General features: G+C 37.2%; 1 pseudogene; it reads left to right on the plus strand.

Annotated features, from left to right (window-relative positions):
* Positions 1–71,077: 71,077 nt before the first annotated feature.
* LOC145675313 (ADP-ribose glycohydrolase MACROD1 pseudogene) lies at positions 71,078–71,677 on the plus strand (annotated as a pseudogene).
* The last annotated feature ends 412 nt before the right edge of the window (positions 71,678–72,089 follow it).

Raw genomic sequence — 72,089 nt, forward strand, 5'->3', positions numbered from 1 at the left:
ACGTTGTACCACGTGTTTGGTTTCGACCCAAGTTATCCCCTTGGATGAGGTCCTATTACCTTATATGGTTATATGGTCATGTATAGGGGTCCATTCCCTTTCATAACATATGGGTATATTGGTGCACCCCTTTAAAAATTTGGGAGGGGTACATTGGCCCACCCCTTAAATTTTAGAAATTGACCATTTTACATATTTGGTATAATAGTATAGGACCCTAATATATATATATATTACTATAAATTTGGGTGGTCCACCTCGTTCCCTTTTAGGGGTACGAAATTGCCAAATTGTTAGTACAACCACGTGTTTCGTTTTTGACCTAATTTATTCCCTTGGATGAGGTCCTATTACCTTATATGGTTATATGGTCATGTATAGGGGTCTATTACCTATCATAAGACATAGGTACATTGGTGCACCCCTTTAAATTTTTGGGTGGGGTACTTTGGCCCACCCCTTTAATTTTGGAAATTGCCCATTTAATATATTTGGTATTATAGTATAGGACAATAATAGAGATTACTATAAATTTGGGTGGTCCACCTCGTTCCCTTCTAGGGGTACAAAATTGCCAAAATATAAACGTAAGCAATACGTTATACCACGTGTTTGGTTTTTGGTCGATTTTATCCCCTTTGATGAGGTGTTATTATCCTATATAGTTATATGGGCGTATACAGGGGTCCATTACCTTTCATAAGACATGGGTATATTAATGCACCCCTTGAAAAATTTGGGAGGGGTACCTTGGCCCACCCCTTAAATTTTGGAAATTGCCCAATTTAAACATTTGGTATTATAGTACTGGACCCTAACATGTATTATGATAAATTTGGGTGGTCCACCTCGTTCCCTTCTAGGGGTACAAAATTGTCAAAATATAAACGTAAGCAATACGTAGTACCACGTGTTTGGTTTTTTTTGTCGATTTTATTTCCTTTGATGAGGTGTTATTATCCTATATAGTTATATGGTCATGTATAGGGGTCCATTACATTTCATAAGATATGGGTATGTTTGTGCACTCCTTTAAAAATTTGGGAGGGGTACTTTGGCCCACCCCTTAAATTTTGGAAATTGCCCAATTTAAACATTTGGTATTATAGTACTGGACCCTAACATGTATTATGATAAATTTGGGTGGTCCACCTCGTTCCCTTCTAGGGGTACAAAATTGCCAAAATATAAACGTAAGCATTACGTTGTACCACGTGTTTGGTTTTTGACCTAATTTATTCCTTTGGATGAGGTCCTATTACCTTATATGGTAATGTATAGGTGTTCATTCCCTATCATAAGACATAGGTACATTGATGCACCCCGGGAGGGGATTCGGTATCATAGTACAGGCCTCAACATGTATCATGATAAATTTGGGTGATCCATCTTGTTCCCTTTCATGGGTAAAAATTGCTAAAATATAAACATAAGCAATATGTTGTACCATGCGTTTGGTTTTTGGCCCAATTTCTTCCCTTTGATGAGGTTCTATTACCTTATATGGTTATATGGTCATGTATATAGGTTCATTTCCTATCATGAGATATGGGTACGTTGATGCATCCTTTAAAAATTTGGTAGGGGTATCTTGACACATCCACTCGGTTTTAGAAATTGTTTAATATAAGCATTTGGTATCATAGTACAGGTCTTCAATATGTACCACTATAAATTTGGATGGTCCACATCGTTCCCTTTTCATAGGTAAAGAACTACCAAAAATCAAATTTCGGAGGTTATTGACCCCTATTTAGCACGTTATATGGTTTATTACCTTTATATGTTTATGTTCCCTTTTAAATTTGGGAATTATCGAATAACAAAATTCGGTAAACGTTTTCTAGGACCCGTTGGTATTCCTCTTATGGCCAAATATTCAAAATTTAAAGGTTATTGACCGGCTTTATTATTGAATAAGTACAGGATTTATTACTTTTTTCATAAGACACAGGTGTATTTGTGTACCAATCTTAAATTTTGGGAGGGGGTACATTTCTTATTGTCATATCAATAATTGGTAAATGTTCTTTGGGTAAATCATTGTGATCACGTGATCAGTTATTGACCTATGATGGGATTAGGAGTCCAGGACATTGGTACATTGAAACTTTGTAGGATAATTTGAGAATGCGTCATTGGTATTGATTATTACAGCCAAATATAAACGTAAGCAAGACGTTGTACCACGTGATTGACCTTGATGAGGTAGTGTACAGGGATACATAGCTAACCTTATTGAAACTTATGACTCATAGTCTTAAGGGAATACATGCTACAACACTGGCAAAGTTATTGTTGATGCAATTTGATTGGCTGATCACTATCTTTCGTGCAATCTGATTGGTTGATCACTATCTTTCGTGCAATCTGATTGGTTGATGAGTTTTAAATCTTTGCTGTATTCAGTTTTTAAGTTTTGTTTTACATTTAAAAATCTTGTTTTTGTTCAACATTTTGCACTCAATGATAAATATGATCAAAACCGTTTATTTGTTAATCGAATAGTTAAAACCGGATAAAGTTTGACGGTTCACCGTGAAACGTAAAAATTTTTTAGTTTGAAATTTTTTTTGCTTGAAACATTTTGTTTGAAAATTCTTGCTTTCAAATTTTTTGTTTGAATTTTTTGTTTGAGAATTTTGTTTGAAATTTTTTTTGACAACTATTGTTTCAAAATTTTTTGTTTAAAATTTTTTTGTTTGAAATTTTTTTTCGTTTCAAAATTTTGTTTAAAATTTTTGTTTGAAATTTTTTCGTTTCCAAATTTTTTGTTTGAAAAAATTTTTGTTTGAAATTTTTTTGTTTCAAAATTTTGTTTCAAAATTTTGTTTGAATTTTTTCGTTTGAAATTTTTTGTTTAAAAATTTTTCGTTTGAAATTTTTTCGTTTCAAAATTTTGTTTAAAATTTTTTTCGTTTCAAAATTTTGTTTGGAAAATTTTGTTTGAATTTTTTTCGTTTGAATTTTTTTTTTCGTTTCAAAATTTTGTTTCAAAGATTTTTGTTTGAAATTTTTGTTTCAAAGTTTGAGTTGACATTTTTAAAAGTTTGTGCACCTATTAGTAAAGAACCGGAACTGTTTAGAACAAAAACCTTTGACAACATTGTGGTGCAATAGTACACGTCAGAACCTGGGGTTGTACTTGAAATGAAAAAACACAATTCATTGAAATGGATCATTTTATTACACTCCACATACATCCATACCAGATAGTGGTTCTGGATATTGTCGATACAATGTATTTTGAACCTCTTGCACTAGTTTGTCTTTAGCATATAATTTTAATTCCAGTTGAAGTCTTTTAAGGTCTAATGCAATATCAATTGGTGGAAACTCAATGTCCATTTGATCACAAATAAACTGTTTATCAATACAGGTATGCACCCACGAACGCTGTTGACAACCATCACAATATCTAGATACATGTTGTACAATATGCATAACACATTTTTCAAAATAGTACTTTTTCAGGAATATACTAGTTTTGTTGCACATTTCCACTGCATGTTTCACACACTGAAATACGCTGATGAATTTGTTCCATTCAGTTTGTGTTAGATACACCATGTTACGAGGGACATGGAATGTACTCTTTTTACGTAACAGCACCATCTTCTCTTCGAGGACTGTACGCAGCACCACTTCATGATTTGAGCCTAATGATTTGACTATGGTCACATTTAGCTCATCATGAAAATAATCGTTCATTTGGTCGATTCGTGAACATAATATTTGCCATTCTTCACAGGTCAGTTGTACACCAAATTGTTCTGCTTTGCCCAATCGAATCACAGGTTCAAATGTTCTAGCACTGATACCAATCATCACATGATACCAGAAGTACACATCTTTCCTCCTGAAAAGCACTTGCTCAAATGATTTCGTGGGATGACACTGTATTTGCTGGTTTATAGTTATTGCTGACGTCATTGGTAAGGAATGTGCTGATTCATGATTTCATCACAGTTGCTGACGTCATGCCGACCAACCACATTCATACAACTACAGCTGACGTCATTGGAAAGAAATGTGCTGATTCATGATTTCATCACAATGGCTGACGAATCTGGCTGTGTACTAAATTCAAGTTGATGACTTCGACCCAAGAATCCTTTGTAACATAAAGATACAGATCCAGTATTTAAGAAACGCAGCAGTTCTTCTTGTTTTGATGCCTCCATGGGTAAATATCTTGCTGGTAAAATTATATTCTTATCATTTTCAAGCTTCACTACGATTCTTACTCCAAACTTTGTAGGGATCATTTGGCTAGCTAAGATTCTATAAGGTACATTCTGTTGTAAATCAGTAATCTTGGTAAATGATTTCATCACATCACGTGTGTTTAGAAACTGCAGACAAGTAGCCATGATGACGTTATCATGAATACTAACTCGAACGATACTTATATATGATGCAAAACTGATGACGTTGCATTATCATGTTCTGACGTGCACCACAATGTTGCCAGATGTTTTTGTTCTAAACAGTTCCGACTAGTGCATACCTGTATTGATAAACAGTTTATTTGTGATCAAATGGACATTGAATTTCCACCAATTGATATTGCATTAGACCTTAAAAGACTTCAACTGGAATTAAAATTATATGCTAAAGACAAACTAGTGCAAGAAGTTCAAAATACATTGTATCGACAATATCCAGAACCACTATCTGGTATGGATGTATGTGGAGTGTAATAAAATGATCCATTTCAATGAATTGTGTTTTTTCATTTCAAGTACAACCCCAGGTTCTGACGTGTACTATTGCACCACAATGTTGTCAAAGGTTTTTGTTCTAAACAGTTCCGGTTCTTTACTAATAGGTGCACAAACTTTTAAAAATGTCAACTCAAACTTTGAAACAAAAATTTCAAACAAAAATCTTTGAAACAAAATTTTGAAACGAAAAAAAAAATTCAAACGAAAAAAATTCAAACAAAATTTTCCAAACAAAATTTTGAAACGAAAAAAATTTTAAACAAAATTTTGAAACGAAAAAATTTCAAACGAAAAATTTTTAAACAAAAAATTTCAAACGAAAAAATTCAAACAAAATTTTGAAACAAAATTTTGAAACAAAAAAATTTCAAACAAAAATTTTTTCAAACAAAAAATTTGGAAACGAAAAAATTTCAAACAAAAATTTTAAACAAAATTTTGAAACGAAAAAAAATTTCAAACAAAAAAATTTTATACAAAAAATTTTGAAACAATAGTTGTCAAAAAAATTCAAACAAAATTCTCAAACAAAAAATTCAAACAAAAAATTTGAAAGCAAGAATTTTCAAACAAAATGTTTCAAGCAAAAAAAATTTCAAACTAAAAAATTTTTACGTTTCACGGTGAACCGTCAAACTTTATCCGGTTTTAACTATTCGATTAACAAATAAACGGTTTTGATCATATTTATCATTGAGTGCAAAATGTTGAACAAAAACAAGATTTTTAAATGTAAAACAAAACTTAAAAACTGAATACAGCAAAGATTTAAAACTCATCAACCAATCAGATTGCACGAAAGATAGTGATCAACCAATCAGATTGCACGAAAGATAGTGATCAGCCAATCAAATTGCATCAACAATAACTTTGCCAGTGTTGTAGCATGTATTCCCTTAAGACTATGAGTCATAAGTTTCAATAAGGTTAGCTATGTATCCCTGTACACTACCTCATCAAGGTCAATCACGTGGTACAACGTCTTGCTTACGTTTATATTTGGCTGTAATAATCAATACCAATGACGCATTCTCAAATTATCCTACAAAGTTTCAATGTACCAATGTCCTGGACTCCTAATCCCATCATAGGTCAATAACTGATCACGTGATCACAATGATTTACCCAAAGAACATTTACCAATTATTGATATGACAATAAGAAATGTACCCCCTCCCAAAATTTAAGATTGGTACACAAATACACCTGTGTCTTATGAAAAAAGTAATAAATCCTGTACTTATTCAATAATAAAGCCGGTCAATAACCTTTAAATTTTGAATATTTGGCCATAAGAGGAATACCAACGGGTCCTAGAAAACGTTTACCGAATTTTGTTATTCGATAATTCCCAAATTTAAAAGGGAACATAAACATATAAAGGTAATAAACCATATAACGTGCTAAATAGGGGTCAATAACCTCCGAAATTTGATTTTTGGTAGTTCTTTACCTATGAAAAGGGAACGATGTGGACCATCCAAATTTATAGTGGTACATATTGAAGACCTGTACTATGATACCAAATGCTTATATTAAACAATTTCTAAAACCGAGTGGATGTGTCAAGATACCCCTACCAAATTTTTAAAGGATGCATCAACGTACCCATATCTTATGATAGGAAATGAACCTATATACATGACCATATAACCATATAAGGTAATAGAACCTCATCAAAGGGAAGAAATTGGGCCAAAAACCAAACGCATGGTACAACATATTGCTTATGTTTATATTTTAGCAATTTTTACCCATGAAAGGGAACAAGATGGATCACCCAAATTTATCATGATACATGTTGAGGCCTGTACTATGATACCGAATCCCCTCCCGGGGTGCATCAATGTACCTATGTCTTATGATAGGGAATGAACACCTATACATTACCATATAAGGTAATAGGACCTCATCCAAAGGAATAAATTAGGTCAAAAACCAAACACGTGGTACAACGTAATGCTTACGTTTATATTTTGGCAATTTTGTACCCCTAGAAGGGAACGAGGTGGACCACCCAAATTTATCATAATACATGTTAGGGTCCAGTATTATAATACCAAATGTTTAAATTGGGCAATTTCCAAAATTTAAGGGGTGGGCCAAAGTACCCCTCCCAAATTTTTAAAGGAGTGCACAAACATACCCATATCTTATGAAATGTAATGGACCCCTATACATGACCATATAACTATATAGGATAATAACACCTCATCAAAGGAAATAAAATCGACAAAAAAAACCAAACGCGTGGTACTACGTATTGCTTACGTTTATATTTTGACAATTTTGTACCCCTAGAAGGGAACGAGGTGGACCACCCAAATTTATCATAATACATGTTAGGGTCCAGTACTATAATACCAAATGTTTAAATTGGGCAATTTCCAAAATTTAAGGGGTGGGCCAAGGTACCCCTCCCAAATTTTTCAAGGGGTGCATTAATATACCCATGTCTTATGAAAGGTAATGGACCCCTGTATACGCCCATATAACTATATCGGATAATAACACCTCATCAAAGGGGATAAAATCGACCAAAAACCAAACACGTGGTATAACGTATTGCTTACGTTTATATTTTGGCAATTTTGTACCCCTAGAAGGGAACGAGGTGGACCACCCAAATTTATAGTAATCTCTATTATTGTCCTATACTATAATACCAAATATATTAAATGGGAAATTTCCAAAATGAAAGGGGTGGGCCAAAGTACCCCACCCAAAAATTTAAAGGGGTGCACCAATGTACCTATGTCTTATGATAGGTAATAGACCCCTATACATGACCATATAACCATATAAGGTAATAGGACCTCATCCAAGGGAATAAATTAGGTCAAAAACGAAACACGTGGTTGTACTAACAATTTGGCAATTTCGTACCCCTAAAAGGGAACGAGGTGGACCACCCAAATTTATAGTAATATATATATATATTAGGGTCCTATACTATTATACCAAATATGTAAAATGGTCAATTTCTAAAATTTAAGGGGTGGGCCAATGTACCCCTCCCAAATTTTTAAAGGGGTGCACCAATATACCCATATGTTATGAAAGGGAATGGACCCCTATACATGACCATATAACCATATAAGGTAATAGGACCTCATCCAAGGGGATAACTTGGGTCGAAACCAAACACGTGGTACAACGTATTGCTTACGTTTATATTTTGGCAATTTTGTACCCCTAAAAGGGAACGAAGTGGACCACCCAAATTTATTATAATACATGTTAGGGTCCAGTACTATAATACCAAATATATAAAATGAGCAATTTCCAAAATTTAAGGGGTGGGCCAAAGTACCCCTCCCAAATTTTTAAAGGAGTGCACAAATATACCCATATCTTATGAAAGGTAATGGACCCCTATACATGACCATATAACCATATAAGGTAATAGGACCTCATCCAAGGAGATAAAATCGACCAAAAACCAAACACGTGGTACTACGTATTGCTTACGTTTATATTTTGGCAATTTTGTACCCCTAGAAGGGAACGAGGTGGACCATCCAAATTTATCATAATACATATTAGGGTCCAGTACTAAAATACCCAATGTTTAAATTGGGCAATTTCCAAAATTTAAGGGGTGGGCCAAGGTACCCCTCCCAAATTTTTCAAGGGGTGCATTAATGTACCCATGTCTTATGAAAGGGAATGAACCCCTGTATACGCCCATATAACTATATAAGGTAATAACACCTCATCCAAGGGGATAAATTAGGTCAAAAAACCCCGAAATTTGACTTTTTGGCAATTTTTTACCCATGAAAGGGAACGACATAGACCCCCAATACTAATAGAGGTACATACTATGGTCCTAGGCTACCATACCCAATTTTTAAATTTGGCAATTTCCAAAATTTAAGGGGGGTGGTCCTATGTACCCCTGCCAAAATTTAAGGGGTGGGCCAAGGTACCCCTGCCAAAATTTAGAGGGGGTGGTCCTAGGTACCCCTCGGTCATTGACCCCGGGCCAAGGTCATTGACCTTTGACCTATGACGTCACAAAAATTTTTGCTGACTCAGCGTAATATACGGGGGCCCCTACTACTTTTTCGGAAGCGGGACTTTCACTATCCGGATTTCGGAAAATCATGGAATTCAGAAAATTCCGAAATTGAGAAAACTCCGGATTTCGAAAAAATCGGATCTTTCCGAATTCCGGAATATTAACAAAATCAGAAATTTCTAAATGCCGGATTTTTCTGAATTCCGGAATTATTCCAAAATCGGAATTTTCCGAATTCCGGAATTTGTTCGGTTTGACCTTCGGAAGTCCGAAAAGTAATAATTCCGGAATTGGCTATCCCTAGTTTATACACACGATTAAACTTTTCAGAACACTAAGCTTGTAGCTGTCTACAAACAAACAAGTAATGCAAAGCATTTTGTATTCTGCAACACGTCATGTATTAAAATCCGACCGCAGTTTCAGTATCTATCCAGAAATTGCACGTATCTAGCTACTGGAAGCTGAGGTATGAAGAATTGTATTGTCTTATCCTTTTGTGTACTATACAACCCTGCAAACCACCGAATATCTAAACGGCTTTCGTTAAATCCAAGTTGTAGTACTCACAGTTACATCCATTTGTGTCTATATGATAGTGTTACTAAAGCTTTCTATGACAGCGTTAGTAAGTCTTTCTCTGCTCTCCCGTAAAGTTGTGATACGATCTACTACAGAATAAAGAACCAATTATCAATTTAAAAAAGTTGTTGTATTACTACACATCTGCTTCCGCCTCTGTCAATTTCGATTTCGTTGGTCGATTTCGTTGACGCGACATATTTGCATTTTTATACCCCTATATTCTTTTACTGAACTAAACAGTAACTATTCTGAAATATACTACTGTGCATTTCTCCAAGATAAATATTTCTGATGCCAATAGTTTCCGTTTTTTCCAAAGAAAGTTCTTTTTCTTATTCCCAGCAGGACCCTTTTATTACATTATATGAAGAGCATGTAGGTCTAAATTAGGGATAGTACCTAGTATCGGTCTCGTCTCGGTCTCGTCTCGATAATTCGAGACGAAACCGAGACCGAGACGGAGTTTTGTATACCGAGACGAGACCGAGATCGAGACGGACTTTTACATACCGTGACGAGACCGAGACGGAGACAGACCTCTATGAATCGAGACAAGACCGAGACGATACCTTGGTCAGTCTTGAAAGTCTCGGTCTCGTCTCGAATTATGACAGCTATTTTGCCTTTACTCAAAATTTGTTTCGCTGCTGTGTGAGATAATATGTGAACGGTTGACTGATGTACAGTGGCGTATTTAGGGGGTAGGTGTCGGGCTGAAGCCCCTCCCGAAATGAATTTGTGATCACTTTTTCGCATTGCACGTACAACACAAATGTTTCTTACCCGTTCCTCATGCTTCTCTCGAAACAAAATCCACTGCTGTTGTATATAATCTTCTATATACATATACATATACATATATATAAATAAATAAATAAATATACAGGAGCGGATCCAGGATATGATCAAGGGAGGGGTTAAACCATACTTTGCCTCTTTATCCAGTGTGAAGCAGGGTTGAAGTTCATTTTATTCCGTGTATACCTGAGCGTTAAGGGAGGATATGGCCCCTATAGCTCTTCCCTTGGATCCACGCCTATATATATATATATATATATATATATATATATATATATATATATATATATATATATATATATATATATATATATATATAATACTGAAACTTTGTACCATGTTGTGTAAAATGTTGAAGGGGAAATAATTTTAGATGCTCTGCAATACCACTAGATAAACAAGCAGTGTTGGTAACGCAAAATAAAGTTGTATTTTCTCAAATTGCACTATGTACCTACTGCTAATTTAGATATTAAATAAAACCACAATATCACATACATTATTCATTGTAACAAAGGGCAATACAGTATCACCAACATCAACATTTTGGAGATCTCTAATAACTCAAATGGCATAGACGGTGCAATGTGCATCATTTGTATCTTAGCGTCAAATACTGTGATCATGGTATAATGTATTTCGAATGAATGAAGGATCAAAGTTACAAGGAATGAAAAAATTAACTTTTTCTAAAGACTTGACTTCGAAAACGTGCTGACATATCACGTCTCATCATGTAGATGCTTCCAAAAGACTTAAGTGATCATAATGTCATTTACAACAATTGTTATTTCAAACCATTTCAGAGATACCAAACACATGGATAGTGATTGTTGTACTGCTTAAAATAACGTATTTGTGTTAAATTTTTATAATGATTGTTGCTTTAGTTTGCTTCTATAACATTACAACAATAGTTTTTAGTGGTTTTAATTACAAGTCACAGTTCCATTATTTTAAGTAGTGTTGCCAATATTATTTTAAATATATATTTCTAGTGCAAATAACGTAGCTAAACTGCAAAATATTTTTAAATTACTTGTAATTTATTTTATGGTGCAAGAATGTTTTCGAAAGACGATGTTTTTCGTAGTCTTTATAATGTTAATGTTAATGTCAAAGTTTTGGTTCCAGCAATACACCTAAATGCAAATTGTAACTGAAATTAAATGTAACTGATAATTTTTTAGTAACCCTGATTGTTTCCCTAAGCCTTAATCGTGATATACACAAAACCATGGGTAATTAAAAGTTATAATTACACCCTAGTTACATTATACTTGTTTTAGTTTGACCACCGACAACCTCAAACTCGATCCATACCATAGCTGTATGCAGTTATTCAAGGACTTAGAGTTAGTAACACATTGTGTTGATTTTTGGTTTGGTTTGTTTTAGTCTCACGATTGTGCTAGGGCGTCTAAAGGAGACGTGGAGCTAATGATAATAATGGAATCCGAACCACTTCGGTCGTTCAACTGTACTCCCACCGGAAATCGAATTCGGGACCACGCGAAACGAAGTCAAGCGTGCTAGCCATTAGACCAAATGGAGTCCTCACATTGTGTTGACTTTAAGCATTGAGTCAGTGTTGTCAGATTCGAAGATCAAAAACTAGCGTGTCTGTGCTCCAAAAGTAGCGGATTTGAACTATTTGTAGGACAAATATATACAGTAGAATGAATTATTTGGCAACTAATGACTAGTACTAATGAAATGATTTTTAATATGGGCTGGAAAATGTGCTGGACATATTGGAAGAAATTATGATCAATGAACATAAACAATTCTAGACAGGATACCACAAGCTATAAACAGCCTAGAAAACGTTCTTGTATAAGAAGGTTTGACGAAATCAAGGACAACTGGGGAGTAACCTGAGAGAGAAAGAATTGCTCAAGATAAATATTTGTAGAGAAGACTTGGAAAGACCTTCATCTAGGAGTGGGTTGATTAAGATTTTATTATATCTGGACCTCAGAGTTAGACTAAACCAAGTCATAATTTCGTAATTTTACAATTGAAGCGAAAAACCAGTTCCTTAAGTAAGACCTATAGTACTGTTTTTCAAACTATACTAAGTAGATACAAAGTAATAGGATGCTTTTAGACTTATATTATTACACCACTAGAAAGAACATAATCTATTAAAAAGTATTATTAAATCTGTTTCGACCAAAAAGTGACTTAGCATAGTCTACCTCTAAAATTCATATATATAAACTTTTACCGGGTTAGGTAGGGTAAAAAGCGATCCAAAAATTAACGAAATTCGTACAGCGATAAAAAAATATATATACATTGTTGACTCTTCATATTGCAGCAAAACTACGAAAATTAATAGAAAAGAAAACTAGAAAGTTAAGAATCACTCGTATTGCCGGGACAGTGAAAATAGATACATATATCTCGAATTACCTATACACTTATATAATATGTATGTTCATGTTTCGAAAGTAATTTTCAATCAATATAAAATTTCAACATAATGAACGCACGATTAGTTTTCTCGAATAAAGATCACATGCACCGCTGAGAGTTCAGGAATAAGCTTAATCTATGTTACGGCACTGGATATATGCTTATGTAATACATTACGACCTTATTTACTTGTATAAGAAACAGAATGTACTTAAAGTGAGACGCGAACTATACGAAACATCGGACTTTGAATGTAACTTGTTTGGTGATCCAACCCGAGACCACAGATAGAGAGAATGAGTGCCATAGCTCCCACCACAAGGTTAAGGAAGTTTCTGTTTTAAAGTGTCAATAAAACACTGAGATGTGAAACGGTAATAAAGCATTTGATCAATTTGAAACAAAATATATTGTAGTAATAATTTACTCTATTTGTTAAGATAATGAATATTATATCTGTTTTTGAAATGGCAGCCGAAGCAGAATGTATTGAATAATAACGGAGAAATTGTAAAATTTCAATTTCGGTACGATTAAATACATTCGTGCTGCTATGTGTTGCGTTATCCGTTAGGAGGTATTGAACAATTCTGATTCAAAGGAAGGAAATTAACTACTGTATAGTACTGGGGTTAATTTAATAGATTTTAATTGTATAGGCAGTACTAAAACTATTTGAGACAAAGTCTATTGCTGAAAGTGAAATATGAGTTACTATTAGGGTTTCATCCCGGGTATGTTATATCCACTGATGATTGAACCTGGAACACACACATGGAAAGCATTAGCGCTAGCAAATTAGCTACGAAGAGATACACCATACCATAATTCTAAGTCTAGAATTAAGGCAAAAAATAAGAAGCGGAAAAGACAGACTTACAATAATAATACTTTCACACTTTTAATTTCACACTATATATTTCGAGACTTTCGAGACGACACCCGAGACGAGACCGAGACTTGGCCTTCGAGACCGAGACCGAGATCGAGACAGGCATCTGTTAACCGAGACGAGACCGAGACCGAGACGGCGATTTTTGACTCGAGACGAGATTGAGACCGAGACCGCTACTTATCAACCGAGACGACACCGAGACTGTATAAAGTCTCGTCTCGTCTCGTCTCGTCTCGATACCAACCCTAGTCTAAATACCTCATGTATTATATAGAATGTAGGTTTAACTCTTCCAGCAAAGAAGAAACATGTGATCATAGTATACAACCCACAGAAGTGATAGCTGGCAATACAGTGGTCGTAATCCCTAACGACACAGAGAGTGAGCAGTGCCCTCCTCGCTGGTCTAGTGGCTAGCACGTGCGCCGGATGTATGGTGTATGGTGTCCCGGGTTCCATTCCCGGCGGGAGAGCATCTATGATTTTTAACTGTCCTTGGTGTTTCTGTGTTCGTGTCCCTGTCGTTATAAGTTATTAGAACAACCAAGTTAAACGAGTGAAGCAAGTAAAATTAGCAATAAGTAAGTTACTGAAACAGGTACGGTGAGTCAGCTAAAAAAACTGGACAAAGCACTGACATTTCGCGTCGTCCATGCGAGTTCGAACCTATCTCGGCTTGATTGTTTTTCTATTTGAGAGAAAGTATTGTTTGTTTTTGCTACAGGCAGCCACTCTTTTCGTATTTTTCTCCGTCGTTCACAGTTAAAGTAACTGACTATTCTTACTTTTTCTACGAATGATGGATCTTCTCTTTGGCTTCATGTCAAACATGCACACGTAATGAAAAGACGCTGTTAATAATAATAATAATATGAAATATTACTAGCTAACTCGTGTGTGTATTTCGACAATATAACTTTATGTGGAAATAAGTACCTATTTTTTTCCTCCCACCTATTTTTTTCGATGCGCTTTATGGGTCCACGATGTCCAACGTTGGTCCCATCTCAATAACGCCTCCTGTTCTCTCGATATAAGTTCATGACAATGACTCTTCGTTCATTTTGCAATGAAATCGCTTATTTTTCTGAGTACTATGAGTGCATACTGTCCAACGAGTGCATACTTCCATCACTCTACAATTTCCCGTTCTCTCGATATAAATTGCTAATATTTTGTTTGTAAGGGAGATATGGCGTTACAATCATTTCGTTTGAAGAAGAATTGAAAAAGATATTGCCTTGCCACAAACAACACCTATTATTATTATTATTATTATTATTATTATTATTATTATTATTATTATTGTTGTTATTATTATTATTATTATTATTATTATTATTATTATTATTATTATTATTATTATTTTACATACCACTAATATTGCCTACCTTTATTTGCAATGCAATGTGCTAGTAAAAAGCAAATCAAATAACACTCCTCGCTGTTCACGCTCCCGAACTCGAAATACATGATTTACAGTTCTCTGTGTTAGGGGAAAGCACATTTATTATATTATTCTTTCAAATAACCCGTTTAACAAGTTACTTCACTTTCAATGTGTAATTTCATATCATCACTGACAATCATTTTGTTCCGATACGAAAATAACCCCCTCCTACAAACAAAAGCCTGACCGTAGCGAAAGGGCGTGTACCTTCTTTATGCGATTAATCGGGTCCAATATTTCAATAAGTCTCTGCACACAAATATTTCCGTAAAAAAGGAAAACATATTCAAACTTTCTGAATACCTATTTATGGGCAAAATTTGGTTCCCTTTGAATTTTTTAAGAGTTTGAAGGGCCGCCATTTTGAACATTTTCTTCTGGTTAACGAACTCAAGATATATCAAGAATTAATGTTTGTGCCAAGTTTCGTCTCAATCCGCTGAAAATTAGGGTGATTAATGCATTCACAAATAGCGTTATATATATATATACAGATAAGTAGATAAATAGACACACAGAGGAAGAGAGAAAAAGTGTTTTCCTCCCTTCTCGCATCTGTGGTGCCTCAGAGCTAAACCGGGCCCCTTTGCAAAACTTTTTGAGCAGCCTAACCTAAACAGAAACCTCTTACTTGCTAACGTAGAAAAGTGGTCGGGAGGTGTAAGGCATGTAGAAATTGTATTTTTAATAACCATGAGTATGGATTCGAACACTCCACTTCCATGTTTTTCTTTTTACTTTTTGCAGCTACATCGGAACGTTCAAATTTTATTCTTTACTAATTGCAAATGGCCTTTACATTCAAAATATAAGGAATTTTGGTGGCATTTGTTCGGATTTTCTTCTCTTTCAAAATTATGACAAGAATAAAAGCAATACGCAAAGACAAAAAGTATTATCAGTACTAAACATTACCAATAATAATTGCTACGAAAAACTAAATACGACCTCTTTTACCATCTCTCAGGAGCTGCATGTATTATTAACAAAAATTTTTAAAAAGGTCCCCACCGAAGATTCGAACTGGCGACCTTTGCATTTGTAAGCCAGCACCTTAACCACTACACCAAGATCACGGTGTGGTGAACTTTTAGTTGTCGGCATATTTGTTGTATTTATGTTTTATGTTCCCACTTTGACAATTGTTACTCTTTTTTCTAAGTTTAACAGCTGTTTCTGGCTTTCTCTTTCGGTGTCGTCCTTTATTTACACTATGCACTATTCGTATTCACAGCTTGTGCCCCTCTGCAGTGTCTTATTCAGATTGAACTTTTCTTTTTGCCCCTCAGTAAACATTTGATTGATTTAATTCTCATACTCTCCACGGATGGAGCGAAGGAATGCCAGACTCGAAAAATAGGTGTACAATTACTTTCCTGACAGAAAATACATGGTTAGAACCAAAACTTTTTTATTCAAAAGGTATTTACAATATCTTCATATGAATCTATAAACAATGAAAGGAACTTCAATTAAATATCTCAAACATGACTTGCATCTAAAAGGAACAAAAACCAAAGTACTTGATTCCTTTGTGCTCTCAATGCACCATATATGACATACAACCAAAATTCAAAATATTTATATGAAAAAACCTATATTGATATCTATATGGACAATTCCAGAGAGTTCTGTATGTAGTTAATAATAGCCTGTGATATATATTTAGAATTTCACTCTCCTAAGAGTAGTGTGAATAAAATAAAGCCGTCAAACATGTTAAAGCTAGCTAAAGCAACTGCAGGATAGAATATGCATATCATGTAATACCTCTGAACATTTATTTCACATTATATCCCATCGTCTTACTTAGCCGACGGGATAGAAGAATAGAATGAGAATACTAAAAATGCAATACAATCAAATAAAATAATGCCATTTAAAAGGTCAAACTTCGAAGATTCAAAATAACATTTACATACATTTCGATAGACTAATTTTTTTATTTCTTTTTTATTTTACAATCCAAACATATTTCACATAAAACGTTCAATTTCTATGGCTTCATCATTATCATCACCACTACCAAGTTGTAATTAATGTACAATAATATATTTTGCTATGAAGCCAAGAGTGCGAATCTGTTACAGGTTAATATTCTTTCAATAAGCGTATTGTTTTACTCTGCGACTAGTTTAAATCAATTTCAGTCTATAAAGTTAGTACAATGTAAAACTTTACAATTACTGTTTCTACTAATACAGACAACTCCTTCTTAAAACACGAAGATTTACTTTTCACATTCCAAATAATCGCACAGCTACATTTGTTGTCCTCTTGTGAATAATTATTTATATCTCCACTAAGCCTGTCTCTCTCTGACATAACGATGGGCGTGAGTGTTCTACACGGATACTCATAGTTACAGAGTAGAGGACACCGCATCCAATCTTCTTCCAACTTTCTTTTAAAGTACTCTTTTGGAAAACTGCTGTCACGCATGTTATTGAGATACATGCAATACTGTCCATGGTATCCATTCCGAAATTCCCCACTGCCTGAAAGGAATGAAAAAGATATAATTCACATTTTGAGTACAAAAGTAATATGATACATAGAATTTCATATTTTCAAAAAATTAATTATTTGAAAATTGAATCTACTTTGCATTACATCACTTGAGATTTATTAAGCAATGTACTTCAGGCACTCCTGGAGCCATATATCAATGTTTATTCTACTACTACATTGATCACTAGAACATGGCTATGAGGGACAGGAAAACACAGCGGTAGAGCACTTACCTCTGGTGCATAGAGTCCTTGGTTCCATCCCCAACCAAGTAACCTTGTCGTAGAGAACATCGTGTCCGTTGGTTTTCTCGGGGTACTCCCATTTCCTCCTATAAGAAACGTTTTAGTGAGCGGTATAGTAGTGGAAAATGCATTGATAAAGGGCCAAGAGAAGACCTAAACTAATTTGCTTTATGAATCTCAAGTCCTAAGATGCAACATTGGCACTTTTTCACTATCAGGTAGTTCAAAAGTAGTGAGCCTTTTGCACAAAAGATGGTGTGAGTATCCCTAATCTCAGATTATATGAGTCTCAGCGAGTAAGGCTTAACATCATTCGTTAGCCGACGGTTGAAGCAAGTATATGGAAAATGTATCGAAATTCTCGCATTCAGACGTAAGATATGTCGTGAAAATATGTGTGCTTTCGGCAAAGCTGAATTATATCTTACGATTTTATTGCGATAAAGATATAAATGCTGCGAAGGTCTGCAACGAAATTAATGTTGTTTATGAACAAGATACGTTGAAAAACAGCAAACACAATTCAATCGCTTTCGTTCCAGAAATTTTGATATCCAGAATGCAACTCGCTGTGAGCGACCAACCACAGAAAAAGTGGATGATATTCTAGGAAAAGTCCAGAAATATGATTGGCACTAATGACATTACCAATGACCTAATGTCCATCATCAAATAGTATTAGGTCATTTGCATAAAGCTAGGTAGAAAAAAGAGCACGACACTTTAGTAGCATATGAGCTGACTCAAAGAATTATACACGATTAAATTTTATCTGAAAATCTTACTGAAACGTAACGAATTCGAGCCATTTTTAATACAGTTGATCACAAGTGATGAAAAGCAGATAACCTACAACATCAATATACGGGAAAGATTGAAGTCGAAGAGACCACAAGTTCTACAATCTCTGGCAAAGCTTACACATCACCACGGTAGATTAAGCTGTGCGTTTGGTGGAATTGAAAGAGTATCTTGCACCACGAACTGATGATGTCGGGCAGAACGACAGACTCGGACCTGAATTGTCGACACTTAATGCGAGTGTGCCTAGGAATTCAAATTAAACGGCTGGAACTTATCAACAGCAAGAGTGTGGTAAACCATGCTAACATCATTAGTGCGCTTACATACTTGACCTGTCAGAAACTGAGATAACTCGGTCCAGAATAGATGACCATACGAGCAGAGACAACCTGTAAACTGCGTACTGTAAGCATGCATTGGAAAGCTTGCATCCGGCTTGGTTGGAAACCCGGAAACAAACTGGATTCCAGTAAGAAAGTTACATGGGTGCAACCTTGCATTCAGTGTTCCATTCAAGCTTGACTCAACAGTTTTACGCTGGCAGCAAGCCAATAAGCCAATGAACTACCAGTGATGCTATGACGCTTTGCGAATCATCTAAAATATTGCATGCAAGTACAACAAAAGGCAAATTGTATGAAAGCACATGTTAATACAGCAAGCGTAGAAAGCCTAAAGCCACACACGCACCAAATGGCCGAAATCTTTCTTGCTACCGTATAGCACGGACATGGCACTGTTAGACTATTGTTTGTTTCGATGTCTGGAAAATACCTTGAGCAGTGTAACTTAAGATTTAAAAAGAAATCTGTTGAAACCGTGTGTCACAATTTTTGACCACAAACTACAGAAGGTCTCTAGCAACGGGATTATGGAGTGCCGAAGAAGTGACAAAAAGTCATTGACTAAACTGGTGCAAATATGGTTCATAATATTTCCTAATCACAACTAACATACTCTCAATTCTACCCTACAAAGGCTCGATATTTTTAGACTACCTGGCACTTGCAAACAACTTCCTTTGTCTGTATACTTACTAACATGTTTTGAGTTCGGTGTCTACAGCTGCTGCGTACACATTTTGCTCAGTAATGCATACGAACTGGATTACGTTAATTGCCCTTAGGTTTGGACAGTTTTCTTTAGCTCTTAAAATAGTTCCTTACGTGATTACTTATATATGCTTTGATTTGTATTAAATTGAATAAAAACCGACTATTTCAAACGACGTTTACGTATTGTTCTATATAGTTTTCAAGAAAAACACTTCATTGCCAGTTACAAAAACGAACAGTCGACCAAATGTCAATTTTCTTCATCGCGAAAGTGGTGCGACTAATTTTTAGTGTAGATTACCTAAAGTTTGTATTCTAATGCCTTATTTTATTAGCAGTCTTTAGCTATGGGCTATTACCTAACCTACTGGGTACATGATGCTATAAAAGTAGTCAGACATCCTTAGGGGGCGCAGAAGGACAGATGCGGGCGCTTTTTATTGTCAACACTTTTACTCATAAACATATTGGAGTAAGTAATGAGCTTGCAGCACATTGGGTAGATTATACGACCGTGACATTATATCATTTATTTTCGTACAGATTAAGAATATACGGTTAAGTTGATATAAGAGTGACTCACTCCTTCAAGAGAATTGTGTCATCATGCGTCATAAACAACTTTTCTTGGCGTACGCCAATACCCTACTAGGAACAGGTTATGATGAAAAGCAGTGGTGCATTTAGAAGGAAGTCACATCGGTTAAAATTAGTTCCATCGTTTCAATTCAATTTAACAAACTTGCTAATGTTTTGATTACGTGTACTATACAATGGTTAGTAAGTTGGGTAAATTTTATCTTAATTTGAAGTGATAAAAATATAATTTTTACTGTTGTAACTTTCCTCAAGGTTCGCCATTGATTACAAATCTTTCACTATTTAGCTCCTAATAGTTTCTACTCTTTTATTTTCTTGGAGCCTACCCACTAACTGCACACGGATCTATAGTACACTTGCAAACTTGTTATATATTAAAAAAGGCAAATGCAAAGGCTGAACCAACCTGTGCTACGTGACCTGCACAAGGTAGCATTACACCTACTCCGAATCAGAGCAAAGCGAGCTTGAACGACCTGCTCGCGCGTCCTTCTCGAACACGAACGTCAGTGATGATGGATATACGCATAAAGAAAAACAGATGTGAAATCTAAGGACTAACTTGTGGTACTCGTTCAAATAGGTAGCTTTGTATTATGACTCCATAGTATTTAACTACATTTATACGCTGTTTTTATCTCTACATATTACTTACATGTTCTCTATTTTATAACCCGACCGGGGTTCGATTGTCATGTTCGGGCAGTTAATTTTATATTTAAAGCGGACTTAGTGGTTAGAGGGAATAAGTACTGCACGCTGGAGGTGGGCGTAGTTAGAGTAAATATCATGCAAGCCTCCAAGTTAAATAACAAATCAAAATAAATGTGACAGGACACGCTGCCTCAACAGCATTTGTATACGTGTTGTTTCCGCGAGTTTTGCGTTTTGCTCACTTCGAGCGGTGTGACTGAGCGCTCCGCTCAGTAACCTTCTGAACTCTACCAATGTTGTCTAAACTTCACTGGCAACATTGACAACACAGGATCAGCAGCAGCAGTGTAGAAAGTAAGAACAGGTAGGAAGGTATAAAGAAAAGAATAAAATAAAAATGCAACTATCAAGAATTATTTGTAAGTGAATTAATAATGGAACAAGATACTTTTAAGGACTTGTTTCGTGTTAAACTGCAAGTCAAGGTAAGAAACTAAAAACTGGGCCGTATTCGTGAAGAAGAAAGACATTGCAAGAAAACATCGCACATTTCTATTGGGCATCGTCGTATTGAAAACACTTGCATTATATAGTTTGTTTGCATTCGTCATAGTAAAAAAGATATATACATTTAAGCAATTGAATTTAGCACGGATTCACGTACTAATGTCTACGAAAAGGATTAAAACAAGTGATATGTGTTTACGATATACGACACACTAAAGCATGCTTTGTACTCGTAAGCTTATAGAATTCTTTTGATATAATCGTTGAAACATATACGCATATAAAAAGTAAATTTAAAACATTGATACAGTATTTACCTAGAGCAATATAATAATATTTATTTCAAATACTTCACTCATAACCTAATCTATTTTATTGAATAAAGCATATCAGTGATACAAGGATTAAATATTATTAAGTTTCTTGCGCCAGTCAGTATTAGTAGAGGTCAATCACTTGTATACACTCTAGATCAGTAAATATAGAACGTCATGTATATAATGAGCGCACAATACGAACGCATTACTTTGTATTGAATTCTTTCAACCTTAAGCTCAAATTTGGAACATATACCCAGATCTTTTCAAGAATAGCAACTCCCAAAACTCTCTGCAACGCTGCCATTAAACAAGGTCCACCATTCTTGTAACCAAAGGGTACTCTGCAATGACGATACATCTGGCCTTCAAAAGAGAATGCTACAAGATCCCTACAATCTTCAGTTAACTCGATCTGGCAGTAGGAATGCACCAGGTCAAGGGACGTTGCACAGGTCATCCCATTAAATCTTGTAAAGAGGTCCTCGAGGCGTTCGACCTTCAAATTTGTCAAAGGTACGAATTTATTAAGATGGAACAAATCAAGACAGACTCTAACATCATCTGAGTTCTTCTTTCTGACTATTACTAGGGGATGGTGATGTTTTGACACTGCAGGCTCAATGATACCTTGACGCAATCATTTTTGGATCTCCTCCCTCGCCTTATCTCGATAACACAGTGGAACTGGGTAAGGTCGTTTCACAATTGAATCTTCAGTGGTAACCTGGATTGTATATTTAAACTTGTTATATTTTCCTGGGAAATGGGCGAAAACTTTTCTTCTCTTCATCAGCACATTGAAAAAAATTTCCTTGTGTTCCGGAGCAATAGGAGTTTTCTGCACCACTTCTCTCACTTCTTCTAGGGTAGCGTAGAGACTCTTCAGTCGCTTTTTCCCTGACTTCCACTCTCTTTGGACAACAAGCCGAACATTGAATCTCCTGAACAAGCGGGTCATACAAAGATTCCACAAGAGCTTGATCCTTTATTTGTGCCAGCGTAATTCGTCTCAGGTTGCAATCTTCTCTTTGTTTTGACCTAACTACATTATACGAATCTTCTTGTTGAATCAATACGCTGTTCCACTGATTTAAAACTTCTTTCAGATTTTCATAATCGCATCCATATACCTGTGAGCCGCATACTTCCTCTGGATGGCATTCACATTCACTCCATTCTTCTTCTATGACGGTTACAGAGAGATGGTAATCCACACTCAACTCATTAATCATATTATTACATGTATTTTCTTCCTCCTTCGCTTCAACCATGGGTACTACGACTTCTTGCTCCCCAGTTTGAATGGGTACCATGCCATTTCCAAAATTCATTCTGTCTTGAGACTTGCTCATGTAATCACGACTCAATAGATCTTGGTTGAGCCCGTCGACCACAAAAGCTCGAACATCCGTTTGTATTCTCTTAATTGTCACAGGAAGATATGCTTCGCCTTTCACCATTTTCTTCCTGGTTCCACTATAATCGACAAGAAATAAGTGGGGTGCTGGTTTCAATTTCGGATGTGATATAATCTTCGTAACCTTTCTCCATAACTCTAAACTACACAACGTCACCTCCGCACCGCTATCAACAAGTGCTTGCAAAACTTCATCCAACACACACATTCGTATGATACCAGACCATTATTTATTCGTTCAAAGTCAGTGTTCACGTTATTAATATTCTCACAATCTGTGTTATACTCCCACTCTTGTCCAGCTATACATTGAAATTTAACTCGAAAAACATTTACCTGACTCCTACACTCATACTCACGTACACATAAAGGACCTTATACATCACTATACACTTCCTCAGGTATATCCTCACTTACACTTTTCTCATGGGTTGAATATCCTCTTGGTAGGATATCGGGTCATCTCTTTCATATTCTTCGTGCCTGTACGATTTCCTACCTGGCCGTCTACTTCTCCTCCAAGAACGTGCACCACCACGTCGTCTGCCTCGTCGATAGTTTTCGCGTCCTCGTGCACCATCTCGTCCTTCGTACGGTGATTCTTCTCTTGTGTTCGCAGGCTCTGTCTTTTATCCTCCTGGCCCTTCGATATAGCTGCTACTTTAGCTTTACGAGTAACCACATCTTCACCGTCCTCCGATCTTCTAGCAGCATCTCTTCCTGTTTTCCCTCTTGCTTCCCATGTGTCGTGAATCAGTTCAAGTCGTCGGACTGTTTCAAGAATTTCCGCTAACTCCTGGCCTCGTGTCGAAACCAACTGTCTCTGATACTGAACTGGTAGTAAAGTTATGATAGTGTTGCAAATCTGGGCTTCACTGCTCTGTGAATCCAAGTCCCTAATCTGGCAAAATCTATTTGTAACAAAACGTTCAACACTCCTATCAACCTTAGGGTTGAATGGTACAGTCTTAAGGCGCGTTAGCCTAGCACATGTCACGTCTTCTGAATGATAATGTCTTAAAAACATTTGCTTGAAGTCGGCATACGTGAAGAATTTGTTGACATTGGAATAATACCATGACAGCACTGCGTCTCTTAGTATGAACGGTAATACCTTAAGCGCAAGACTAGGTCGCACACCCATTAGAGCACACTCTCGTTCAAACTGTACAATAAACGCTTGAGCTGACAAATCACCTCTCTCTGGTGGATAATGCGTGGACGATTTTATATCCGTTAATCGCAATTTCAATTCCTCTTCGCCTTCTTCATTTTCCATTTCCTCCCTATAGTCCTGAGCTGCTTCCGAATACGCTCCGCGACGGTTCGTTAGTCTTCTGGCGTTTTCATTCTCGTTGCCATTAAAGGAAAGCTGTCTTCTTTGTCGGTTTCTTCTTCTTTCCGTCTTCGGGGGCCATCCATCTTCTTCTGAATACCCGCTCTCATCAAACGAACTGTTCTTAATCTGTCTCCTCCGTCTTCTCCGATAAATTGGGTGCACCTCAGGTGCCTTGCTCCAAGAAGCCGCCGTACTATTGAGGGCACTCCTTCCACAGCAGGTACCACTGGAATCACTTCTATTGCTCCTTCCATCTAGGCTTGGAGATTGAGCAGGATTGTATGTCCGCTTCACTTCTGTTTCCTCTTTTACGCCTGAACTATGTCTTCGTTATTCCTCCTCGATCCTTTGTTGAAGTGAACTTTTTGCTACCTCCTGACAAGCCATCTTTTCTTGTACTTTCCACAGTTCCGAAGTGTTTTGCCACATGACAGCCTTCGACCGACTCACTTCCGCCCGACACTCTTGCAGTTGATTATTCATCACCGCGTTGGCTCTTATCATTCTTCCAGAAACCTATTCTATCACCTTTCTACATTCATCAGTCTTCTGCAGGACTTTTAACTCTTCTTTGGGTAAACGATCTTCTATCTGTGCCGTAGTCATCTGTAACACCTCATGCTTCACTTCTGCAATCTCATCCTGCATCCTGTCCTGACATTGTGCCATACGTGCTACACAGCTCTTCGATACCTGATCGATTCTTTTATTTACTTCTTCAAATTGCTGACTTCAAAAAGGTTTACATAATTTTAACAAAAGTATTTTGGTAACCTTCTGTTATAACTTAAACGGAATATTTTCGTACAATATTTTAGTCTTATTTCCAGAATATTTTATCGAATTTTGAATATAAAACTTTAAAACAGGGAAAAGAAAACATATTAAAAATGAATAAATTTTGTGTTTTTAGTGAACAACATTTGCTGATATATTATAGAAATATTTTTGCATTGTTTTCAGAATATACTCTTTCGTTACTGGAGAAAATATATTCCTTGTTATACCTTAGAAATATCCCAAATATTTACCGGAAATATTTTTAAAAATGTTTGGAAAACATTTTATGAAGTACAATAAGTAAATTTTTAGAACGTTATAAGGAAAATAATCTAAGGAAATTTTTCACAAATTCTACTATTGTGTTGAATATAATGTAATATGTTTTCAATGTTGAGAGAGAATATGTTTTCAAAGTAATACTGAAAATGTTTTACATACATGATATATAAAAAAAATAGGAAATATATTCCATAGATTTTACAAATGTTGTACAACGTGTTACTTGCAATCTTTTCTATTGTTACGAGAAAACGTATGAAATATAATTTTAAAAATGTTTCGAATATTTTAAAAATAAATTCGTTCGTAATATGAGAAATATTTTCCAGAAATATTTTTAAAACACCTATTAATTTTGTATGGAAATGTTTTTGTTACCTTCTCCTCTAACTTAACCCTAGGAAGTCCAAGAATGTTTTTTGTCTCAAGTAGTTCCAAGGGGAGGCTCCTCGAACCCACAGTATAACATACTATAATTCACATAATGCCATCTAACAACAAATGAATATAGAATAAGCATTCAGAACTTACTCGTGGCTGATATGTTGTTTCCCAACATAAGAACACAATCCTTGTTAAATACAAACGAAAGAATCTAAGTTCAGGAAATATACTTGTAGAAAATATGTCACATGGAAGTCCAAGGAGGGGGTTCGATGAGCCCACTACTTAGAAATAATTTTTAATTTACAAGTTACTAAATAATAACGCACATTAATGATGTGGATTTATCAAAGAAGTAATAATAGACAACAAATAAAATTCTCAATATTTTAATCAAGACTTACGACGGAGTTTTTCAGGAAATATACTTGTAGAAATTATGTCACTTGGAAGTCCAAGGAGGGGGTTTGATGAGCCCACTACTTAGAAATAATTTGTAACTTACAAATTACTAAATAAAAATGCACATTAATGATGTGGATTTATCAAAGAAGTAATAATACACAATAAATAAAATTCTCAATATTTTCACCAAGACAACGACGGTTTTTTTTTCAAGAAATACAAACGAGTGGGTTCGAGAAGCCCCCTCCCTTGGACTTCCTAGGGTTAAATAAAATATTTTCATATAGTATTTTAGAATTATTTTCAGTATGTTTTATCTAATGTTTAATTAAAAAAGTTAAAACAGATATTTAAAATGAATAGAAACTGTTTACTATCATGTTTATGAAATATAGTTTGTGCTTTTAGCTGATAGTATTTTATTATATATCAAAGAAATACTTTTACATTATTCACATAATATATGATTCAGTTACAATAAAAGTACATATTCCTTGTTATACCTAAAATTAATCTTACCGGAAATGTTTCTGAAACATTTTTCTAATTTAAATATGTTGGAGATTATACGTGCATACGTATATGTATATATATACGTATATATATATATACGTAGAGAGAGAGAGAGAGAGAGAGAGAGAGAGAGAGGAAAGTTACCAATATCAGCCCCCTATCCCTAATCCGGCGCCCCAGTTTCTAGCATCTCTGTGAAGCGTAAACAGCCAAGTGTTGTGCTGGGCACATTACTTACTCCGATTAAGAAAAGGCGCTGATATTAGAAAGTAATCCTACACAGTTTGGGGGCTGAGAATCAGTAGGCATTGTGATTTGAGTGACTTGCAAGTTTTGGTAGTGTCAGAGAAATCTGAAGTTTCACGATAAATGAGTATGAGTAGGCAAAATTTTCATTATAGTAGCTAATTAAGGAACTGCAAAGTAAGTAAATACGTGTTTAGTAATGCATTATAAGCTTTAATTGCGAAACTATTACGTTTGTTTCCGCCATGTGCTGAAACCCTAACCCGGCACCCCTTTTGGAGTCCTAAAGCGGCACCCTCTTTAATGGCATAGGCTATGTGTCATTAGTAGACCCTATAGCTTCTAATCTTTATAGGCATGGGCGTGCCAGCCGGGGGGATGAGGGGGACGCGTCCCCCCCAGAAATTTTCTAGGAGGGGATTGTCCCCCCCCAGAAAATTGTATAGCAGGAATTTTTCCCCAAATATCTCGGGAAAAATGATGAAATACTGGAATGGAAACGTCGATTGTCAATGAATAATTCCTGGATATGAAAGGAATTACAGTTTTATTGAAGAAATTTCTGTAACAATTACCAGGGAATATAAATGAAGTATAGAATGTAGCGACACTGTATTAGCTACGTCGAAAACTACCACAAACCATGCACACATTCATTTGCAGGAAAAATAAAATTTTGAAATTACTATATATTAAAATTCTACGTTTATATGTTTGTGGCCAAGAAACGTTTATATGTTTGTGGCAAATTATTTTAACGATGATATTTCGGAAACTACAAGCTCTACAAGCAAATTTTGTGAAGATTGTTCAGTTATAATTGAATATTTTTTTTTAATGGACGTTATTTCTTTATTACATTTTTTTAGGAGTACGCGGAAGTATTGGAAATTGAAAAAGTAAAGCATCATATCTAACGAGTTATACACCCAACACCGCACATTTGTATACGAGGTTAGTATATATCTCCGGCATTTGTTTTATGGTCAAATGATGAAAAATGAAGCATAACTATTTCTCCAGTGTAAGATGAATCTTGGACTGACATTATAATTAATTGTGTGTGTGAGCTAGTATCTTTATGAAAATAGTAGATTCTAATTGAAAGTACGCAATTCTTAGTGTGCCTTTTTATTTTGTACAGCTACAGATTTGTGAAAGATTTACAACTTGGTTCCAAGGCAAAGATATTTCGAATTTGACTTAGTACTTATTAAAAGTTTCATGCTCAGTTTCAAATATTTCTGCCTTGAGATTTTATCTTTAGTCTCCCAAGAAAGCGGTAGCGGCAAGAAAAAAATGTTGCTTTCTAAGTATCTAAAAAGATTCCTTTCCCACTACACTTATAGCATTACAATGAGAAAAGAGAAAATGTGGAATTATCTTTTTTTTTTTTTTTATTTAATATACCGACTCTTGCTGTATCGGATTCGTGTAAAAATACCACCATTATTGTGCCAACCTCGACAATCGATGGAAGACTTACAACACTGTTTAGCTTCGGAAATATAACTCAAAACCTGCCTAAAAAGATCTTTTTCTTCGTGTGCGGGTAACGTAGGTGTCTTTGTATGTTCTTTCTAATGTATTGTTCAACTTCGTCAACTGGGCTGTGCGCAAGTGCGCCACTGTTTTTGAAAGGACATGTTTTGCAGCGTGTTTTCTCCAACAGTAACGTTATTTAGACAGCTGTGTTTATGTGTGTTACTGTGAATATAACGTTGATATGAAGTTTCTCATCTCTTGTTTCTGTTTAGTGTTGTTTTATTGTTTAAAGTGGATCGATTTGTCATAATAAAAAGAAAAGAAGACAGCACGTGGGCCAAAGCAGTGCCATTGTTAAAGAAAAGAAGAGAAAAATTAATTCAAATTGTAGATCAGCTGATGGATAACAACCTGAAACTGACAATGGAAATTCAAATCTTGTATTGGTCACCATCACCATTAGTGTCTATAGGAAAAAACTTCTCAATCTCCACGTCTTGCAAGTGGTTCAGATTCTCCCCACCCTTCGAAACCTTTAAAGCCCAATTAGATTTTGGCGTTACCTACAAATTTTCCACAACAGTCCCTGAAAGATCGAACATTGAAATTTGTACCAACTTGGTTCCTTCCGTGGCTGCACGTCTATCCAAAATTAACGTCATTTTCTGTTTTTACTGTATGGATATCTTGAAAAACAGTTTTAAAAAAGTTTTTACTAAAACCATGGCAGACGATTTCTCTACTGTAGGATTTTGCAACTGGAAGAAGGCTAAAGGAAAATTAAGTATACACGAAACTTTAGAATGCCATAAACTGGCTGTACTCCGCTACACGCAGAGAAAAAATTCCAATAGAAAACCAATTAAACAGACAAATTTTAGATGAACAACTGAAAGCCAGAAAATTCCTGGAAAAAATATAATCTCAAGTATACGTTATCATGCAAGACAAGGACTCGCATTTAGAGATCATGACTCCCGGTTCAGGAATTTATTTCAGTTGATGAGCCTTTGCGATGAAGATTTTCCACAATTGAAGAGCCGGATAAAGGGAAACATGAAGATATGTAATTTCATGGATGTTAAAATCCAGAACGAAATCTCGAAACCATAAGCCAAGAAATTGCTTTTCATATATGTAACAAAATCAAATCTCAAAACCCTCCTCTGTTCTCTATCGTGTCTGATGGTTCCCGTGATGTGAATGGCGAAGAACAATTAAGTATTTGTGCCAGGTAAGTTGATGAAAATATCTGTTCTCATGAAAGTTTTCTTGTGTTCTACAGTATATCAAAAAACTACTGGTGAGTTTATAGCTTCAGTTATTCTGGATGACTGTTATATGCAAACAGCATCTATTATATGCAAACAGCAACTTATTGCTTTGTACGTACATTGTGGAGCTCACAGTACTATTCTTGTGATTAAGGATGTCTGTAGTGCATGAGAAGTAGTGAGAAACTCTTTGCAGTTCGTGCACGAACTATGAGTACTGTTTTCGCAGTAACTTTCAGTGTGGTCACGATTTTCTGCTCTAATCGAGGCTCATGCTTGTGCTCTCGTCTTAAACATTGTAAACATTAAATCCTTGTGTCCCACTAGATGAATTTGTAGACTTAGTCTAATAAGAGAGTTGTTTAACACTATGAAGAAATTCTCTCTACGTTGCAAAAGATGAAGACGACGGAATTGTCAACACATCTTCAGGATCAGCAGCTGGGGTTTTGCGGTTTTTTGAAGAAGGATCTACGTTTCTTGGGCTCATATGGCTACAGATATTATCAGAGGTTGGAGCTTTTTAACAGGACACTTAAAGACCCAACTTCAGTGTCAAAATGGGAAACAATACAAATCATAAATAATATGCTTAGTCACTGATCATAAGTTCATTGTACTGTCATGAAACCTACAAATTAATATCATCGCCCTGGAAATCCCATTAATTATAATAAATATTGTCAACAGTACCATCAATACAAGGATGTTATAAAATAGAGGATCTGCCCATACAACAAAATCGTGAAATCAAACGTCACAGCTTCGCCACCCCTACTCTGCTCATTCCGCGCCACTAAGATTGCAATGCTTCGAGCCAACAATCATGGCGGAAACGAGAGTAGCCAATCAGAGGTGCCGGCTCAGACGATGCTCGGTTGTTTTTTGACTTCATTGAGTTCATATCTTGAAGATACGTATGGGCTGATCCTCTATTTTATAACATCCTTGCATCAATAGGATTGTTTGTGTCGCTGGAATAGAACCTGTTATCACCATTGATAGGATTTATATATAATGCATTGCAGAACTTTAATTCATGTTATGTGACGTTTTGCAAATTAAGGGGGGGGGGGTGCAATGACATCAGCCTTTCTTTAAATTTGGCCCACAATGTTGAGTGAAGGGTGCTGTCCCCCCAGAAAATTTTTGGTGAGCACGCCTATGTTATAGGCTATAGTCCTATATAAAATGAAATAGAGTTGCTCGATTTCTGAGAAAGTTTTTCATTGTTGCAGCGCCGAAAAGAAGCCGCCTTAATTAGGGAAACGGAAAGAAAACCACACACTATAATCACAATTGGTCAAAAGAAAATATGACTGAGGCCATAATTGCTGTGAGATCGAAGGAAATGTGATGAAAGAACGCTCAGTATCTCAGAATTCAGCTCTCTTTTCAACACTTGAAATTCTCATTGAATACACTGTTTCACCAGAAAATGGTGTTTCGTGTATGTTCTGTTCAGACAATGATGAAGTGAGTTATGCGTCTTATGTGTTCAGACTAGGCACATGCTGAATGTATTGGAGCTGACAAAGACGATTACATATGTGACGTTTGCCGATGATTGCGATTGGTGCTTTTTGTTTATTTGTTTATTGAACAGTTTTCATAATTATATTGAACGTTTACGCAAGAAGCGCATACATACAATGAAATAAAAAATGTTTATATTTCTTCAAAATTTTTATGTTTCATCAGTCAAATTATTTATATTTTCTGAAATAAAGTCATGGTACGCCATTATCTGGTCATATTTAATTTTCTTCAGTTTATTTGGTAATTTATAGGTAGCTCACTGCTAGTAATATACGAGCATGCTGATTTAGGCTACCTTTTTCAGACTCATGAATTTGATTGGTTTCAGAAAAACCTTTATAGCTTCAACCACGTTAGGCTTATCAACTTTGTACTGCCAACTGAACATAAGAAACTGCAACTTTTTATATTGAATACTTAAAAATGACAAATTTTAATTCTATAAATTATAGGACTGAAAAACAAGCTGGGGTGCCGGATTTGGCTACTTTCCTCTATATATATTAGTGCACTGCACGGTTCGGGCTCAGGCGGTCCAGGTCCACGAGACAAGACGAGATTTCTGGCTGTGTCGTCCCGTCTAAAAAAGATGTGCCCGTCTCGTCTCGTATCGAATGGTCTTGTCTCGTCTCGTGACAACACCAGAAAGGCTGAGGCCCACAAAAAGAGCTGTTATACCAAGTGGTTAAAATTACAACTTTTAACCAAGTTTTGTTTGGTAGCACAATACACAACATGACTGCAATCTTCCAGCAACGACTGCTTAGATTCGACTGAACAAGTAATTACTTCGATAGGAACATTTGTCAATACCGTCAGTACAGTCGAAAGGCAAGATTTCCCCATTTATTCTGATATTCTTTTTTCAGAACCCCTGGCGCCACTTCAACAAATAAGGAGGCCTATGTAACTTTCCCATTTAAAAAATGGTGTAGCTTCGAATAACATCATAAAACAATAAAAAAGATAAATTTTGTTGTCAAATCAGCATCTTTTCAAAACTCAGTATCGAGAAAGGCTGACACGTTTGTCTTGGTTCGGAACGTGAAAGACCATGAAACAATAGTTAATTACTGATAAAATTGCCACTTCTACTTGTACTTCTATAACAGGATTTTTATACGTAGATATCTCCACCAGCCCCCGGAATAAAATCTTCTGAAACACTGATCTCAATAAACGCTTTACATTTGTATTTGAATCTGGAGCACTATCACAAAATAATTAAACTTGAATCGATTGAAAAATGGAAGTGAAAGCTGTTTGTAAGAATCATTTTTTAAAAATTCTTTAGGTATTCCCTGTTCTTTGTAGGATTTGAAACATTGAATCATTTCTATCATGACGCAACATTGAAATGCGCTTGATGCTATTCATTCCAATGATCCAAATAAGAAGATATCCTATAGAGAAGCATCGAAGGTGTTTAATGTAAGCCGTTCTACTCTTATCCGACATTTTCATAAATTTAAAAACAGTAAAGAGAAAAAATTCAAATATAAAGTGAATTATGCAGTGAAGAAAGTTTTCACAGAAGCCGAAGAAGAAAGTCTTTTAAATTATATTCAAACTATTGCGAAAATGCAATACGGGCTAGCTAAGAAACGTGTTAGAGTACTTGCATATAAATTTGCTAAAGCGAATGAGAAGAAGTATCCAGCAACATGGGAAGAAAATCAAATAGCAGGAGAAGAATGGATACGTGCGTTTCTTAAAAGACATTCCATAAAACTTTCGATAAGGAAACCCGAAGCAACTAGCCTAAGTCGGGCTACCAGCTTTAATCGCCATAATATTCAATGCTTTTTTACCAACATCAAAGACGTTCACAATAGATTTGGTCCCATTCCTCCCGAGAAGATCTGGAACTTGAATGGAACTGGGCTCAGCATTGTCCAGGGACAGTCCAAAATAGTTGCCCCTAAAGGTATCAAGCAGGTCGGTTGTGCAACATCAGGAGAAAGAGGTAACCTGGTCACTATGATCATGGCCGTCAACGCAGTTTGAAATTCAATTCCACCAATGTTAATTTTCCCCCGGGTACACTTCAAGGGCAGAATGTTATTTGGCAGTCCCCCAGGAAGTATTGGAGCCAACAGTGTATCAGGATGGTCCAATGAAGAACCTTGTTGAAGTTTTTTGATCATTTTCTTACCTTAGTCAACTGTTCAAAGGAAAACAGGATTTTGTTAGTTTTACACAACCATGAAACTCATCTTTCTCCAGAATGTCTAGATAAGGCTTCAGCTGCTGGTGTAGTGATGGTAACATTCGCACCACACACTTCTCATAAGTTACAACCTTTAGATATTTCTGTTTATGGATCACTGAAGACATTTTATAATCAGGCTGTTGAGGAGTGGATGTATAACAATAAGAGGAAAACATTTGATATATATACAGTTGCAGAAGCACTGGGAGTAGCATTTCCTAGGGCATTTACACAAATCAACATATTATCCGGTTTTCGTAAGTCAGGGATATATCCACTAGACACGGGTGTTTTCAGTGACGACGATTTCATGTGTTCATACGTCACAGATCAAGTTACAGAAACGCAGCCATCAGAAGAGGTTACAGTTGGTCTGGAGAATGAGAATGAGAAAATTCTGCACAAAGCTTTCAGTTCGAAACATTTGAATGAATCAACTGCTGGGGCATCAAATGCACAAGACTACAATATGAATCGGGCACACCTGTGGCCAACAAGAGAAAAGAACTTAGGAAAACTGTCACTCCAGAAGAAATCCAGCCGTTTCAAAGGCTCCAGAAAGAAGAGCTAATGTTACAAGGAAGACAAGAAAAACTATGATAGCGACCGACACGCCCGAGAGTCATGCTATAAAGGAACAAAAAGAGAAGAAACGTGTGAACAAAAGAGCAAAATATGAAAAAAAATCAAAACTATCAAAGTGGCCAGAAATTTAGGGGATGTTTTCAAAACGAAGTCTGACAAACTTAGCAAGAAGGGCTCTGGTCATAAGACACACCATAGCGCGGAAGGAATTATGAAGAGAAGACAAGCAATAGAGACACAATCATCATCATCAAAAACAACATCATCTGAGAGTGAAGATGAATCTACATTTTCTCTTGTGCCTACAGATGATGAAGATAGTGCAGAGGAAGAATGCCTATATTGTTGCAGTTCGAAAGAGGATGATTGTAGTGGAGAAAAGTGGTGTAGGTGCATTAAGTGTGGAAGGTGGACTCACTATTTATGTGCTGGGGTAGCTGGTCATGAGTGGAAAACTTATGTTTGTGACTTTTGTACATCAAACTAAGGTAAACTTTGTTTTGTTTAATGTTCAAAGAAAAAACTTCGTTTGAAAAATATAATAAATAAATGTGTTAAATATAAGTTTGTTAAATACAGGTTATGAGTGGAAAACTTATATTTGTGACTTGATTTGTGTCTACGTCGTTTCTCAACAGCAAGGTTATAAAGAATGTTTGTGACTTTTGTACATCAAACTAAGGTAAATTATGTTCTAAGAAAACTTTGAAATATATAATAAATAACTTATTGTGTTAAATGCATTATTTTCTCTTTATTTACCCTTCTTTTTAGTATGGCCCAAGGTACAGGACGGCTGTCCCAAGGTATATGAGCATATTGTACCATGATCCATTATGCAGAGTAATTTATATTTTGCTATGAAAATTTTGTAAGTTGTGATTTGAGATTACTTCTAAGGTAAATAGATTCAAAAAAGATTGGAGATTTAATTGACCTCGAAACACTTGGATATATGATGTTAGGAACGACGTCATTTCAATTATTTTGAAAAGTGGCTCAAGGTACAACGATCTCCCCTATTGGCATAGCAACTGATGTGTAGAAGGTGACACAGGCGGAATTTGTTCTTATGGAGTCCTTGGCGAGTTGGAGCCGTGGGGCTCTATTATTTGGATTGGAAACATTGGTTCAAAAATATTTTACATTTAGCATACATATATATATATACACACACACACACACACACACACATATATATATATATATATATATATATATATATATATATATGTGTGTGTGTGTGTGTATATATATATGTATATATATATATATATATATATATATATATATATATATATATATATATATATATATATACACACGCACATGTGTGTTACATATACTTTAATTAATATGTGGACCTGCGGACAAGGTATAGTTCGCCCGCCCAAAAAACCGCCTCTGGGGGGGTGGGTTCGAAGCGCGCTCCTCAAACATAGAATTATGCTAATCGTAATTTTCTGAGATAGACTACCCCCGAGGAATAAATAAATAAAAATAGTTTCGTAATGTTTATCTTCCGTATACGAGTAATTGAAAAATTTTAGTGTCTCAACAATGAGAGCTGTATACAGGTGATTCTGCGTTCCTGGGGGAACTTCCCTAGTTCCGGCCCAAAATTTCGGTTCTCTTCCCCACGGTAGTTTTAAGAATGTTTATCTATTATCTACTCCCTTGGAGTAACTGTTGTTCTGTATTTTCATGGGCTTGCAACCGTCAGAATGAATATCCTGGCTGCTTTCCCAGCTACCCATTCAGCATGCAATAGATACATGCAATAACAATCAAATCCCGCACAAACTACTCTACCCATCAAATATTTTAACATGGAAAGTTCTTTTACGCAACGTATTTCGTTTGTTTAAAATGGAATAGACCTAAATACAACTTTTTTAAAATGTTCTTCTGAAAATTCGATAGCGAGATCGCTCACATCAAAAAATGAGATAATTAGTGCTCTGACAATCTTGTAGAAATACAACATGCCATATATACACATTACTGTGATTACATTGCTATTTATTCAATGATTATTTTGCTTAGAGCTTTCTTACTCTCCAGGGCACTCTTCAAGGGTATATAATTACTCTTCACTTATGTCGCGAAAAAATATTCAGCTTGCAAATTTATTTCGAGAACTTCTCATTCCCTAATACATGTTTATTCTCTGAATTTGTACGTACAGCCGACAAACTTACATAGAATCTCAACAGAGTTCAAATGTGAGGTGTCTGCTGGGAAGCACAGGTCAGTTGTATGGGAGGGGCTTTTAGAGTGCAATTCTAGGAACACTATGGGCTTTTAGAGTGTAATTCTAGGAACGCTGTAGGGGGCCATCCCGCTCCACCTGAGACAAAAAAAAATCTGGAGGCACACAACTAGTTCACACTGGTTATAAAACAGGCGCAACAAAGTTCTGATTTTTTTTTTTTTTTTTTTACTATTCCATTTCCCGAACAATAACATTTACCGATGACCTGTTAGCCCCTCCACCACAGCCACTATGAAAACAAATTCAATCGGAATTTGTTCAGCTCGTTTGATCACGAATAATTATCGTTTGATCCCAACGCATACTGATGTATTACACACAATTTGGCTAGGGCTTGTTAGCCCTTGATAATCGACATGTATCATTCCATAGATATTTCAATCGTAAATAGGTAAGCAAAGTTTGCTTAGTTTCTGGTAGCAAGTATGGAAAATAGTTTACTGTTTATTTAAAAATGGAGGCCTCCAACAATGAAACTAACAACAATATGAGAAATCGACATGTACCATTCTCTAGATATCTGAATCGTAAATATGTCAAGTTTGGTCAGCTTCTGGTAAAAAGTATGGAAAATAAAGTGAATCGTTTATTTAACAATGGCAGTCTCCAACAACGTAACTAAAACAATATGTGAAATCGACATGAACCATAGATAGATATTTCAATCTTACATAGGTACGCAAAGTTTGGTCAGTTTCTGGTAGAAAGAATGACAGATAAAGTTTATTGTTTATTTAACGATGGTGGCCTCTAACAATGCAACTAACAACAACAAGTGTAATCGACAAGTACCATTTCATAGATATCTAAATCGTAAAAGAGTGTGCTAAGTTTGGTTAATCTGTGGTAAAAAGTGTGGCAGATAAAGTTGATTGTTTATTTAACAATGGAGAAATCCAACAATTATTTATTGAACAATGGTGGCCTTAAACGATAAAACTAACAATAATATATGAAATCGACAAGTAGCATTCCCTAGATATCTCAGTGGTAATCCGATTGGTGTGCCAAGGTTGGTCAGTTTCTGGTACAAAATATAGCAAATTAAGTTAATTCTTTATTTAACAATGGTGGCCTCCAACAATGAAACTAAGAACAATATGTGAAATCAACACGTACTATTTCCTACATATTTCAATCTTAAATGGGTGTGCAAAATTTGGTTAGTCTGTGGTTGAAAGTATGGCAGATAAAGTTGATCGTTATTTCACAATGTAGAAATCCAAGGATTGTGTATTTAACAATGGTGGTCTTCAACAATGAAACTAAAAACAATATGAGAAATCGACACATATCTTTCCCTAGATATTTCAATCTTAAATGTGTGTGCAAGGTTTGGCCAATTTCTGGTAGAAAGTATGGCACATATAGTTGATTGTTCATTTAACAAACCTGGCCTCTAACAATGAAAGTAACAACAATAAGTGAAATCAACACGTACAATTCCATACATATCTCAATCGTAAATGAGTGTGCCAAGTTTGGTTAGTTTGTGGTTGAAAGTATGGCAGATAAAGTTGATTGTTTATTTAACCATGGAGAAATCCAGCGATTTTTTATTTAATATTGATGGTCTCGAACAATGAAACTAAAAACAATATGTAAAATCGACTAGTACCATTAAGTAGATATCTCTGTGCAAATCCGATAGGTGTGCCAAATTTGGTCAGTTTGTTTTAGAAAGTATGGCAGATAAAGTTGATTGTTTATTTAAGAATAGTGGCCTTCAACAATGAAACTAACAACAAAATGTAGAATCCACACGTACCATTCCCTAGATACTGCAATCTTAAATGGGTGTGCAAAGTTTCTTCATTTTCTCGTAGAAAGTACGAAAGATAAAGTTCATTGTTTACTTAACAACGGTGGCCTCTAACAATGAAACTAACAACATGTGAAATCGGCACGAACCATTCCATTGATATCTCAATCGTAAATGAGTGTGCCACGTTTGGTTAGTTTGTGGTAGAAAATATCCCAAGCGGCACACCGACGTCGAAAAGACGTGTTTTTTTGGTGTAAAACACCGTAAAATACACCGAACATGACGTGATTTACACGTCTTTTCCCACGTGGAAATGTCCGGGAATATGACGTGATTTTTATGACGTCTTTTACACGTCATAGAATATGACGTGATTTCTATGACGTATTTTACACGTCATAGAAATGACGTGTAAATCACGTCTTTTTTACGTGATTTTCAAGTGTAAATCACGTCTTTTTCATACCCTTCATGTGAGTTGGAGGGGGGGGGGGCGTTCTCGAAATGAGGCGGCGAGAAGCAAAGGGGTGTATGTGACATTTGCAATAAAGTATGGATGTCTCAAAAATGGATTCTGCACAGCTAAATATACAAACTGGATGGTGAAGCTCGTCGCAGTCCAATAGAAAGTCTACCCATGAATGCTCTACGCCGAACTTCATTATACAGTTTGTATATTTTGCTGTGCAGAATTCATTTTAGATACATACATACTCTACTGAAAATGTCACTTACACCCCTTTGCTTCTCGCTGCCTCAAATGTCATAGAAGTCTGACAAGATTGTTCAGTTCCAAATGTCAAAACCATTAGAAATTGATGTGCATCCGCAGTTTTGACATTAGGAATTTCAATCCCATGTACTACCTCGATTATTCGCCACACTTTTCAGGCTATTTATCAGCCCCTATTCAACCGATTTGCACCAAAGTTAGGGTTAGGCTACTAGGGCTACCTAGTTTTGGCCCCGTAAATTTTGAAATAGATCGGTTGAATAGTGGTTGAAACAAATAACCCTGAAACTGTGTCGGATAATCGAGATTCTACTATACATAGATTGAGATTCCTAATGTCAACACTGGATACACATCAATTTATGATTATTTGGACATATGGAACTGAATAATAATAATAATAATAATAATAATAATAATAATAATAATAATAATAATAATATCTACTCTAAAACACAGCTTACAACACATTTTTTAAAGAAATGATAAAAAAGAAAATATCATACTTTTTCTTTCTTCTTAACTGCGTTTTTTTTTTTTTTTTTTTTTGACAGTTCTGAACTGATCTCTGGCCGCAACACTTTCCTTGGGTTAAATAAAAAGTCTACGAATAACAACTGGACAACGTTTATTATAAGTAAAAACAATAATGAAAATAAATTTAGCCTCGTGGCTGCTGCTTGATTTTTCACCATTGTGTTGTAATTTGCATAATAATTTACAAGCTCCTATACCAGATAAGCAAGACCACTGGGTTATTGTAATAAATAACAGATCAGGATAGACCCTAAGAACCCTAGATCTTGCCACAGCGAAATGCATCACCACACTCTTTCGGAAGCACACATTGGGGAACGTCAAAGTATTGTGGTCTATTTGATTGGTCTGTACCAAGATTTTGGAAATTTCGCTTCTCCGAAGGTTCGTATTATCTATGGATTGGGGATTTCCATATCCAATTGACCACCTCTAGTGTTGTTGATTTCTATTTTTTTAGTATTTGGATACTAGCCTATTGAAGAGTATATATTCGCCTCTTAATGTGTGGTATATTTACCTACACATTAAGAAACGAATATACAATAGCTGTCGAGGAATAATTATATACCTAATGCAACAGGAAAGAAACGGCAGCGCTTGCTCCACGAAAGGATAAATTTAAAGCCATACATTAAAAAGAAAACCGAGACGCATTCGATCGACTTGAAAAACATAAAAAAAAATCCTCGAATGCAAGACTCACCCTTGGCGAAAAAAAAAGCCCTACATAACTTAAGAATGAGAAAAGACGAATAAACATGGTAAAAACAAAGCATGAAATGGAAAAATAAAGGAACATTGTACTTACAGTCCTAAGAAAATGAAATGAAATGAAATCTTTGAGTTTTACGTCCCACGATTATACCGGTTAGGCTAAAGGAAACAGTGATAATGAGAAATGAATGAAATGGTGGAATGAAGAAAGTGGGAGGAAACGGGAGAACCCCGAGAAAACCCACGCACACGGTGTTTGTCCACTACAAAGTTCACTTGGCGGGGGCTGGGATCGAACCCGGAAACCCAAGCACCAGAGGTGAACGCTCTACCACTGAGCCACCGCTGCCCTTAGTACTAAGAAGAATCCACTCATTTCGTCACTGGAATTTATTCATGTGCATTTACTAGTACCTTCTTCTTAATGAAATTACGGTACAACACGTGCTTCCTTAAATTTTATAGCTATCCATTATTACGCTAGTATGCGCACACATACACACAAACACAACCACCCACATCCAATACACACAAGAACAATGGGTTTTATTGACAGTGCAAAATTTAGGACTAAACTTTTATAACTCCAATTTAAGACACCTTCATTTTGGAGGTGAAAAATCGAAAAAGAAAGTACATCTTAAAATTAATTAATCTCTGAGGGATGAAAGCGAAAACACATAACCATTAATTTGAATTCTACATTTATTAGTTATATGTACAATGTGCACGTTTTGTCGTATAAAGTAATATTCATACTGTTTGTAATGCAACAAGAAACACTAATTGTCTATATTATTTGTAATACAAACAAGAAATATGTAGATAATGCATATCTGTTGGTTATAATCTAAAACTTACAGAGATCTTTTAATAATATAAAATAAAAAGAATTAAATTTTCCTATAAATTTCGTATGAAGGAAAACACCTTTCATAGTTATTGAAAGTACAGAAATGCAGCATCATATCAAACAAGCCTCACGTGCTTAAGTAGGTTACAAATGGGGACTGCGGTAAGTATCCCACTTCTTTATCTATTATACCAGTAGCAGTTTCTTCCATCTTTTAGTTTTCGAAAGAGATGCCTTTACATTGATTTCCAAACAAAGCGAGGAGGAACAGGTCAACATGTTTCAAGCATGCCGAATCCTTTTCATCCTCAAACAACAAGGCAGATGGAAGTGAATATCTTTCTACTAACGTTTTGAAGATTTGTGGCATTTGTTCAATTGAAGATCATTATTTTTACTCACGAATGATAAGTGTCTTTAAGGCTAGTTTGCACAACGTGAACTTTGCTCTTTTTTCCGCGGGAGTTAAATTTCATCGCCAGCTCTTTGGAAACCAAGCATCAGAGAAAGGTCCCTTTTCCTCCCAACGATGACAAATAGGAACACTGAAACAGAAAAAAAATCATGAACAATCATAGTGCAATTTTTCAGGTGCGGAGAAAATTTAAAAAAAAATAATTACAATACGTCATGTGCAACTACAATCAATACGCAATAAAACGATTAGTTACTGCACTCGCTTGCATGAAGTCACTTATTCTCAAAAATCCACTTTTAACGGCCTTCCATACAGCGAAATTAAACTACCATTAATTTTAGTTATTCTGTAATAGCTTAACTTTTGATTTTATTGCAGCTGTTAACTCTGATTGTTCAGGAGGATCAAATAAGTTGGAGAATATAAAACTTTATATATACAGATACATGACAAATAATTTTGAAACACTCATAGAAGCCTACATTACGTATGTTCTCATAATATAAAATGCCACTCTAAGACCAACTTTAGGATGTGAGCTAAAAGTGACGATCAAGTATATTGATACGATATTGATACGATGCAAAAAAAAAAAAAAAAACTTTGAGTTTTACGCCTTACAGTTATGTCGGCTAGGCTAAAGGAGACGGTAATGATGAAGACTGAATGAAATGGTGGAATGAAGAAAGTGGGAGAACCTCGAGTAAACCCACGCACACTGTGTTTGTCCACCACAAAGTTCACTTTGCGGGGACTGGGATCATAACTGATGCAGACTGATGTAGTAAGAATAGTTTTTATGGTATGAAACAAAGAACTTTGTAATAATAAAATAATATAGCTACTCATTTATCAAACACAACTAGACAACGATAGAAATTACATGTATTATCTTTCACTACTGCTATGTAACCCCCAAAATGAAGTAAAAATTCCGCATTTACATATCGTGACAGAACTGCGCTATCGGATGCAGCAATCTGACAAGCTGTACACAGTTGGAACTAACCAGAAAATGTATCCTTCTACTGTGATAAGAAATTTTATCCTGATTGGATACGATTTGGTAAGTTAAATTTATGATGCAAGAGGAAACATATATTAGCATTTCAAAATATGACAAAAAATAAAGTGAAAATTACAAACAAAATGGTGTATAACTTATGTATTCCGAAAAATAAAAAATTGTGAGCAAACGCCCCCTCACTTGTTACTGGAGTATTTTTAAAAAATAAGACTTCTAGAACCAGAATTCTGTCACAAGCAGTAGGGTGAAAATCGTCACATTATTTGTTCTGAACAGGGTTAGAAGTTGCGGCAGTTATTATTATTATTATTATTATTATTATTATTATTATTATTATTATTAATAATAATAATAATAATAATAATAATAATAATAATAATAAAAATAAAACTTCTCTTTGGTGAAAATTATATTTTACCCCTCTGTTGAGAAAAATATTTTCGGGAGGAGTACTTTTACCTATTCAAAAAAAAAAAAAAAAAAAAACGTGAACACTATAACATGTGATACATTCCATATTAAAGCTTTGCTTTTATATAAATAAGTCTAATAAAATAATTGCTGAAGGAATAAAAATTAATAAACAAGGAAATCTTTAAAAATCTAAAATAATAAATAAATAAATAAATAGAGTGTATCTGAAGAAGACAAGGGTAGTTGCTGAAACAGTTACATTTAAATAAAATTGGCGCAGCTGTGGCTCGGTGATAGAGCGTTCACCTCTGGTGCCTGGGGCCCCTGGTTCGATCCCAGCTCACTTCAAGCGGCTTTTCTTGGAGTTCTCCAATTTTTTCCCACATTCTTCATTCCACAATTTAATTCACTTCTCATCATCACCGACTCCCTTAGCCTCAATGTCTGATCGTGGAACGTTAAGTTGAATATTTCATTTACATAAAAGTATTGCCTTGTTCAACAATTATTTTATTTTAGTTAAGTACTAATAAAATATTACTACTTTCTTTCTTTTCTTCTTACTCGGCATTTTCTTACATGGGTATTATAAAATAACATGTCAAAAACTCACCTGTCGCAAATTTGGTATATATGTCATCCTCCACAGTGATATTTCTAGAGCAGCTCGACGAGCAGAAAGGGGTCAGAGTTAAGTTCAGTTCAGTTCAGTTAAGAAAGATTCCGTGCTAGGTGGTCTCCTGTTGATCAATTCATCATTTGCAGGAGCATTGGCCACACGCTCTGGAAAGTGGGAGTACATGCAAGGCTTATTTTGGCAAATAACATGTATTTACAGCTAGGCTTATTACAACGACTAAATACATTTAACATGAAATGAAGCAGTTTAATTTCTTGTAAACAGTAAAGTGAGTTTTTACTGCATTTTGTATTAAAAAAAAAACTGAGAGCTTATAGAGGAAAATGAGTTGGCAGGAAAATATCAGCCATAAATTTCACATGCTTTCTGTTCTGGATATTTTCAGCGTAAAGGACGGTGTGAAGAAGAGTCTGAAATCGTCTCAACCTCGGTGCAGGAATGGTCACTTGTTAAATGGAAACATACATAAAATAAATATTGACAAACTTGTGGACAGATAGATTTTATGGATTATTGTCTGCCCGTTGTTAACAAGAACCAGGGATCGGAAAATCTTTGAGTTTTACGTCCCACGGTTATGCCGATTAGGCTAAAGGAGACGGTGATGATGAGTAATGGATGAAATGGTGGAATAAAGAAAGTGGGAGGAAACGGGAGATCCCCGAGAAAACCCACGCACACGGTGTTTGTCCACCACAAAGTTCACTTGGCGGGGCTGAGATCGAACCCGGGACCGCAAGCACCAGATGTGAACGCTCTACCACTGAGCCACCGCGGCCCCATAAGAAGCAGGGATCGGATTTGAGAAAGGAGTGAGAGCGTAAAATATCACATCTTGAATACAAAGAACACAAATGACTACCTGCGTTTTCGAACGCGGACATTTTTTGACCAAAAACAGCAAGACAAGTAATTTCTTGCTATGTATTGGTTCATTTAAATTCTGCAACGTGTAAAAAAAATATCTTACATTTATAATACAAGCTTGAAAAAATCAATAGCTCCAATTCTGGGGTAGGTTTTATTTTTTAAAAAAATAAAAAAAAAATATCCTACTCTGGGAGGGGCAGCAGATATGTAAGCCCCGAAGCAATGAGGTATGTTTTTTTTTACTGATGGGGCTGCAGTGCCTGTGGTAGAGCGTTCACTTCTAGTGCGTGGGGTCCCTGGTTCGATCCCAGCTCGTGCCAAGTGGGCTTTGTGGTGGACAAACACCATGTGCCTGAGTTTTCTCGACATTCTCCCGTTTTCGCCCACTTTCTTCATACCACCATTTTTCACATTTCATTATCACAATCTTCCTTAGGCTCGGTGCCTTTCCTGGGGCGTGAAACTAAATATTTAATTTCATTTCTTTTTAATGATGAGGAATTGGTGTTCTATCTGAAAGCAGGTTTTTGACCCAAAGAGACTTCCATTGTTAATGCGCAACCCCCAACCACGGTCCCTTAATAAGACATTTGGTTTCCTTTGAATCATTTCACGATTAGCAGTGGAAATCATAATAATATAGTCATGTAAGGATACTTAATTGAGCTGGAATATATTTTTTTTGAAATTCAGTGGCAACATTGATAAGTATCCATCATCACATGCTGGCACTGGAGTAAGTACTGTAATCTAAAATGCGAGGGAGCTGTCTACTCAATTAATGAACAAAATATTCGAACAGTCAAAAACCCGTTACATTATTATGATTTCCACACCGAATTCTGTAGCACAGTTACGGTAGCCAAGTGTCTTGTGAGGGTGTGTAGGGCGATGCTTGCAGTTTGAGAGTGCTCTCAACTGGAGTAATATCCTCCCACTGATTATGCACATATACAAGGGGGGCACTACTTTAGCAAACTGGTCTACCAAATATTCATCGATTTTGTGGATTTTTTCACTAAATTTAAGACAGTAGTGCTACAAAAGGCTAAACAAAACATAACTGAGTTAGCGAAGGGGTTAGAACTTCCATAGAGCTCGTTGTTTCTAACTCTGAAGTCATACACGATTGGCATTGCAACAATTGCCGAGGGTCATTTCCCAAAGGGGTTCACTTGAGCAGTCGGTTCTACCTAACAGGAAATTCATAGGTAACATACGATGTGAAACATTTTTGTGAAGGAATGAAAGTGTGAATGTAAGTAATTAATGTCAGTACACAGCAAATTGAAATGAATTTTGGGCATTATTCGGGCAGACGGTTCTACCAAATTTTGACATACTTCTTACAGTTTCATATCAGGTTAGAACAATGCATTTCTTTTAGAAGAGCATTAACTAAATCAGAAGCTCCATTAGTGCTTGCAAATTGACTTCAGGCCTCAGTACAAATACAGCGTGGACGTAAAGCGTAATAATTTCAGTGAATAAAACATGAACCAATTTATATCAACTCCCCATTAAAAAGCAGGAATAATATATAACCGAGTCAGGGTAGGAGCACAGCAACAGGGTCCGAGCGGCAGCGACGGGATGCGTCCGTAGGAAATAGGCGCGTCAGAGACGGGGAATATACGTCTAAACGAGAATAGTGGAAGAGCACACTTACATATACAATACTTTCACTGATCACTTAAAATTCAATTCAATATGCTGTACACTGACAGTAATTACTTACATTCACACTCTCATTCCTTCATGAAAAATGTTTCTTATAATATTTTACCTATAAATTTTCTATTTGGTAGAACCATCTGCTCGAGTGAAGCCCCATTTTGAGCGATAGTGAAAGCATTGTAAACGTAAGTGTGCTTTTCCACTATTCTTCTTTACGAGCAATGTCGCTGACGTGCTTGTTCCCTAGGAACGCACCCCCTCGTTGCCGCTCGGGCCCTCTTGCTGTGCTCCTGCAATGATTCCAATAGAATGCATTTGTGCTTTCTAGTGGGCACCTAGCAAAAGTTGTTTCGTGTTTTATGCACTGTACTTAATATGCCACGCGTCGGGAAGGTTCTAGAACACAAGTCCCCCCATATAGGTTAACAGCTAGATTGGTTCTTTTCTGTACCAAAGTTTAACATTTAATTCACATGTATTGTTGAGTGAGCGTCAGCGAGTGAAGGCGGGTTAGAGCCCCGCACGGCACGTTCTTTTCTGTCTTTGTTACAATTAAGTGGGAAGGGGGACCTCTGTTCTAGAACTTTGCCCCATGCGTCTACTCTATATTTATACTAACCCCCGTGAAGGCAATCTGCAAGTAGTAATGGAGCTCCTCATTTAGTGCATATTCTGCTATAGGAAATACAATGCTCTAACCTAACCTGAAAATGTAAGAAATGTATCAAAATTTAGTAGAACCGTATGTTCCAGTAATGCCTCCGAAAGCATACATTTACTGTCATCTCGTTGTTTCCTTGTATTTAGCAATCTTTCGCCTTGGCAAATAGTACCACAATGCGTGCAGTTTTTATTATACAAATCCATAGTATAAGTAGTAGTAGTAGGAACGGGTTAGAAGAAGCCCCGCGGAGGTTGGTTGGTCCTGTTCTCGACATGAAATAGGCAAACGTTTCGTACATTTTTAAAATCTATGGATCTGTATAGTAAAACTGCACCACAGAATGACATACTTTCCCAAGCATACTCACTCCCATATACGGTTTATTGAGAATAATAAAACATACATTATCATTTTACTACTTTCACTATTAATATTTTATATATTATTCTACCTAAAATATTTAATTTGATACAGGCGTCTGCAAATGTTAACCTAATGGAGGTATCCTCGTTCTTTCTACGGTGTTTTAATACACTGTAATAAGAAACCATAGGCAACGCTGCATGAGGAGCTAATCTTCACAATTACAATACTCTATCTGCTGAATTTTGCACAGAATGCACCTAGATAGGAATACGATAGGAATTATACTTACTTGTCTTAAAGTTGACCTTTATCACAGGTGCCTTTAACAAAACACATTATGTATATTCACTCATAATACCATCAAAACACGATTCTGCAAATGGCTCACGATTCCCAGCATGCACTGCTCGCAGTTACAGTACGGGGAACGTCCGCGCTTTTTAGCACCTAAAAAAGACGTCTATTTTTGGTGATGTTCGACACGTGATTCTTTGTACCATTCTGGCACGTGATAAACACGTACAATTTAGGTCATGTTTGACACGTCATTTTTGTTACCATTTTGGTACGTGATAAAGACGTTCCAAATTTTCAAAAGACGTCATTTTGAATTCGAACCCCAAAAAAAGACGTGTTTATGACGTGACTGTGGTATTTTGGTTCCTACTTCAGCTCCTATTTCGTTGAATTGTTTTATCAAAGATTTTCTTTCCTCAATACTGATATTTTTAAAGCACTCGTACCTTTTACAATGGCAGTCAGTTCTAGTTTCATAAGATGATGATCTTAACTTCTTCATGACATCAGTTATTCTACCGAGCTCCTCCCTGGCTAAGCGGTTAGCATACGCGCCTTTGGCGCGGGAGACCCGGGTTCGATTCCCGGCGGGAGCTCATGTGGTTCGGATTCCACGTTAATCAGTAGGTCCACGTCTCATATAGCCTCGCTGCTGAAAGGGACGCTAAACTGAAATTCAATTCAATTCAATTCAGTTATTCTACCAGTCTTTCTACGTTTCTTTGTAGATTTACATTCACTCAGTGAAGTTGAATGTTCGCAATCACTAACATCACTTTGAAACTCACCATCAATCATTTTGACACACTGTACGCATTTAAATCACCACCCAGACAGCATATTTGCTTACCGCAAGCTTGCCTGCCGCTTTTATTTGATTTTATTTCGCTTTGGCTTATACACAAAAGCTTATCTATGCTTAGCGCAAGCTGTAGTGCGGGCAACCCACGCTTTACTTGCGAGACGCTTTTCTTTAGATTGAAGTAAAAAGCCAGCGCGCGTTCGATTTTCAGTTGTTTTCAAAAACCACGTGACGCTGACCTCTTAACTTTCGGCGACAAGGTAGTGTTCGCGTTGTTGGCGTCTTGCTAGCATTCAGCTTGAATAAAGGACAAACTTAATTATTTTTTTTAATTGTGCCGTCTAGTACTCTAGCACTCTAGTCCCACGTACCTATAATGTCGCTCTTTATTTCCTCATATTTCGGTAACCATGAGGCATAACGAATTGTAGTATTTATGTATAAAGCATAAATGTGAACATAGATGGCAGCAGGTTTGAGCCTATTTATTTCGAAAAAGAATACAGAACTGTTGGAGATATTTTAATATAAACTTCAAGTTTAACTTACAGTATAAACTTTATCTGAACGCTGTGTTTAAAGTATAAACATTTTTCTGCGTTTTTATATAAAAAGGTAGAAATTTCAAGTACTCGCGGCTAATATAGCAACATATTAGATATTTGTAAGAAGCAACGTGGCGTTGCTTGTGATACTTCGCTGGTTTCCAGCTTTCTCACTGGAGGCACTGCTTGCATTGTCAAGTCTAGGCTAGGATTATTACGTGCTTGTGGACGCAAGCACGGCAGGTCTTAGTTACGGGCGAGAGAGTGAGAGAGACTAAGGGTTTCACCCGAGTGGATACTGCCTTACCGTACACACTAGTGTACAAGATTTTTGGAAGCTTAGCTTCATCATACATACATCATTTCTTCTTCATCATCATCATTATTTCCACTACACTTTACTACAGTACGAAGATTATCATCAACCGAGACGTGCCTTATGGCATCTCAACCTGTGAGTGGCTAACACTCCGGTTTACCACCAGTTGTACCGCAACCCTCTTGTTCTTCCGGGAAATCGGTGCGCCGGAGATGTCATTCATTCGAACGGATCTCTACCAGCCAGGGCTCTTCAGCTCGCTCCCGTTCACCAGTAGCTTCAACAAAACTGCCGCCTGCTAAACGACAACATAAAATCAGTGACGCCAGTTCTGAATCTTCCATGAATATTGATATTCGAGATGATAACCAGTTTCCTAATCTACCGCCCCCGGGTCGACCTACTATCTATTCTTATTTGCTTCAGAACTTTGACCCGAAATTCACAAATACAAAACTTCTTTTCGTTCAGATTACTAAATACCTGCCTCGTGTCAATATTACTCAAATGATAAAGACCAGGAACGGAATGATTATCAAGACACCTGATCCAGAGTTTCTCCGTACGATTCGGAACAAGTTCAGTTTCGAGATTTTCGGAAAACAATCTACAATGACCAAGCTCAGTGACCAACGTACCAAACAGCCACCTCCGCCGAAGAAAACACCTACTCTTTCTGTAGTTATTCGTGGGGTAGATCCGAGTTATACCGACGATGAGATCCTCGAAGAACTCAAATTAGAGGGCTACCTTATCATCAAATGCATCCGGATCAAAGGCGACCATGGTCCGACATACATGGTGCGCGTACTTACAAACTCACAGCAGACCATTGATGACCTGCTAACTCGTGGTGCATATATCTACAAACAGCGCCATCGTGTGGAACCATCCAAGACTTCTTCTCCATTACCTCTTCGCTGTGAGCGCTGTCAGGTCTATGGACAACACTCTACATCTCAGTGCAGAAACCCATTTAAGTGTGGTTACTGTTCCGGCTCACATCCTACACGTAGTTGTACTAATTTGAAATCCCCTCCGACGTGCTCCACATGTCAAGAAAATTCACACCCAACATATAGTTACAAATGCCGATCCAAACCAGCTCCTGAGCCATCAAAACCAGAAACAGTAGTGCCACTGCGCATACCTGAACAAATCCAACCACCTACAAATCCCGCTCTTCAACAGCCTGTAACTGTCCATCAGCTTTTAACATTTCTTACTCTGTCTTTACAAAACATTCACCCATTCTTACGTAATCACATCGCTCAACAAATTCAGTACGCAGCCAAGGCAATTTTCAACGTTAACATCTCTCCCACATATTCTGGCAATAATGTTTACTATCATTCCAATGTACTGGAAACCGAGGTTTAAAAGCCACCATGTCTCTCTTCATTGCATTATGGCGCTCTCCTTCTTGTTTTTGAACATACGTTCTCTGGCACAGCACAAGCCGCTCTTTGAAGCGCTTTTGCTTGAAGAAAAGATCCATGTCTTTCTGCTTAATGAGACTCATCTTTCACACAACATGACATGTCGTATACCTCGATTTCAATTGTTACGACAGGATAGCACCATAGCAGCCAGGCGAGCCAACGGGGGAGTAGCGATTGGGTTTTCTCCTTCCATCCCATTTCGCAATCATTTACCCGTTTTACAAAATATTCCTGAACATCTTATCACATCTTTATACTATAAAGAACTCTATGTAACAGTTGCAACTTTGTATATCCGTCCTGGTCATGATATTCCATACAATTTCTTCCAATACATCTCTAATAATTTTCGCACCTACATAATCATGGCAGACGTGAATTTACATAGCCGTCCGGCGACTCAGCGAGACCAGTTTCTCAATTATATCACTAGCCATACTACCGGTGTGACACTACCACTGCCGAAACCTACCAGGCCTTCTAGCCAGACTACCCCGGATATAGTTATTGTGTCGAGCAACATTTCTCATCGTAGCTCTGTTGAGGTACTTGACCTCATTGGCAGCGACCATGCTCCTATCAAACTCCTTATTACAACTCGTTCAGCTACTGCTCAGGATATACCTCCACGAACTACCTATCGTTATGATAAGGCAAATTGGACTGCATACCGATCGCATCTCACAGAAAATCTTTCTGATCTATCGCCACCAAGTACCGAATCAGACCTCTATCATTGTCTCGAATCTCTGACTACTGTCATGCAAAATGCTACTGCCAAATACATTCCTACATCTACTACTTCTGCCTTTCGACCATCTTTGCCTCCACAATACCTGCCGTTGATAAAACGTTCTCGTCAGTTTTATAGGGATTTCGTCGCTACTGGCAACCTAGACTCCCTGCATCACCACCGACAACTTCAACGCACCGTTCACAACTATCTCAGAGCTTACAAACTACGGAGCTGGATCAAAACTTGCAATCATCTCGGTTCTCTTTCTCATCCAACGCAGTATTGGAAGCGTTTTCGGCAACTCACTGGGCAAAATACTCGAACAACTTACCCTCTTATTGACAATAATACGCCTCTTCATACCGATACTGACAAGGCTAATGCTTTTGCACAGTACCTTCAGGAAATATTTACACCACTGACACCTGATTTACCTCATCGTCCTCATCCCGTCGACAGGCTCCATCTGGACTCTCCACATTTGCAACCAAATATTCAACATACTCTTCCCGAGAACAACCCTCTTACTGAGCCAGTCTTGATATCTGACATTACTTCTGTTGTTGCTCATAGGCATAACACAGCTCCTGGTATAGACTCTATTACATACAGGCACGTTCGAGAAAGCCCCTATACTGTTTTATATTTGCTTTCTCATATATATACATTTATTCTTCGTACTGGCTATGTCCCTGTCGACTGGAAAACATCCAAGACTCTCATGTTTCTCAAACCAGGCAAACCTGCTCACACTGTCAGCTCTTATCGTCCCATTCAATTAACATCAACATTTTGCAAAATTCTGGAGCGTATCGTTGTCAAACGTCTTCACTGCTATCTGGCACTACACAACAGTCTTCCTCTTGAACAAGCTGGTTTTAGACCCTCTTTCAGCATCAACGACCAACTACTTCGCCTTACTAATTCCATCTACAACCATTTTAACACAGGACATCCATCTTGCTTGGTCCTATTTGACTTGGAAAAGGCATTCGATAAGGTCTGGCATCCAGCTCTTATTTATAAACTGAAGCAATTCAGATTGCCTATTGCCTATCTCCGCTTCATTTTTAATTTTCTCACTTGTCGCCTGGCCTACGTCTATGTTAATTTCAGTTACTCCTTTCCAATTTTTCTTCATTCTGGGGTTCCACAAGGATCGGCTTTGTCACCCTTACTGTACATTCTATATGTTGCCGACTTTCCTGCTGTTCCAGCTACAGTACAATTCTTTCAGTATGCAGACGACACTGCACTGCTCGCCACTGGTAAAACTATCCACCAACTTAATTTGGCCTTACAAGATGCTATCAATACCTTTGTCGACTGGTGCTCTCACTGGCGCTTGAAAATAAATCCGACGAAAACGCAAGCTATTGTATTCCTATCACCGAAATACCGTTCTCGTATTCACCGTAATCCTCGTCTCTTGAATCTTACTGTTCAAGATGTACCTCTCAAACCTTCTCGTGCTGTCAAATATCTTGGCCTTACATTCGATCACCGCCTTACGTGGTCGGCCCATTTACAAGCTATCGCAAAAAAGGCATATAGTCGTCTCAATTTGCTGAAAAGTCTTACTGGAACAACCTGGGGACTCTCTGCGACTACTATCCTGAACACCTATAAAGTTTTTCTGCGACCCATACTTGTTTATGGTTTCACCGCCTGGTTATCTGCACCACCATCATACTATGAGAAACTACGAATCCTTGAACGACATGCCTTGCGCATCGCCTTTCGAATTAAGTTGCCCAGTCCAACTCGGGACCTCTATGATCGGCTTACGTTTCCACACATCCTCTATCATCTGGAAACACTTCGCACAAAATATATTACCCGCCGTCTGCAGTCCAACCATCCACTTTTACAGCAAACATTTGTAGAACACGCCCGTAATCTCTCCCCCTCTGCTGCTTTCATTCCTCCGCTTTCATTACTGCTTACTCTCTACCGCTACACTATTCCCCCTGACCACCCTGACAGTCGTTACTACGAACCATATTCTTCAGATGCTCATCTCCCTCATATCTGGCCATCATATGCACCGTAACACCTACCGTTTTAACAGGGCACCCTTGTCTTCATCAATGCCTAGCGTCGCCCCTAGGCGAGAAGATAACACGCATTTGTCATACTAACAAAACCTATGTGTTGTGATGTCAACTGCACTTCATTCTCATCTGCTCTCATCCATCTGCTTTGATGCTCTTTCACATCTAAACCTTAAACCAACCTCATGATTATGGTTCTTAAAACCATAATGACCTGAATTGCTTGATAATAAAAATGCTTCTTTAACCACCCATAGCCCATCTATTGTTTCCATATATTACAATAGTACATCTACATCTCTTCCCCTACAGAGGGCGTAACCCTCTTCGGGTAGTTGCTAGCAATTGCTAGCAGGCAAAAAAAAAGCGTTGCTTGTGAACTGGCCACCTGGAATCTCTAACCAGGTAAAAAAATAGGGTATCCGTAGCTGGCGGAGAAAAATAATCAAGTCACTTAGGTATTCATCCCCATTGGTTTATTTTAGTCGCGATCTTCGTACATACGGTTGGATTACTTGCCTCTTTGAGGCTGAGGAAACAACCGTCGAATTATATTTAATACCTCCACGGAGGTTAACGCACCACATAGATATTATCTGTTGACGACCTTGCAATTTCTATTGGCTAAACGATTTCTTAAGTTACTCTCCTCTTCGGAGGGTAGCTTATACATTTGACATCTCAGCTTCACTCGTCATCTGAGCTCCTATGATGGCTACGTCCAAGCCAGTCATCTCGAAAAAGAAGACCAAAATCCCAACGAAGATAGTCAGCCGATCTCAATACCGGCCTGAGGACTTCCTTGTTCCGCTGGGGCGGCCCTCCACCTCCGGCACTACTGCCAAGTCAGGATCATCCTCGACTAACCGGTCGACGACAGACGTTCCATCCCTTGCTCCACCGCAGGACGACAATGCCATAGACTTTACCCTGTTTACTACACCCAAGCGACGTCGCTTGTCCTTGGAGTCCACACAGAGCCAACAACATTCATCAGACTTCCCTGCTTTACCGATGAGCAACCGATTTGAGCCTCTCTCTACTCTCACAGCTGACGAGTCTCCTGTGATAGAGCCACGGCCCAAAAGCACCAAACAGATTAAACCACCTCCTATTTACATTTACGGCATCAACAACACTTACAACTTTACCAAAAGCCTTTCCAAGACCCTCAGAGAATCACCTCAGGTTCGGCATAACAAAGAACGTATTGTGATTCAGGTATCTTCTAGGGACGATTTCACAACTATAAAAAACTACTGCGAACAGACGAAAACTGAATACGCTACTGGCATCGCCAAAAGTGACCGACCCGTAAAGGTTGTCGTTCGCAAATTACCCATCGATACCGACGTCGCTGATCTTCAGTCTGCACTACTCACTTTAGGTTTTAAGCCGCTCACGATTCATCAAATGTCTCGTCGGGCCCCCACTGGTGGAGATAGAGTCCTCATGCCACTTTTTCTCATCTCCCTCGAGAAAACTCCAAATATACAGGAGATCTACAACATATCAGGATTGCTTCATTATAAAGTTTCATTTGAGCCTTATCGGCCGCCGAGTGTTCTGCAGTGTTACCGCTGCCAACGTCTTGGTCATTCACAAGACACTTGCAAAGCTCAACCTAAATGTGTCAAGTGTGGGCAAAGTCATTTTACGAAAGCCTGTGCCAAACCAGATGCATCTACGCCAGCAACCTGTGCAAACTGCGGAGGGGACCACCCAGCCAATTATCGCGGTTGTCCCGTCTTTCGCTCATACTCAGATGCTCTCAAGATATCAACTCCTTCTGGCCGCAGCTCTGGTCCTACTGTATCAACTTCACTGGACAATAAGGCACCTTGCATCGACCGACCACCACCAAATCAGGATGCTCCCTCTACGTCCAGCACACCAGATAGTGCATCTACACCATCCGTTAATGACTCTAATCTCCATTCACTCCTCACATACATCAAAACCTTCAACTTTGGTCGCATTATCTCTCATATCAAGAAAGGATTTACTAGACTTCGGGAAGCCAAGGATCTTGCGTCCAAGGCTGCTGTCGTCATAGAGACATTTGCTGACATGATTGCTGATGGCTGCTTCTAACCAACCACTCATTCATCACACTACAACTGTTGTAACCTGGAATGCAGATGGTCTTACCGACCAGAAGCGTCTCCTAATTCGTTTTCTAGCAGAACATCAGGTCGATATCATACTTATACAGGAAACTCACTTCACTGCCCAGGTTACATACTGGAGACTGCCCAACTACCAATTATTTCGCCTCGATCGAGTTCAAGGACGGAAAGGAGGATTACTGATTGCCCTGAAACGAAGTTTCAAGGCTAGACAACTCCTTTTACCCCCGTTACACACACTAGAAGCTCTTGCTATAGAAGTCTTCCTCCCCGGGATTCCTCTCATATTGGTCACGGGCTATCGTTCTCCAGCACATGACTTAGATCCCAATGATTTCGACGCCATCTCGACCTTGGGCCCCAAGATCATCTTGGCAGGGGACTTCAATGCAAAACATGGGGAATGGCACTCCAGACGTTCCAACGAAAACGGACGAATATTACACCGGTATCTGCACACATCTCCATTCATTGTCTATGGGCCACCTGATCCAACTCACCATCCTAAAGCAGGGGGAGAACCGGATGTGTTGGACATAGTTCTAAGCAAAGATACCATCTTAGCTACACGTCCTTACGTGATCTCAGCACTGGACTCAGATCATGATCCGGTCCTTTTCAAAATTTCGCATCGTCATATCTCCCGTCCTGCACCCGCTCATATCTCCCGAACTACGAACTGGGATGTCTATAAGCAAGAATTAAACTCTTTGCTCGACATAGCCGCTCGTCCAAATTCTCCTGCGGAAATTGATCAGGCGGTCGCCCATCTCACACTTGCTCTACGTACGGCTGACTCCCTCAGCACATCAATAATTCCTGACTCGCAGTCCGATCCACACTGTGACTCTCCATTACTTCGTCTTTATATCCATCTCAAACGCTGGGCTCGAAGTACTTGGCAGCGCACTAGACATCCACTCTACAAAACACTATGGAACACCTTAAGCCGCAAAATCAAGACAATCACTAGAAGACAAACCGAGCAGTACTGGGAGACACTTTTTCGTGGGGTCACACTTAATGACACTAAAATCTGGCAGTATTCCCGCCTTTTCCAGCGCCGAGAGACTTCTCGTCAAACTCAAATACTGCAAGGTCCGCATGGGGTCATACATGACGACCAAGGGCAAGCAGACCTATTTGCTGCATCTCTAGAGCGCCAGTTTACACCTAATGCGACTCCTGTCGTTCTCACATTCGGCAGGACGTTCGGGCCACTATGCGCATGCTCCATTTACAACCAATACTTCCCCTGCCTGAGGTCGTAACACCAAGGGAAGTTGAGCGTCAAATTTGTCACTTGCCCAACAAAAAAGCGCCTGGAGTTGATCAGATCCGCCCAGAACTACTGAAACATGGGACACGGAAGCTACTCCTCTATCTTGCTGTTTTATTTACAGGCATCCTTCAGGTTTGCTACTTTCCCCGTGCTTGGAAAGAAGCGAAAGTCATTCTTCTCCCTAAACCAGGTAAAAATCCGACTCTCCCAGAAAACTATAGACCAATTAGCCTATTATCTCATGTGAGCAAACTCTTCGAACGAGTGCTTCTCGCCCGACTTCACGAGCACGTCACCACTCTAGATATACTCCCCCAACATCAATTTGGTTTTCGTGCTAACCACAGCACAACAAGCCAATTAGTGAGGGTAGTCGACCATCTGACTACCTCTTTTAATCGACGGCAATATGTTGTAGGTGTATACCTTGATATCTCAAAGGCGTTTGATAAAGTGTGGTTACCAGGCCTCATTTATAAACTTCACTTACAAGGTTTATCTTTACCTTATCTCAAACTCCTCACTTCATACCTCTTTCATCGCTTTTTCCATGTCTCTGTGGGACAGACCAAGTCTGCTCCCAAACCAATTCAAGCTGGTGTGCCTCAAGGCGCGGTTCTTTCGCCTCTGCTTTACACCTTATACACCGCAGACTTACCCATTGTGCCACACTGCTTTCCTGCAACATACGCCGATGACACTGCTTTCTTCACGAACAGCAGCAATCTTCGTCTTTCCTACCACTACATGCAGCGGCAACTCAATGTTTTTCAACGTTGGGCTACCACCTGGCGCCTAAAAATCAACGCGGATAAGAGCGTTGCAGTCTGTTATAGCAAAAGACGCAGCAGAACCATCCATCGTTTATATTATGACAACATTGAAGTTCCACACCGTCTGCATGCTAAATACTTGGGAGTTATCTTAGATCGAGGCCTTACTTTTGGTCTTCATATCAGGGACATTAAACACCGAGCCCTTCGAAAATTGTCTGCCCTCTATACTATTCTGCGTTGCAGTGCCTTAAGTCATGAAACAAGACTCCACGTCTTTAAAATGGTAATTTTGTCCACAATCACCTACGCATGTCCAGCATGGCAACATGCGGCACTCAGTCACTTGCGCACTGTCGAGAGTGTGCAAACCAGGGCAGCTCGTATCATAACAGGCCATGACCGATATACGCGTAATCGTCAACTTCTAGAGGACTTAAACACATATCCTATCCGGGACGTGTTACGTCAACACCATACTCGTTTTTGGGCCAACCTCCCCCGCCACGTCAACCCCGCTATTGCAGCCATTGGCACAGCGCATACACACCGACGAACTTACAGGACGCCACGTTTGTAGCATAACTCTTTACCCACACTCTCCCCCTCACTGCGACAGTTGCAGCTGAAGGCCACATGACGTCGTCGTATCTCATGTTCTAACTCACCCCCCAAAGGTCTAATCATTTTGTTTTCTACAGCTGTCATCGAGTCAGGGACTTTTGTCCGATACTCGACACAAAACTACACTTTCAAGCTGAGCTGAGCTGAGCTGAGTTGCTTGTCACAACTAAAACGTAATAATTATGCTTATTTTGATGTTTTGCAGAAGCGGATCGGAGACTTGGGTGTTTTCACGGTTTGCATTTGCTTCAATAATTGGGAAGTTGAGGGGACAATATATTGTAGCATAAATTTAGTCACACGATTAAATTATGCTGATTTCATACTGTTTTATCTAAATTCGCTTACTGCAAGCTTCCATATAACTTGTTTGGCGTGTGTTTCGCTTGCAATAAGCTTATTAAAGCTTGCCATTGATGAGAATACGCTTATAATTGGCTTGCGTTTGAGATAATTTGACTTGTGTTTAACTTGTGAAGACAAGCTTGCCCAAGCCTTGCCCAGATGTAACTAACTAGCTTGCCACAAGCTTGCAGCAAGCTTATTGGCTTGCATAGTATAGCTTGCGGCAAGCTAATTGACCTTGCGACTGCAAGTTTGTGGCAACTTGCAGCAAGTTTAAATTGCTGTCTGGGCAGTAACAAAACACATAGTAAGCTCACAACACAGCACAGTGCAGAACATAACCTCAAAATGGGAGACCTCTCAAGTTCGCACATGCGTTAGTCGTCTGCATTTAGCGGACTGAGTTGTCTCTTAGCCTGTACCAACTTGACGTAGTTGTTTCATCCCTTGCATGACATTTCTTTCGACTGCTATATCTCTTGGCAGAGTTGTTTGTTTGCCTGCATGTTTCGGCATGTTAAAATATAAGCTATGCACTACCTGTTGCCAAAATAACCTCATTTTTTGAATTTTTTGACTCAGTTGTTTCTTCCCCTGCACCCTTCATATGGAATTTTCCTGGGTCTCATAAAAGCTTTGACCTTGTTAATCACAAAATTTTATTGAATAAATTGCGTAGTTATGGTATTAGAGGTCATGCTAATTTATGGTTCCAATCCTATTTGACTAACCGCATGCAATATGTAGAAATAGGTCCAACCAAGTCAGAGGTAAGACACATTAGGCACGGAGTTCCACAAGGATCAATATTAGGTCTTATAATTTTCCTTATATACATTAACGATCTTCCCGATTATATAGTTCCAAACAAAAGCGTACATTTGCAGATGATACAAACATTTTAGTTGAAATTCCAAATACCATTTGCTCCGAGGAATTCGTATTTAAGAACACGACAGATAAAATTGCAGAATGGATAAAAGCAAACCAACTTCACTTAAATACAGCGAAAACATCTATAATGAGTTTCAATGAAGGAAAACTGAGCTCTCTAAATATACATCAAATACGTATAGACGGGGAACTCATGCAGATATATGACACTTGTAAATTTTTAGGGTTAATATTAGAATCTAAGTTAACATGGGATGATCACGTGAATGATTTGTTGAGGAAACTAAGCGCGAAAATATATCTTATACGTAAACTTAGTAAGATTCTAACTTCAGAAACATTAAAAAAAAATTTTCGGCTTGATCCAGTCAATTCTATTGTATGGAATCATTTTCTGGGGTAATACCTGTCATGCGATGAAAGTATTTACAATGCAGAAGAAAATGTTACGAATAATGTTATCAGTTCCGATTCATACACCAAGTAGACCACTGTTTCAGAAACTTAAAATATTACCATTGCCGTGTATATACATTCTCGAAACAACTTCATTCATACATATGAATAAAAGAAACTTTCAACTCAATTCGGACCTACACCAATACAACACAAGAACAACGAATTATATTCATATACAAAATTTCCGTCTAACAAGAACTCAAAATTCGTTACACAACATAGGAATAAAACTTTATAATAAATTACCAGATCGTATCAAACGAATGCCAAGCTTGCAGTTTAAAAGACACCTCAAGTTACTGTTACTTAAACATCTTTTCTATGGTTTAGATTAATATCTTCAGTGTGATCTTTCTTTCTAATGTAAATATTAAGATTTATTTGAATTTTGAAATATATAAAATAAGGTAAAATTTATATTTTCTCTAAAAATACACTTTTACCTTAAGTTTTATTGTTACGTATATATTTAGTATTATATATATTGTATTATATGTTATTTTTTTAATAATTGTATTATTAATTGTAGCGTTTCTCTTGTAATTATTATTATTATTATTAATTGTAATAGTAACTGTATCTCTTGACGAAGCCATGAACGCTTCTTACGAAGCTCTTACGACGGAAAATGAAATAAATAAAAAATAAATAAAAAAGCCTTGCGCAGCGCTTTGACTTATTATAAAATACAATAAGTTCCACGAGACGCTTACACATATACAGTGGCGAAGGGTGATAGTTTCAAGAGGGTAGGCCCAATGTTCTACTACTACTACTAATAATAATAACGATAATAATGATAATAATAATAATAATATTAATAATAGTAAAATGAAACAGATTAGACATAAATATTTTACTACAAGAATACAAGAAGACGAATTCATATAAATTTAATGCAACTGTAGTTCATCGACAGCACTTATTCGATCCGGATCTCAATTTTCATAATGAAATTGACGTATGTGACTCATAGATGATCTTAAATCGTCATAATGCAATTTAATTGTTTTAATTGGCATGATCGGGTGAGGAAGATGGACTATCACATTATCTGTGTTTCACAAGAAACATATGTTGTTTAGTCTACATGTATTGAAAGAAACTCTGCTTGTAAAATTTTGTCTTTAATTATATTGTTCAAAACACATGACAAGCATTGAATCAAAATATTTTGTGTCACTTAATTCCCCTTTGAAAACAGAATCAGACTTAGCTCTTTATTTCAACAACTACAAATATAAATATTGGTACCAATGCACGCAGAACTCTCTTGTCCTCTGTTTGTTCTATTTTCAACACAGGCGTTAGTCTTCGTTCCTTAATAATACATTAATTTTCAAAAGACCACTGACATAGAAGGTTCTTTAATAGGAATTATATTACGTATATTTATATTCTCCATGACATTTTCTCTCATTCACTTTTGCAAATGTAAGAAAAAAATCACTCACAATATCTGAAAAACATACACTCTTTTTAATGAATTCAACGAGTCTGATTTCGTACAGGTTTGCGCCAACGCAACGGAATAAAGGGGCATTAGTTTGCGATAATAGGCGTAGAACCTTTAGAATTTCTTGTTCCAGTATTTGCGTTGCGTTAGAGTCCGCAAAATTAAACAAAGTTGGAATGGAATGAAGCCCACGTTATCTTGCTCTTTTATTTGTTTGATATATCGAATCGAAATCGAAGGTCTCGAGAGAAACTAGTAGGTAGAAACGAAAGTCGATAAGCGCTGAGGCCGGTCTCTTTCGCAGGTTATACGGGAACCGGTCAAAACCCCCACAGCCAAAACCCCCACACTCAAGAAATGTCAAAACGCCCACACAAACGGTCATAACCCCCACACAAATGGACAAATCTCCCAAACGCACGAACGGTCAAAACCCCCACACTCAAGAAATGTCAAAACGCCCACACGATCGGTCATAACCCCCACACAAATGGACAAATCTCCCAAATACACGAACGGTCATAACCCCCACAGCCAAAACCCCCACACTGATAGACGGTCATAACCTCCAACGGTCATAACTCCCAGACAAATGGACAAAACAGCCACACATAGCAACGGTCCCAATCCCCACATAAATGGACAAAACCCCCACACAAATGGGCAAAACACCCACATGCAGAAATAGTCACAACTAGTGATGGGCAGTGGGAATGTTCCCAGTGGGAAGGAATTTAAAAAATGGGAATATTCCCGGGTTTTTTCCCTGGCCTATAAATTCCCGGGAAGGAATTTATTTCCATTTCTTTACTTTATCTTCCAAATTATAAGAACCATATGACTAATTACTTTATTATAATATATTATGTTTGAATTCTAGGTTTTAAAGAATTTGGAGGTTAAAAAATTTAAAATTCTTTGACTAAACTTTATATAATTAATAATATATTTTTTGTTCCATTTTCATTTGCACTAAAAAGTAAGGTAATTGTCTAGAATCGGGAGGCCAAAACTAGCAAAAAGTAGGATGATTTACGGAAGAAATGAGTTGATAGTAACGTTCAAGTAGTATACAAAACGGAAAGGTAGGGGAAGTGATTTATGTGATAAAAGAAAGTGAATTGTTGGTAACGAAGATAGAAAACAACGTGCCATGTGGGGCTCTAACCCGCCTTCATTCGCTAACGCTCGCTCTGCAACGCTGCCTGAATTTAATGTTGGTAACGTAATTTAACGTATAAAACCATAAAACAAACGTATCGAAATAGAATATCGCAAAGAAGTAGGTGCAAAACGTGGCCCCCAATGCTAAAGAACAGCCAAAATTAGCAAAGTACTAATTTACAAATGATGAAAAGGAATCATTTTGTAAAGTAATTTAGAATTATGTAGAAATAGAGATGAAGTACTATTAATAAACCCTGAACCACCATTAGTAATAGACGTCGATCTGTCTCCTCTCTCTGACTCGAATTTCTGAAGAAGTACTCGGACTTCTTTTACATGTGAATTAACGTATGGAATTTCGAGAAATAGGTAGAATGAAAGGTCGTGTATGGCAATATTACGTGCTAAAATATAAATATAAGTAAGTATCTTGCAAATTTTGTGAACATATGTATGCGCAAAAGTTGATAAATTGGTGAGACATGTATCTTCTAGCATTTACCCAATCTAATTAGTTTATAATATTTATAAATTTAATGTATTTAGAGTCAAGTTGAGCAAATCCACTTACATATAAAATTAATTTGTTACTATATATTTTTTTCACAAATATTTAATTGATAGAACAGATATAGATAGATATATTCTAAATAAATATACATTTATGTGTAATTTCTAAATATAATAAAGTGTTAATAAAGTAACATAGTACCGTTCAGAATATACATTTTAAAGAATCCTCTGTGGACAACAGTAATAATATGCTGTGATATAAAAATTAATTCAACTTTGAAATCATAATATAGTAATAGAATGCAATTTTCTTTCTGATTGAACATAAATTCCCGGATAAATTCCCATTTTGGGAATCTTCCCGGGAATATTCCCGAAAAATATCTTCCCGGGAATTTACCCATCACTAGTCACAACTGCCATACAAATTGACAAAACCCCCATACTCATGTATTGCCCTTGTACTTTTTAATAACATTTTTTATTCCACTTACACTGATGTTGCAACTATTCTTCTTGGGCGTCATAAAGAGCCGCAACAAAGACGTGAAATGACGATCATTTCAGAATGTGGGGGATTTGTCCGATTTTGTGGGAGTTTTGTCCATTTATGTGGGGATTATGACCGTTGCTATGTGTGGCTGTTTTGTCCATTTGTGTGGGGGTTATGACCGATTGTGTGGGCGTTTTGACATTTCTTGAGTGTGGGGGTTTTGGCTGTGGGGGTTTTGACCGTTCGTGCGTTTGGGAGATGTCCATTTGTGTGGGGGTTATGACCGATTGTGTGGGCGTTTTGACATTTCTTGAGTGTGGGGGTTTTGACCGTTTGTGCGTTTGGGAGATTTGTCCATTTGTGTGGGGGTTATGACCGTTTGTGTGGGTGTTTTGACATTTCTTGAGTGTGGGGGTTTTGGCTGTGGCGGTTTTGACCTAGACCCGGTTATACGCTGGTGAAGAAAACGTCATTTCCAACCGTTCTCTCGCGGGATTTTCTGAGTAGCTTGGCTGTAGTTCTACTGCCGCCTCCTAGCAGTGGTGCCAACCACGTTTTTTTGTCGATTTTTTTTTCAACTTAGAAAATATCATGCATTCTGTGCAGGGAAAATGAATTAATTATAAATTATAATTTCTGAAAATAAATGAGTTGGCCGGGACTCAGGGCCTCTTACCGCCCTTCGCCACTGCACATACACAAAAAAGCCGCGACCAGTTATTGTTCTGAAGTAGAAAAATTGTATTCAGATATTAAATTTCCGCACTAAATATCTTAAATCACTGCACAAGTCATAATCAAAAGTAGCATTCGAAGCAATAATAGCACTTGTATTAAATAACATTAGCATACGAAACGGGAGTTCGACAGTCAACCAAATCGCAGTTACATACAGGTACACAGGATTTGCTATTCTCACTAAAACGATAAAGATGGATGGATACCTTCTGAAACAAGAGAGAGCGACACTAGCGACAAAGAATTTCAGTTGAACAAAATCTGAATTAAATTTAATATTATTAGGGTTCCATTTGACTTTCTCTCGGCTGACACAAACACATAGGCAAGAATCTTAGTTTCTTCACACACATTTCTCCTAATTCTTCACTTCCTTTTCTTCTAGTCCTTTTTCTTACACTACTACTAGGTGGTAGCACAATCACCACAATGCACACAAAAAGTGAACCCTACGAGTTCAGATGAACGTCACAAATGCACATTAATGCAATATTTGCGCTCAAATAAAAAATAATATTAGGCATAAATTTGGAACAGTTACAAAATTACCAATATTTGTGAAGATAATTATGTATTTTCTGGTACCTCCACAGGAACTACATTCTAATAGTTCAGCCATGGGTGGTCACTCAATGTAATGAAGGGAATGAGTCATTCTCCTGTGATATAGGAATAAAAAATATCATGAAGTACTGAAATGGCTTACTCAAACTGCAAATTATTTACGTTAAAACCTTCTTATTTTACTTATTTCTAAGTTTAAATACGCCAGAGGCTAACATAGATACAGTCATTCCACCGCGCAAGTCTGTTGATGCATTTTGCGCAGCGCGACGTAGTCCGAACGAGCCGGAGTAAAATGGATTCTTCTTGCAGAATTATTTTTAAAGAACTTGGAATAATGACTCTTCCCTCAATGTATTTGTTTGAAATATTAATGTATTTGAAAAAACATAGTAGTGAATTTATTGTTAACAAAGACATTCACAGTTATAACACAAGAAGTAAAGACGACATTCCTTGCATGCACATAGGACAAATATATACAATAAATCAGTTACGCACAAAAGTACTCTATTACACAATCCACTTCCATCATGTATAAAAAATTAGGTCTCTGTCAATAGCTTTAGATCCATACTTAAAAGGTACTTGATAGAACATTGCTTTTACTCGGTTGAAGAATATGTAGAAAATAATTCGTATACGTAAAATTAAATGTATAGTAAGTAAATTAGTGAAACCATAAGAATCTATATGTAATAATAATATGTATGTTTATGTATACTGGTACATATATAAATGATATGTCCAATTTCGGTGTATGACGATGAACGGATGCAATAAATTATAATTATGATTATGATTATGATCCCTTTCGAACTTTCTCGAAATATTTTGCGCCTTTTACATTAAATGCGATTTAGGTTAGATTAAGTTAAATGAGTAAAGTGCTGTTAGATTTAATGTCCCTGTACTAAGCTTTTCAAAAATCTGATTCTTCAAATGGCCTACTCATGGCAGAATCACACTCAAAAAGAAAAATCGAACTGTTTCCCAAAATTGTATCACGAGGCAATGACAAACTTTTGATTTTATTTATGCTACGGCATCTAAGACTGTTTTTTTTTTAAAAAAAAGGCTGAACACGTAGGAAACCAAACGAAGCAATGATAATATATTATTTTTCAGCCAATGGACTTACCACCCATATCTGCATCAGGCACATTCACAAATCTATCCCATATTTAGCACTGGTTAAGAATAACTAGTCAAGCAAGTAGTAATTTTACTGTCAAAATATGTGAGTGCGTATGAAAGAGGACTGTTTGGGATAATAATTTCCACTGACGGAACATGCCTGTATAATGTAGGAAACAAGTATTTTATGTTTGGAAGTTTAATGTTAACAGCATCAAAACATTACAAGGACTATAGTTGAGTTCAAATGTGTGAATACGATCTCAAAACGTTTGTTGGATTACTCGTATTCTTAAGTTTCTTGCACTATAACCTCCGTCGATGACGCGCCTGCTCCCGAGAGACGGACTCTCGCGTGGGCACCTTTCTATGATCCTGCCCTGACACTGTAAACTAGCATTCTCGATTCTAATTTTATTTTTAACTTCGTATATGCGGCATGTGTCTGAATACCCATTGTAACTTACGGGAAAGTCATCGTAAAATTAACCTGCACGCATGAAGGGAACTCCTACTTTAAGAAATAACTTATGAAATACTATGTGTGAATCCCGTAATAAAATAATTGCATGTTTTATAATAGGACAACATGTAATAGTTTCCAGGGTACTAGTCTGCAAGCATAACATCAATCTGTACGGAATTATTTTTTATTATCCCAGATTAATAACTCTAGAAAACGTCTTATTAAAGCAAGAAAATTAGAATATATTTATTTTTATTTAATGAACTCTTCCTTCTTAATCTACACCCGATATTTTTGTAGGGGTATATTAAGTCCTAAAATTAATACTTATACCTATCATTGCCTCAAAATTTATCAATAATTATGGGCATGCAAGCACTGTAGCTACATAAATCGTATATATTATGAAGAAAAGTACTAACAATATCTTCCAGCCCAGATATTAGCCTTTCTTTATGATCATAAACACACTTTTGAACATCAGATAATTATGGAAAAGAGTAATAAAAATATATTTATTGAACACTTGCCGGTATGCCTCACTACGCCATCATAATTGTGTATTTTCCTGCAATCAATTCGAGCGCTGATTGACTTTAGAATGCTCTTGAAATGGATTGTTTAGAACAGGACTGACACGAAATCACTTGAACGAAACTATTCAATTCAAGACAAAAATTACGTCAGTGCTGACGTTTTTTTCATCAAATAGTCTTGAACAAGGCTCCTGTTCAAGCTTTCTTGAATCGTCTACAAGCAGTATAAGATGTACTTTTGACGTGTGCAAAGTAACCCGGATTAAAGCCTGAAACCGCCTTCTTCCAGTTTTACTCTTTTTACGACATAAAACGTTTCACATTGCAATTTCAACTGTTGCATTAAAGTCTCATTATACACACTAGTATTCTACAAATATGATTTAACTTTGACGGAAAATCTTGTACGTGATACCTTTCAAATTTTGTTGGCCTTTACAGTGACTGCTTTCCACGCCTCTAAAACAACGAATTCTCCCTTTAATTAGAACTAATGTTAACCACCATTGTTAAAGCCAAAATACAGTTAGATGTTCTATCTTACGGTGGCAGTTGAAACTTCCTCTTTACTGTTCATGGTTTAGCCAACAGAGGACTGAAACTCTTTCATATTTTGTGCAAAGCAAGCCCATCTTACGGTATCTTAGTATCTAGGTATATTATAAAGAGCCATACATGAGGAATACAGAAATATGCATACTATAAATTTCATCAATTATTTTAAAATTGTACTCATTCTTTATGACATACAGATCTTTACCTTACAGGCACACATATTGACAGACATATCTTACAAGCTTTTAATGTTTACCGATTATCACTATCTCTTTGCTTTACATAATTTCAAGTTTGAAAATAATATTTTACAAAAAAAATATATAAATTCAATATTCGTGGCAACCACCCTCCCTCCGGCCCGTACCAACTCTTGTGAAGAGACAAATATTAATTATTTATTGACTTTCGTTGATCTCCCACAAAACCATTTATTCTTTAAGACTTATCTTCGGTGTTGTGAGACTATTCTTTTTTCCTTCCTAATTACATAAAACTATTTCTTGTGTGCCGAAGAAAGCTAATTATTCGGATGTCTAATGAAATTCATGTGTGTCTGAGAATTTAGTCAACGTTTCTCTTCCGTAATTTTGTGCATTCGTAGTTAAATCGCGAAAGTGTTTGTTTATGTTATATAATGTATTATGTCAATGTGTATTTTATGTAATAAAGCTGAGAGAGCTCCTTTCCCAACTATCTGTCCATCTCTGACGTTATGAGTACCTGTTGGGACGAAAACATCTCATCTACACGTGTCTGGAGTCAGCAGAATTACCAGAAGATCTTTGTCTTTAAATTCTCCCTCCATCCCGGAAACAGGGAGTCGCACGAAGCCATTGGAGCCGCTTAGAGACTTTGGAATCGGTTATCAAGGTTAGACTCTAGAGCTTGTCGGGAGTCGTTACGGGGAGTGCACGGCAGTCAATAGGGCACTCCGAGAGCAGCTTACAAAACGAATCGAAGAGTCTAAAATTCGGTTTTCGACATATTGAACACCAGACGAACAACAGGAGGAAGCCCAGCAGAGAAGATGAAGCTACAGGTACTGTGACGTCAGATTTCTTCCTTTCTCTTCCTCACCTCTTACCTACCCACACTCTCTTTCTTTCCAAAAAAAAGTTAAAATTCACATTTTTATTTTTTTTAAATAAGACGGGTGTCGTCCGGTCCCAGGACTCGTTCTACCCTTGAGAAAAATCCCAAGAATCTCGCTTTGACGACACAGCTTTCTTTGAAAATTCCTTTCAAATTAAGCACCCGTAAAATGATGGAGATGCTGGTTTTTCTTTGTAATTTCTACTTTATTCTCTTCCCCACGTAAAATGGCGGAGATGCTGATATTTTATCAGTAATTGTTCCTTTATCCCCCTCGTAAATTGGTTGATATACTGGTTTCTTCTTTACAACTTTTCAATGAAGTTTTTTTCTAATCATTTTCACCACCGCTACCCCTCCCCCACCCTCTCTGTATTACGCTTCTGAAACGCTATTAGTTTATTTTTTTCTTATTCGCAAGATTTGTTTTCTTTTCTCTTCAATCCTTTGAAGAGTGGTGGAGAAACCCCAAATACCTCTTGTGCTTTAAGACATTCTGTTATCTCTCTTCCTCCCTCTAAGTTTTTGCATGTGTTACTTAGACTTAAGTAGTTATATATGTACACTGTGTATTTCGTTAAACTAGTGCCAATTTTAGTTCATTTTTTGTGTATATGTTGCGACGTCTTGTTGTAATCGGCTAAGTTTACCAGAAATTATTTAGACCAGCTTCGGAAAAAGTTAGAATTTTTTGAGGTCTTATCCGATATTACACCCGATTCTTTAGAAGTTACAGTCGAGGAGCCCAGTTTAGACATGGCGTCAGAAGGCGATAACCAACCGTTGCCTATTTTTAATACCATAGTAAGACCAGAACCTTTCTATGCTAGGTTAGGGGAAGACGTGGAACGTTTTGTGCGTAAATATGAATCTATTGCTGACATCAATGGTTGGGATGGGATGAGACGGAAGCTTGTACTTGGGAATTTGCTTAGGGGTCCAGCAGAATCATGGTTTACATCTATGGAGAGAAAGCCGGATTTTGCTCAGCTGTCTTATGAGCAATTTAAGCGGGCGTTAATAACAGCGTTTAAGGATAATTTGGTTCCCCAGTTGACAGAGGCCCAAATGCGAGGACGGGAACAGGGGGATGATGAGTCAGTCGTTGATTACGTATATGCAAAACAGGATCTCATTCTGAGAGCAGATCCTAACGCGCCTGAGAGAAAACAAATATAACTGATCATCGAAGGGCTATTGCCCGACTTTTTCAAGGTCGTCATTCGTAAAGAATATAATACCGTAGCTGCGTTATTGGGTGATTTAGTAGTGGAAGAAAAGACTCGGCTGTTACTCAAGAGAAAAGAGTTGGAAAAATTCTTTAAAAAGAATTCTGCGGTCTTGCATTCGTCAGTGCTTCCGCCAAGCCAAGTTGATAGTCAGTTATGTAGAAGTGCGGAGTCAGCAGTCCAAAGTCCGCTGTACAGGCAAGAGAATTTTGTTCAGTCAGCTACAGCTCAGAAAGAACAGACTAAGGCAATTAGTGATTAAATGAATGACTTGCAACAGCAATTAGCTAAAATGACTCTTCAGATATCCGCGTTAACCTCAAATTATGACAATCAAGGTAGCGATTGTGCACAAAATAAGAATAGTCAGCAAAGGAATGTAGGTCAGGGTAATAACGAAAGAAGTGATAATCGTCAAAACCGTAGAAACAATAATAACAACAATAATAAAAACAACAATGGAATTTAGAGGTCAACTTATCTGAAGTATTAACAGCGAGAATCGCTTGGTAATCGAGAGCTATTTTTAGAGTCTTAGAAAATACTGTTTTACCACCTCGTTCGCACACTTTAGTGAAGTTACGTTCCTGTTGGGACATTACGGGGAAAAGGCGTTACTGTTACCATCTCAGCGTATAGAGGAAATGTTGGGAATTTTTATCCCAAGGGTAATAGCAGATTGTGAGTCCCCAGTGGTGTTTGTAACGAATCCCACCGTCAACACCGTGAAGTTGCACCAAGGAACGAAGATAGGCGATGCAGAGGAATTCGAGGAGGTACCCGATGATCCAGAAGAAAGGACATTAACAGCGTCAGAAGAATCTTTACCGTCTCCAGAGAAGTTGGAACAGTCTAGAAGGATATCTGACCTGCAAAGAGTAGATGTCAACCCAGATTTGTCTCCAAAAGATCGGGTGCGTTTTTAGGACCTAATTTACCAGTTTGCCGATGTTTGGAGTTGGTCGGAAGACGATGTGGGACCTGCCCGTGGTTTTGAGCACGAAAATCGATTTTCCAACAGTACGCCTGTCAACAAAACGTCCTATCCGGAAGGAACGTTTCCATGGAAGAGAAGGATTATTTTGGTGAAGAAACCCAACGGACAGCGAACGTTCGTAGGTGACTTAAGATCCTTTGACCTACAGTCGTTTACGTCAATGCAATACCGAATTCCTCGAGGTCAGATGAAGATTGATTCTATAGCCATCGACAGGTTAAAAGAGTATTTTCCTCCTCCAGAAGGACTGCCTAAAATCTGCGTAAATTAGAAACATCTGAGATTGATGTAGTAGGAGAGCGAGTACCGGATAAAAATCTCCAGGAAGTGGATAAGGTAAATTCCTTCTTAATGGAATTCCAAGACCCAGATAACTAAACGCAATTAGAATCGTTGTTTATAAGGAAAGTTGTTTTCATGTCTGATCTACCATCTTGGGATCAGGTGGGTCCGAAAACAAGTTCAGTGGAAGGTTTGGAGAGACCAAAGTTTGCCGTCAACCACGACATTAATAAGAAAGTTGCGCTTTATTACGGTTCAATCACGACGTTAGCTGGTGATTGTATAGTAAACTCGTCCAATTCCTTTCTAGAGCCACGAGGAGGCATGGACAAAGCAATTCAAAGTCTTGCAGGAGAAGAAATGCAAGACGAGTGTCGTAAAATACCCCACCTTTCCCAGGGTAACGTATGCATTACACGGGGTTACAATCTACCCGTGGATTTTGTTATTCATGTTAGCGTACATGATGATCGAAATACTAAAAAGTTAAAAATGTGTTACGAAAAAACGTTGCATTTAGCAGTAGACAACGATATAACATCCATTGCGTTCCCCAATATCTCTACAGGAGATTTTGGTTTTCCTAAAGAAGATGCTTGTCGCGTTGCGTTACAAACAGTACGTCTTTTTCTGGAAGAACATCTTGACTCTATGGAAAGAATAGTGTTCGTGCAGTATGACAAAGAGAATCAAAAAATCTATGAACAACTTATGCACCTCTATTTTCCTATATAAAATAGCTGAAAGAAAAAAGTTATAGTATGTTACTGGTTAATTGACTTCAAGCTATCTCAACGCTAGCAATATATTTAGAATATGGGAAAGGATATAGTTATTCATCATCAGTGCTATGCAGTTTTCTTTTGCTCTCGTCATCATATCCGTCTCCTATTATCATTTTTTGGGACGACTTTATTTTAGAAATTTCAGACTTTCCACTTACCTAGAAAAAAAGAAACATTGAAATAAGTAACGCAATTTAACAAGAACATATATACTTAGGCTAGCAGAGATAATAATCAATAGAACATGTGAAAATTCTAAATTTCTCATTATATTTAATTTGTGTTTCTGATAACCTATTTTGTTTTAAGCTGCATTATCCTATCTTTCTCTTTCCCACATGTGACTTCTAATAACACCGAGT

Source organism: Thermobia domestica, chromosome 18 (assembly GCF_964235325.1).
Source record: "Thermobia domestica chromosome 18, izTheDome1.hap1.1, whole genome shotgun sequence".
In the NCBI taxonomy this organism is placed as follows: Eukaryota; Metazoa; Arthropoda; class Insecta; order Zygentoma; family Lepismatidae; genus Thermobia; species Thermobia domestica.